Source organism: Clupea harengus, chromosome 25 (genome assembly GCF_900700415.2).
Source record: "Clupea harengus chromosome 25, Ch_v2.0.2, whole genome shotgun sequence".
Classification (NCBI taxonomy): domain Eukaryota; kingdom Metazoa; phylum Chordata; class Actinopteri; order Clupeiformes; family Clupeidae; genus Clupea; species Clupea harengus.
Window position 1 is genome coordinate 8,728,949 of NC_045176.1, and position 72,089 is coordinate 8,801,037.

The window sequence follows — 72,089 nt, forward strand, 5'->3', positions numbered from 1 at the left end:
TCGTGTTAGCAGTGTCCATGATGAGAGGGGATACACCCACCATGTTAAATATTGTGTTGTCTGAGAATGTCAAGGTCAAGCACGTGTAAATCAAGAAATCTACAAGGATCTGAAGGTCTGCGTACAGTGTTTTGCAAAATAAGTAAAAAGTGTAGCCAAAAGCATCTCAGCTCTTTGTTCTTGCATTCGCCATACTATAGTCAGCATACAAGACAATCAAATTATTAATGTATGCCCATTATGTACTCACTAGAATACAACTGCCATGTCATACATGCTAAGTTCTCGATAGACTACATGAGCTCCATGGGACAAAAGCTTACATTAGAAATTGGAAATACACAGAGGAAAGAAAGAGAGTGAACTCATTAGTTGGAATGAGGTAAAAATGCTGGGAATACAGGAAAATCAAAACAAATCAGGCAGGGAACAGCTGTTAGTCAGTACCTGTGGCCTGTCACATTTAAATTGGCTTTTCATGCAGCAGAGGCGAGAAGACTTCAGGCAAAGAGCTTGAGGTGCATGGTGGGCTGTATACTGACAACCAAGACGCGTAAGAGTTGACTATACTCATTTTTTACTCAAACAGGACGGGTGTGTATAATGTGTCGCCTCACAGCCTCAAAACAAAAACGTCAATCTGTTATAATGACATGTAAATGTCATCCACATTCAGGTAAATGTTATCTAAGTTTGGGTAGATATTTTGCCAGAGCAATACACTGTAGCAATGTAACTGTTTAGTACCCATCCTAAAAAAGATGTATTGTACTTTTCTGTTACTCTGGGCTCAGATGTGCTGCAATTATTGTTTTTGTTCTCTGGAAACTTTTCTGTGGGAGTTTGACCAATTAGTTCATGTAGATATAATATGATATGTAATGACAGAATCTCAACGATGAGTCAAATTTCATGGCTTGCTAGTTGAGTATATTCAGAGACTGTGTGATGTGTTTTTTGATTGTACCATCTCTTAATTCCAGTAATTGTTGATTCTATCCACCCATCAGTTAACAGTTTGTTATTGTCTGTTGTCACTGTCAGTAAAAAGTTTTATTCATTTTATAGTATTTGTCAGATCCTCATATCTGCAGGTCTAGTGATATCATGTGATCTGCACTTCTAGTAGTTGTCTCTTGTTGTTAGACACAACAACAATTATTTCCACAGAAAACTCCTCAAGGTTGTATTTTAATTGACAGTCATTACCTGGATGCATAGTTTTTGTACAAACCCCTATGAGAGGGAAGGAAAAACCTAATCTGACTAGTTCGTTTGTCATCTAAAAATAAATTAGAAGTGCAATAATGACACCAATGCAGAGTGCAGTCATTTTTTCTCATATTTGTTCCCTCTAATGGTGAAGTCTGCAACTGCATGGTTTACTAGTCAAGGAAGTCTGATGTGTAGGCTAGGCTACATGATTTGTAAATGTATTCCCTAAGGCATGGCTGAATGTCAAGTTAGGCCCTCTAGTCAAAATGCTGACTAAAATGCTGATTTACACGTGCAACAATGTATAATTGTTTAAATGAGGTAATAGCCCATGTGATTTTACTGTCTATGGATGTTTTCTTCCGGGGGGTTCGGCGCAATTCGTTTAACGACTTCATTGGACGCGTGTGTTTCTGCCCATATCCCATTGGCGTATACAGTTGTCACTCACATTCATTTTTGTCAGTCGTGGCAGCCCTTCAGCCCTGCACGTATGTGGAATGGACCGCTCTGTGTGTGTTAATTTACATCACTCGGGTCGATAACGATCCTTTGGCTTTGGCTACAACTTATAAAGGAAGCAGATCACATCCGTTTGTACATATTTCATCCACAAGACACAATTCTTGCTGACGCATAAGGCAACGCCAAAAGTTTACCCTGCCGTTGTTTGTGTGTTCTATAGACTACTCGTACAGGTAAGACAACTACCTTAGCTACCTCTCTGGCGTGCTGACATACAAAAGTCAGGCCTTTATGGCTTTGGAAATTAAAATGTGTCCGAAAACGTTTCCAATATTTTCGAACAGCTTTTCTCTAATTTCAGTTGGTAGCCTATTGCTGTATTAATACACAAAAGCCGAGCCGTTTCGGAGCAGAGCACCTGTTCATACCTGTGGGCATTTAGCAGGTGCACAAAGTTGTTCTGTTGAGCACGCAGCACAATTGTTTCCCATTGAATCGAGCTTACACGGAGAAGTTTACACGTTTAAAACAATCCTGTTAAAGTCATTAACTCCATAAAGTCATACAGATGTGCATAATGTAATATGTGTCCTGCCACTAACTTCAATATACCAGCATGTAATAAGGGAGAGTTGTTCTATTGGTATTCAGATCATTCATTCTCATGACGTTTGTGGGCATGTTTAAACCTTGTTACAAAAAAAAAGTTCTAGTTTAAAAAATCATAACCTTGAGCCTGTCTGCATGATCAGTAGGCCTACGTTATAATAAATAGGCTACATTATACAATAGGCTGCTGTATGTTTTACAAAAATATTACATCTGCCTAGGCACAGTAGCCTGTGCTTGTTTGAATAGGCCTAGCTTTTTGTTGTATGCCTGTACAGAAAACTTTTTAACATTTTGTTGAGAAATTCCCATAGCCCCATTCCCACTGACGAGTTTTTCTACTTAAAAACCATTTCGGCCTATTCTTAGCCATTCTGAACTTTTGTTACAGTTTATGTAGACTTCTTGTTTTAATAAACTGTGAACTTGAGCCTTCTGTCGTCTTTGTTTGCAGTTTTTCTAGGTCGAGTTTCCTGGAAATTCAAGCCAACTGTCAAGATATCTCCTACCTAGATCACACACAAAGAGGGTGTCTTAGCATCACTGACGCTAAGACATCCTCTTTGTGTGTGATCTAGGAGATATCTTGATAGGACTTCACTGTTTGATGTTGGTGTAAACTGCCATCATGGCCATTCTAGAGTTATACTTTTTTTGGGGGGGGGGTTTAAACCAGTTTACTCCAAATGTTAATACATTTACTGATCCAAAATTAAAATCATTATTAGAAACTTACTGGTTCAATGAACCTTGTCTGGCTGTGAAGCTAAAGCCAGACATAAGCATTCCTGACTTACAAAAGTTTTACTTGGGACAAATCAATAGAAATCGGTCCAGTATTGAGTTGGTGTGCTATAACCATCAACCACAAATGCGGCTATACAGTACAATCCTATGGGGTAAGCATCCGCATCAAAGTAAACGGCTTTTTCCCGCCACTGACAGGCTCATAATGTTATTAAAAAGTGTCTGACAACATGGAAATGATCCCTCCAGAGATAGACCTATGTCTGTTTACCTCAATAACTGTGAAGAAACTGTAGGAAAGTACTGTTTCTACTAACGTCTGGGTTGTTAATAAATTCGATTTGTTATCGTGTACAATTTACAGGCAGTACTGATTGCTTGGCCATCCTGTGGTAGCAATGTGTTACAGTGTGAATACTTGCCAGCCATCCTACATTGTACAGGACTGAGACTACTTCTCTGTTTTATATGGAGGCTGACTTAATGACACAAGCGGGTCAGTTAGGCTTAGGCTAGTTTGTGTCTGTTCATTAATTTTCTGGATTCAGTTGAGGCATTGATTTCTCCTCTTTATTCGCAGTGGTGTTAAGGAGATTAGTCACATGATTGCAGGTTTACTTGCTCAGACTTGCTCGGTAAAATGAAAGCTATTTTGAGCTTACAATACGGATTTGGATAGATAAATTGGGTGAAGGCCCCTATTTTCTCAGACTTGTGTCAAAGAAACGCTACTCAGAAAACACAGTCATGTTATGTTGCTTTTGTTATATATAATTTGCTGGCAAATATATTTGTTATATATATAATAATAAAAAACCCTGTTCTTTTTTTAATTGTTTTAGTCTTGAGATGCACACAAAGTCCTTTACTGTGGTGAATTGCCTTTTGGTCTGTTGTGAAAGACAGGGTTTCAGTGTATAAGCACCATGATTATTATATGAAGTTACAGTATGTACAGTACGTTGCCGGAGCGGTTACCACATTTTCCATATATTTCCATGCTCTTTACAGAGTACTACAGCTGCTGGCTTATTCATTCCATACATTAGAATATGTTTGAAATAGCAAGCAACAGACAATTACTTTATCTAATCACATTTAGTTGACCCTGTAGTAGCTCTTGGTGTAAAATCCTGAGCTGTGTGTTGTGGACATACATTATTTTATTTTTTTTAACAAATATTCAAATTCATAAATAACTAAGTAAGTAACTTCTAGATAAGAGAGTTATTTACTAGTGTTTAACAATGTAACCTTATTGTGAGATGACATTTGATTGCCATTGTAAATCTAGTCAACCAATGTCTCAATTCGTAAAAACAAAACAAAACATTGGTACTTAATATTGTTATTTTAAAAATATTTTTCAAGGTATTGAAGATACATTTGAATTCTGATGTGTCAGCACTGGTGCATACCATATCCTGTTTCCCCACAGAAAGCCAATATGACCCCATGGATAATTCAGAGTGGCCTTGCTCTGATGGTGATGTCTGGGTTGTTAAAGACGTCAGAAGGGAAGAAGGACGAGGTGCTCTATTGTTCAGGTAAGACACTGTGTTTGCTGGCAAATCACATTCAGACTCAAAAGGAAGTGTTCAAGAAGGCCAGAATGAGAGTGGGAATGGCTGACGAGGAGACTGAAAACTGAAATAAGGCACTCAGTGAATAAAGCACTTCAGTCTCTATTGTGCAGACTTAGTCTCCAGATCTCTGGTTTTGATCTATGAAGATTTTATTTATTTTTGCATGCTTCAAAGTTTGTGTCTGTGTATGGTGAACAAAAGCATGCATACCATAGTCTAAATATACCTTGCTGCATACCTGTTTGTCTGTTTTCTTGTTTTTATGCCTCACACACACAATAGTGGTACACGAGTGCCCCGTGAGCATTCTGAGGATCACTACTGGAAGAACAATGGACCTCATTCTTGAACAGTCTAGTACACCTGAATTTGCATACATAAATGCCCCGGCAGTTCCTTATAAGGGCATGCAACTACAGAGCCGCGTGCAAAACAGAACACACAAACAACGCAAAAGCAACTTGAGACTGAACAAAATCATGCCAAAACGGAAAGCAAACACAGGTGGTGCACTGGCCAGTAAACGCAGACGTTACTTCACTGGTGCAGAGGTGGAGGTACTGATGCAGAATGTAGATGTGTCCATTCTATTCCACTAAGGCTACGTATATCCATGCGATTGAGTTTAGTACTTATTTATTTATTCACTGACATTTGCGGTGTTCGTGAACTGCTTTTATTTATTTTAGGACATCCCGATGCCTCGTAGAATCATGACTATAAATGTGAAACGTAATTGTTAATGATACAAATATTCTCGTATTTATTATTAGGATTCCTCCGTCAGGAGGAACCCTATTGTTATTGTAGGTATTATTATTATTATTCTCCTGCAATGGGAAGTCAATGGCAGCCCCTAGAACCGTATGGTAACTTTTTCTGAAATTTGGCACACTCATTAAGGACAGTCCCTTCTTCACTCACACCAAGTTTCATGTCTCCCACTAGACCACACTAGCGCCACCAACGGGTCAAATTTGGACTTTTGTTAACACTGTAACTTTTGAACCGTTTGACCGATTTTCAAAAATGAGGTACCATTGGATTCCTTGGATCAAGACGAATTCAACGTTCAATGGCGCCAATTTTCGGTTATGTAGATTTTCTGTTATTCCCTGTTTTATCAAAAAACCTTTGAAAGCTTACTCCTCCTACAATTTTGGTCAAATCTTCTTCAAAATCACCAGAGATGATCTTCAGACCAAGCCTCACAAAACTTAATCAACAACATTTTGATCCTCACAACCGTTTGTCCGGTACAGCCACTCAAATTCAGCAGAAAAGCAGCTAAACAGAAAGTGAAGTCATATCTAAGCAAATCTTTGAGATATTAACCTGGTTGTCAGTGGTACAGGGGTAAAGAAATGGTCTAGTAATCAGAAGGTTGTAAGTTCAATTCCCTGTCAAAGCGTCCTTTAGCAAGACACTTCTTTCTTTTCTTCTTTTCCTTCTTCACTCTTCTTTCCTTCTTTTACTCTTCTTTCCAAAATTGTGAAGAATATACATTTTCCCCTGGTTTTGCAATCTTTGGAGGAATCCTTATCACTGCTTGCAACTATATTTATTATTATTATTATTATTATTATTATTTAAATCTGAGGATGTCTGTAGAATTGATGTGAACGAAATCACCAATGATTTCTCACAAATACAGCCCTTAAGAATCATCTGGCCGATTTACGACCGCTATTTAGCGTTCTTAAATTCTGTTCTAAGTTAAGAACGAATCACAGATGAGAACTTTCATGAATGCCAGAATTGTCCCGGGAACTTCGTAAGTGGAGTTAAGAAGACATTTCTTCTTAACCTTTTCTTAACTGCGTTCGAGAATGAGGTCCAATGTCTGCAAGACTCATGTTTAGGGGAGAGATGCATATCATGCAGCCTGATTGCATTTTTGCAAACCGCCAATGTTTCCCACAGGATTCTGTGAGACTATTGTCTTGCAAATATATATATTTACCTCGTTTGCTCCCCCATAAGAACATTTTGTATATTTTTAAGTTAAATGCATCAATCTTCAGGGGTGCAAACTCGTCACCTTTCGGCGAAATTCGCCGTTTTTGATCCAAAATAGGTCATTTGTGTGATTTGTGTAGATCTGCAATAAAACTATTTGTAGAGGGGGGTGGGGTCCTCCAAGTAATCTGCGAACGCAAGCTGTCATGAATATTTGTTTTCACCATGACAGGCACGCTTTTTATTCCGGGTCTGTTCGAAATGGAAGGTAGCTGCCTCGATGCCGTACTAGACAGGTGTATTACAAGACATGTCTTTCGGGTGAAAGAGTTGGTTTCGAGCTGCCTTTTTAAGATGGCATTTACGGTAACGTGTGACGTTGGTACGCTGCAAGAACGTTATACTATCTAATGTAGGCTAACGTGCTAATATCAGACAGTTGGCTGACAGGCGCCTCGCAAATCACATCAGCCATTTTTGTTGGTTACAATAACAGTGTTATCGGATAGTACAGTGTCTCTTTTTCTCTGTAACTTTTGACAAATCTAAGGGTGAAGCTGCTAAAGTTATCTTCTGTCCTGTCGTTTGAAGCAAACCTTTTAGCTCTGGCATTGGTCTCCCATTATGTGTTTATTTATCACTTCACTGGATTGGAAGTCCATTTTCCAGGCTATCGCACGCCCCCTTCATTGAGGCAGAGGTTAGGTTTGCCTCCCCTATGTGCTTTTTCACTGTGGTTTTATGACAGATCAGCAAGACTAAATAGCTTCTTCACATACGTGAAATACATTACATTACCTATTATATGGATACAAACGACATATAATAAAAGTGTCTACAAATATTTCAGTGATGACAAACAATGAGAAAGCAAAAGTCATGCGCTCAACCCAGTGTGTGAGGGATTGCACTATCTGAGATAAGGCGCAGCTCGTCGCTGCCTCACCTCGCGAGTCGCCTCTCTGTTTGAACAGGACATGGTCAAATTCAGCGATTTTGATTATAAAAATGATCGGAATCATACAAAAATTTAATTTAAAGCAAAGATCAGTAGATACATATTAATATTTATTTCATCATTATTTGTTTTTTTTTTACTTTTCATGATGACTTTTCATGAGGCTCTGCCTCCCCTGACCGCACGTTCCTATGTGTATCTAATCTGAAGCACTGACCCGTTTTCTACTGCCGTGCGCTTCACTGCAACTGAACAAACTTACCACTCTCCTACTTCAGTTTGGTTTCAGAATGAGAGAATTTTAGGAGGAGGATGCCATTACTGTGGCTCAACTAGGAGTCAGGTGCAAATGGGCCTTGTCCTGACAAGCTAGACTCAAAGAGTAATGTAAAGGGAAAAGAATATGTGTTCCCACTGTCACAGTTTTTCAAGAACACGGAGAAGCTAGGCCATGCCTGATGCAGCCTCTATTGATTTTCTGTTCCTATAGTTGGCCCTTTTATTTGCTTAATACCTGATGGAGATCTGTGACGTAATGTGCTTTGGTGAAGTGGACTGGAGTGGGTGGTCCGGAGGGTATTGGGGTGGGTGCTTGGGTTGGCCTGTGCCCTTGCAACATTCAACACAGGAATGTTTATGATGAAACTGTTACCAGAGTACAAAATTGTTTACAACAGCACAAAGTTTTTCATAGATCTAGCCTCATCATTTTGTTGTCAAAGTGCCAGATTGATGCATTGAACTTTAAAATGTGCAAAATGTTCTTATATATAAAATACAGTATATTCCCCGGGGAGCATGCCCGGACCCTCCTAGGGGGTTCGCATCGTTGTCACCTTTTTCATCCCTGATGAGTTTGCACCCCTGAATCTTGGTAACTCAAATGATGTAGAATGAGACACTAACAGCCTAGATATCTTTCAATCATATAAATGTTTTCATGCTAACTACATGTAGCCTTTAGCCCCCACCACCTTGGCCAAAACAGATCATTTTAAAATAAACTCTCTGACCAAGCTTTCTGTACTACCGCCAAGGGAGAGCAAAAATCATTACACTGCCCCCAATTTTGCTTGGGGTGGGGATCATGACATAAGTTAGCTTGCTAGTCGACAGCTAGTCAATCTTACACATGGCCCGTTTTAATACAGATTGATAATATAGAATATTAATAGGTAGAGGACATGGTATGTATCAACTCTCCCTACATATCTATTGGCAAACTTTGCTTCTGAATTTGGGCATTATTTTCCCTGGGCTTTGAGGAAAAACTCAGGAAGGCAGGTGCTCCATTTGGAGCGTGTTATAAAGGTCCGATTTGACCTGAAAATAAAGGTAACTACAATTAGCCAAATGAATGAAAATAAAAACTGCACTAGACACTTGACACAAATTACTTGACAGAATCTTAGATGTTTGCAAAGACCCCAACAAAGAATCACATCTCCGAACTCACTGGAATAGCACAATAGCTCTGGTTAGAGCATGCAGTTGTGTTTTGAAGGATTAAAATACGCTACTGTTAGCAGCATTGATGTCAACTTTTCAGACTCCGAAACAAACGAGCACAAATTCAACCGTGCACTGTTTGAAAGCAATTTTAAATTTTCCCTAACTAAGATAAAGGTTAGATTAACGTTAATTATCAATGATAACTTCTTAGACGTTATCTCTTTGCTTTCTTACATTGATAACGATAACATTGTTTGATTTGAGGCAAGTAACGTATCCACTGCAGTTATCCACTAGTCAAAACAAAGTGTCCTCCAAATTCCTTGTGTCTCGAATGCAGCCAGGTGATGAGACCAGTCCAGTGTGAGTGTGTGTGTGTGTGTGTGTGTGTGTGTGTGTGTGTGTGTGTGTGTGTGTGTGTGTGTGTGTGCGCGCGGACAGCAGGGGAGGGGAGAGGAAGTGAGAAATGATTTACTGAAGCAACGAGGCAAAACAATGTTGTTTAGGTGATTATGAGAAGTGGAAAAGATATTTTTGGTTCATTATGAAACTGTGGCGGGACAAATTAGTCTGTCAGACCTCCACAGTCAGGGTAATTAATGGGAAACATTGCCTCTCTTCTGACGTTCACCATTAAATCTGACAAAACTATCTGACAACGACTATCATCATGATTTTTGATGATCTTCTATTTGAAGAGTAAATGTTTGCTCCACATCTACTGTGCAGATATGATTAAAGTGTCCCCGAATTTCCCAATTTTGACCTTTCAGCTTTCAAAAACAAGAAAAAGAAGTAATAAAAGGGGTGATGTATTACTTAAAATAAGCAAAATCATCTTCCAACAGAACAGGAAAAGTAAAAATATCTAGTCTCAAAGAACCCAAATATATCTTAAAACTGGTGTGGTCAGACTAAAAACAGCTAAATTTGTCTTGATTCTGACTTTGACAAAGCAGTTGTGTACTTGTCAGGGGTGATCAAACAGCCTTATAATTATGGCGATTCTAGTTTCAAGCAATCACTTGCTCAGAACCAGTAATAAAATATCAGTAACAAGTTATAATACCTCATTAAGATAATTAAGGACTTTAACACTTGAAGCACGTGAAATGCTCTAACATAAAAAAATCCTGGTAAGAAGAAATATCTTGTCAGACAAAAAGCAAGCATATATTGCCTTGATTTTAAGATATTTCATCTCACTAAGATTTCATTTTTTGCAGTGTGCCCAGTGGAAGTGAAAGGTGATGGCCAATAATTTGTACAGACATTGATTTAAACAAGTTCCCAGTACTGACACATGCTATCAACAAAGTGATCAGCTTCTTTCTAACCTACCTCCCATAGTGCCTGCCTCTTATTCCTGTTCTGTTGTGCAATGAAGGGCATTGCAACACAATAAACGTTATATTGGTGCTCTGGCAGATTGGCAGCATAGGCTTGAGGGGGATGAGGTCCGGAGAGCTCTGCGGGATAGAGAGCTAACAAGAACCACACAGGGCTGCTTCATGGGTTCTGTACCTCACCCATACAGAATAACCCCAAGTGGTTCTAATGGGAACCATCTGTTTGGTCATCAGCTTTATTACAAATTAAAAATGTATAAGTGTAAATGTATTAAGCAAACTAAGAACAGGTAAGTACTGATCAAGACAGACTTGTTTTACAAATAGGATCATGCAGATTTGATGTCAGTGCCGTCCTACTTAGGGCAAATGTTTTGTATCAGGAGAGGTTAGACATTGTGGAAAATCACTAAAGCCAGAAGCTGTTGAAAGCCTCATACAACCGGGATTGTGCAGACATGGCTTATTGTGCATTCTGGAGTCAGTGACATTCATAGAGGAGCTGGCAGTCAGCCAAGCCATCTATGCACGCCGACTCTCCTCCTGATGAGTGTAATTGCACTGTTCAGCACCCAGCTGCACCCCGTGGTGGAGATGGGGGCCTTAACGAAAGGCCATCACGCTAATGCCTTCCATTTTGGTTCAGTCTTGAGCTACTTGTATTTGAGTGATATTTGAGTGTGTAAAGCGACCAAGCAGGCATTTCTTGTCTGAACTAAAAACCTCTTAAAATAGTCAAGTTTGCCTGATTCCTTCTTGGATAAGAACATGTTCCACATATTCTCTGGTGTGATAAAGAACCTCATCCATAACTTATGCACATGTAAATGTACACAGATTTCATACTGCCTGTTGCTCACTGATGCAACTAGTCTTCTGTTTCAGTCATGCATATAGCTAGTATTCAAACAGTATCCCATTGGGTGACCCTGTTGTCAGTTAGTCATGTTTTATGCGGTAGTAATGCTGAGACCTTGTCCCCAAATGTTGCTGGATGTAGACAGTGAGAGAATGGTGTGGTGAAACTTGATGATTTGCTGTTGCAGGCCACTGTTATATTGCCTGTGTGATTGCGGTAGTTCAATTGGCTCTATGTTGTTATTGCTTCTGTTGATTCATTTTACTGTACAAAAAGGTGTCTTCAGTGTGTAGGCATTTAAAAGCCTATGCATTTGAACTGTAGTTATGTTTACAAATGGAAATTGTCCCAGTGAAATATTGGTCTCTGAATATTTGGAGAAAAAAAATCTGATATGCAGATGTGTGTTGTTTATACAATGGAATATAATAACCATTTCTCCCTACAGCCTGCATGGCAATTGCTGATGAGCTGAACTATTCAATTAGTCAGACTGATCCCAAGAAAACCATCGATGTTGGCGGATTTAGAATGCAACCTGATGGAAGCCTCACTGATAAGAAGGTATGTCAAAGTCAAACTGACTAATTCTCTTTATGCCTGCTAATGTTGTGACCGTGTTGGCAAACAACACATGTCCCTTAAGGCACCATGAAATGTTTGTCCCTTTTTCTTCTGTTTGTTACAAATACTGCACAACGGTATAATGAGGAGAATTTCCAGCTTTTGATGTAATATTAGTGTTGGCAGGTAGAGCCAGGTTCAAAATGCTGCAATTCCACAGTGATCTGTCTCTCAAAGGGTGTTTTTGTTTAGCTGTATGTGAACATCTTAATTTCAACACCCTCATCTTTCTTTGAGCTTTTGCACACATTGGACTGCCAGTTTCACGGAATGTGCAAAGAAAACATACACAGTACACAAGTTTGCACCAGTTCATTCAGTTTTGTGTCATTAAATATGACATTTTAATCGAGATTTTTCCACTATGCACAAAAGACTTAATCATGTGCAGTGATCATTCATGTGCAATGCATAGTTTTGTAGAGAGAAGACAATTTGAATTCTCTTGAATTGATTATTACTGCCATGATGGGTAAAATAAATTAGTGTCAAATGATTTACAGCACGTCTGCATATGTGTCTGTATTGTTGCCCTTTGCACATGAATATGTGTTAGAGATGCTTGCAGAAATACACATTACACACATACAATATAAATACACATTACACACATACAATATAAATATACTTTATAAATGACATCCACTTTCATCCCATAGTAAGACTGCATGCATACTTGCTAACAGACAAGACTGGAAATACTTCAAGATGGATTATGTAGTTGGTGTTTTGTGACCTTTGTGACTTTCGTATACTTTGATGTGTGATTCTTCTTAAAAATCAGTAAATTTACATTAACATAATTGCTGGACCTTTAAATGATCTATAATCAAATCAAGCAATGCCTATTGAGTGGAAATGGCTCATTAATTTACCAGAATATGAATAAGAATATGTTTTGTTTTGTTTTTTTCTTCACGTAGCCTTCTGGTAACTCTGTACCCCTGTGTACCAGTGATATTGTGCTGTCGTGAAGAAGCCTAATTAGGCACGGAAGCATTCACAGTTCAAAAAGATGTCTAGCTTCCCCTTTCAATTGTGACCATATCCATGATGCATCATGGTCTCTTGTGCCATATTGGTAAATTGATCAACCATCATACCATCACCCTATATATCTTCATATAGACATATCAGTGTCAATGACCTTGTAAATGATCACAGGTTCCCTACAAATCTCCCAGCAAATTGTAACTCAGAGAAAACTGGCAAAGTACTGTCTCTCCAAGCTATCAATGTACTGACGGGGAAAGGTCAGGTCCCTGTGAAAGCCAGGCTCTGACCCCTGGTATCCTGGGAGTGCCGTGAGTCCTCCATTGATCACAGGGGTTAATCCTATTTGGATTGTTATAGATATCTAATGAAAAGGCATTTACGCAGTGCTTTCCACATTTTCCATGGCCCTTGAGACGTGATGTCTAGCTTTTTTACCGATTAACATTTTATATGAAGAGGACCGTGAACATTTGTACTGAAGGTGGGATATCTCTCAAATTTTATGGGCAAAGATCTTGATATTCTTAAAGCTTCTGAACTACTCTTTTCTATTTGTGAACATGGCATGTAATGATCCTCATGAAACATCTTTTGAATTGCACCTTCTCAGATATTTCTCAAAACTATCATGAAGAGTTACTTTAAACTTTAACTTTACTTTAAACAATATTTCCCCACTATTATTGACTCTTTGGCAAGAATAGCAGAACATAACATAACTTAAAATAGTAAACAACCAGATGCATTTATCAAGAAAATGCAAATGTGATTGTGCTGCTTCAGCAGTCTGCTGTGGATGCTAACAGCTTCGAAAAGAAGGGTTGAGACTCCTACCACCTGCAGGACAAACTCGGTGACCGTAATATGAGAGCAGTTAGAATGTCGTTACAGTTGATTTCACTACAAATGATGATGAACACAGTTTTCAAAAGCTGGTTTTCAGTGGTGCTGAAATGTAAAAAATAAAAACCACACACATAAGGGTGAGCTACATAGAGGTAATGTGAGCATTCATCAGTTTCGTGTAGTTCTGTTACTAAACCTCTATACATTTGGAGTAATCTTTTGAAAGTCATTGGCCTATATCATGCATATGGTGTCACAGGTAAATCCCCACTCCCGACTGTCAAAGGTAATGGCCCATCAGTCTCGAATGTCATTTTGGCACTCTCTTCTCCCGTACACACAAGTTTGTAAGAAAAGAAGAGGGATGAAAGGCGTTTTTACAGTTTATTGAAAATACTATAGTCCAAATCCAACCCTGCAATGGATCAAATTATAAGATATAAGAATACATTATGCATTCCTGGAATAATGCAATATGGAACGAATATGCCAACGAAGCAGAGCTAAAAGCAGAGTACTCTGATTATGCAGGCTGTGCATCACTTCAGAGTGAAAAAAACCAACCATTTGTCTAACTCTATTTTAGGTAGGCTATTGTTGCAGAGCTGCATCATAGTACATCATACACATTGTTTACTATAAGTGCTAGGCACCTGATGATTTGTTTGAAACATTAATTGCAAAACTCATCCCTCAATCGTGTGTATGAAACTGAGGTTGCTTTGACCCAATAAAGCTGACTGCTAAATACAGCTAACGTCAATGATGCAGTTTTTGCTATATCATACTGATAGCCTACTGGTATTTACTGCCCTGACAGAAATGTTGATGAAGCCTAAAATAATTCTAGAGTTTAATCTGAATGTCTGTACGGAGAAGATAGCTACCATAGTTGTCAGAAGCTAAAACTATTCGGTAGCCTTTAGCCTATGAAGTTGACCTTAATCAAATAAACCAGTCTACTCTAAACATGTGTGCACTGTAACTGTGCACTTTGGAAAGAATAACAAACTTTTGTCTAACTTTAGCCTGTGTGTATTAATCACATGAGTTGCAGAGCTGAGATGAGTTATCTACCAAGCCTAACTATATCACCACTAGCTGACACCACTAGGAAATATGTTACACTAAGGACATTAGCCTATACAACACACAAATCTCTTGTGGGATGGTCAGAAATATTTAAACGTACTCATCAGGTTCCTCCTCAGATTGTAGTTGTTCATCAAGTTGTAGCTCCATATATTGCATTACGTTTAATTGTCCTTGGACGTTAAAAGCTTGGTAAGAAAAAATGCTCCTGTGTTTACCTTGAGGACATGTCCCATTTCATTCGGTGGAATTCCATATTTTCTACCATCTACTTCCAAATAGCAGGGCTTGCCACAACTAATGAAGGGGCGGGTGTTTACACCATCCTACTAGTGCTGTGAGATGTGTATACCTGACCATTTCACATGTTAGGTACTTTTCAAACAGTAATTATTTTAGTCAGTGTATTACTCTGAAGGAAAAGCCTTTGAGGTGTATAGCAATGTGTTATCGTATTGGTGTGATGATGTGGTGCCAAGATTGGTCTAATTTTTTTCTCTGTGTCGCCACCACCAACCTCAGTGCGTTAACATTACTAGTTGTGCAAAATCAGCTGCCACTGGATGATACTGGATGACACTGGATGATACTAAAATTATACTTAAATGTGCCAGTAGGAACATATACCCCCCCCCCCCCCCCCCCATATTTTTGTAGTATTTACCAATAATTGAGCTGGGCTCCCATTAGCTGCCTATTACATCTCCTTTTGATTCTCCTTCTTATTTGGTTTATGAAATCCTCTGTAAGGCTGCAGTGCAGTGCAGCCATGTTGTGTGAATGCCAGAGCACCAGTGTGCACAGGAGTGTGCACATGCAGACACTGCTTCACCAGGTGTTATGTCAGTTCTTGTTGGTTTCACACATTGATTGGAGTCCTGCTTAAAAGTCCTGCTTCTCTCTCTCTCTCTCTCTCTCTCTGAGTCCATAGGGACTATAGAGTCGTTCTCCATGGTAAAGGAAGCAAAGAATAGAATTGATCTACGTGATTTGAGCTCTTCTTTCTAAATAAAAATGCCAGCCACTGCTTCACAAACTCCGTATGAAGTATGCCGTATAAAAACGCCACAAAGACCACAGAGGCTGTGGAATAGCACACCTGTAAAGCCACCGGGGTTGCCTACAACCTATGTGTCCTAAATATAATATGTACTGTGTAATATATGTAGTAAGCAGCAGGAGTAAGTATGCATACAGACTAAGTTATGCAGACAGACTGTTGGTAACCCTGTGGAAATATTTTTGTGAACAGGGACAATAGGATCCATTGTTGAATTATTAGAAAGATGTGATTGGTCCAAAGTGGTAGATTTAAAGAAAAAAAAAAGATAACGCTGTATGTGTCCGGCTGCATTTGTTATGTTTTTGGACCATGATGGATGAATGTATGTAATGCCTTTTTTGGTTTTGGGTTAGACTTCATCATTTTTGTTGTCTTGATTTGTCTTTTTTTAATGTGTGTGGCTTTTTAAATGATTGTCACAATAAGCTGAAAGGCCTTTCTGCCAGTGCTACAATGATGGCTGGCTTTCCACTGTGATTCAGTGGAGGATGGCATCCCTGAGAAGCCCATTCTCTCCCCGGACTGCCCCCCCCCCCCCCCCCCCCCCCCCTTTATTCCTGTGGAAATTCTTTATTGATGGGTTCTATTCAAAACCCTCAGACTGTTGCGGCAAGGAATTACATTCCCCAGAATTTTCTGGATTGTGTGATAAGGATGCACCAGTGAAGATCCAGTTGGGAAGATTTGATTTTTATTACTGATTCTTTTTCTTTCATTTCTCTGAACAATTTAACTGGGTTCTCTATTTCCTGCCCCTGGATCAAAACACCACAGAGGGTTATGAATATGCATTTAGTGAATGGTTGATCAGAAATCTGATAAAGAATGTGCCAGGGTTTTTACATTAAATGAACTCAATGAATGTGCTATTTTCATGCATCTGCATTTTTTCCCAATGGGGGGTATATTCTAAGCATGTTTAATTTTTCACTAATATTACGCTTGCGTTGGGTGAGGTTGATTCCTTTTATTTAGTGCACCAGCTGTGATTGTCCACCGTCTTATCTTGCTGGCTATCCAACAGTTTTTCGACCCTTTAATTAAAAAGGGTGCGTGTGTGTGTGTGTGTGTGTGTGTGTGTGTGTGTGTGTGTGTGTGTGTGTGTGTGTGTGTGTGTGTGTGTGTGTGTGTGTGTGTGTGTGTGTGTGTGTGTGTGTGTGTGTGTGTGCGCACGCGCTTGCTCTTCCTTGGGACCTTTTATCTTACTTGTGACCAGATGGGAGAGCGCCATGGAAACCTCTTTGTGTCCGAGAGACTCACAAGAGAAAGAAGGGAGAGTGAGAGAGAGAGCGGGGAGGAGGCAAAAAAAAAAACCAACAACGTGGACCATAATGTAATCAGTGGGACCGGAAGGTCCCATAGTGAGTCTGAAAAGGGACAATGGGGTCGGGGATATACATCTACATTGCAAGAAATCCAGCTCATCTGCAATCTGGCCCTCTCTCTCTCTCTCTCTCTGTCTCTCTTTATCTCTCTCTCCCCCTCCCTCTTCCCAATACCCCACAACCCTCCCCACTCCTTTCCCTCCTGGCGCCCTTTGACCGGGCTTGACAAGGAAAAACTTCCTGCTTTGATCAGCGAAGGGTGGAGGTGATGGGCTGCCAAAAGGAGCACCAAAGGATGGGACTTAAGTGTTTACCCTGCACTTGGCTGCTGGTGACACCGCTCCCCCTCCCAGCTCCTTACCCCCCGCTCGCCTCTCAATTCACTCTCTCCGCCCTCCCGTCACCCTTTCTCCTTCCGGGGGAGGCCAAAGGGTGGGAGCAGGTTGCACCTTGACCTGTCTAGACGCCACAGTGTGTTTTTGTCCCGTTTCCAAGGCACAGGGCTACACTTTGCCTAACTTTAGTGGGACAGGTTAAATGTCATAGCTGTGGCAGAGAGGATGTTTTTGAGATGGGAAACGGAAGGAAGGGGTCACTTGTATGACCTAGATGCTTGTCCATATAGAATAATTTGATGGGGGTGACAGAAGAGGCAGGGAGAAGGAAGATTGGATTGTCAAACTACTTTTTTTTTTTTGCAACTGCAGATGATCTGAAGTGAAATATTACTTAATCTTATTTTCATTATTTAATAGGTGGCTTTTGCTAGGTCAGAAACTCACTTAACGGAACTGCTGGAAGGAGTATGCAACAGCATGAGTGATTATGCTCTCCATGAAGATCCACACACCAAAGAAAAGAGCTATAAAAGGTTTGCCCCAAGGAGCAACAGCGGTGGGGATTTCCCTGATTTTAACAATTTTAAGTTTGATGGCCCAGAGGGTTCCAATTCTCTCAAATTTGCTGTAAGTATTTTTATTTAAAAAAAATTTCACAAGTTCAGTGCATCATGTTTAACCTACATCCTCAATAGTTTTTCCATGTGTCATCTACAACAGGGTGTTTGTTGTATAATATTAAATCACATTAATATTGCACTTTATTGGAAAAGGAAATAGTTTGCATTGCATTTGTTTTCTTTTCCTGTTTAATGGTGCAGTAAATGTGAAATATAAAAAAAAAAAACACACAAAAATTGGTCATGTAGAATGCCATGAAATTCAATATTGAATATTTTATTATTTAGTATATTACAATGCATATTGCTATGGTTACTTTTATAGTCAATATTTGGCACTTATGAATGAGTTGCATTGAAATAGCAGCAAGGGTCTTTTTACTGATTTATATTGAAGTTCATGGAATTCAATATTTGCACAAACCCATTTTGGGCCAATTTACACGAAGAACTGTGTCAGCGTATTTGCCACCGTTTCAAACTCTGCTTATTTAGAATGAAATGCTGCTCATAACATTATGAAAAATATTACATTGTAACATGTCAGAAACATTATGCAGTTTGGATTGAAATTGGTATGGCTGTTTATTTCGATTGATGGGGTTATGTGACTCCACGAGGGAGAATTCTCTCCAATGCTGTTGCTGTGTCAGTCTTTCAAGATGGCAGCTCTGTGCGAGTGGAGGGAAAAATGGCCGCCTTACAGTATGGAGCTGAGCCCATTGCTTCATGAGATGTTAACCTTGCATCTAACGCCTGTAAATGTTACCTGTTCTGCTGTACTCTCTTAAAGTTTGTAACTGGCCTGTTGTTGTGTTGCTCTCACAGTGTGAGACCATTGTGGAGGAGCTTGAAGATGAGATAATCTCTCTTTTTGCCCGTGAATCAGTCCATGTAGCCGACAAGTTGTGTGGCGAATTATCAGGTACTGGTTTATGGTGTGGCTTGTTCCCTCTCTCCCTCACTCTCACACACACACTCACCCTTGATCTTTCTCTTGTACTGCTCCCTGTGCATTCACCATATTGGTGTCGTTTTCATAACCTGCCCAAGTTATTGTCAGGAGTATAGTTGTTCATTTCTCAGGGACACCGGTCTGTTAACTAATTTTATCCACATTTTTGCTAATCAGTAGGCATGTGTATTCACACGCACTTATTCAAATCAAAAACCAAGTACAGCACTTTGCACACCTGAAGTGACCTCAGTGTGTATGTATTTAAAGGATTAGCAAAGAAAATATATTTATCATGTTATGATTTCTGTTCAGTATGTCTCACTACATGGGTGTCACACATAGATATGTTAGTTGTCATGTAGTTGTTTGGAATAAATTGTCATAGCAGTTTATTAGACATGTGTGGGGTGGTTGGTTAGTCTTTCGCAATGAAATGAGGCAAAACATGGCACAATATGAAGGTTGATAACATTTTAAACATGTATCGTGGGGTGGATAATGTATTCGGGGTTCACACCTCGTGCTTCCCTTTGCTTAACCACCATTTTGCTTAAACCCTGCAATGGCCACCACCTTTTGTGGGCCGTCATTTGCAGACTTTGAGATGGTAGAGCAGGTAATGGTGTAGCAGAATTATGATATTTGTACTCAGTTTCACAATTGGAATCAAAGAGAAACTGAACAGTATACCTGATAAAACCCATCGTTTACACCATTTTGTCCATCCAAAAATGTGTTTTAGTAGATACGTGGTCTTCCACCATTACATGGCAGATTCAAGACAACCTTGTTTTGGTTATGATTTAAAATGTGTTGTTTTATATCACCCTGTTAATACACAGCCTCGTGTTTTCATGTTTAGGCCATTGTAAAGGCGACCAAGCCCAACGTACTGAGCTTTGACATTACCCTTGGCTGGAGAACAATGCATAAGCTGGGGTTATGCTGACATAAGATGTGACCTGGAGTACAATATTGCAGACATACTGTTGAGTGGGACACTGTGCACAGTGACTTAGTGGAAAACATTATACGAAGATGTTTTGTAATTTTATTAATAAAAGTGGTTTTGGAGTCATTTTATATGATTTTTTGTTCAGTAACGTGAATGTCTGTGGAAAATGGAAATGACTACTATGCCTTAAAATAGGTCGCTGTTAGTAATACTCACGTGTATACTGTTCATTGGCTCCTAATTGGCTCTGTTTGGTATGGTTTACAGTGGCCTGCCCTAAGCCGTCAAAAACAAGTTAAAATCACCACAAATTTGCTCTCTCATTAGTGAACTAGATATTGTTGGACCATGATTAAATATTATACTATTAGCCTTTTCATTGACTAATGTTGCCTGAAATGGCCTTTATTTTTTGTTAGGTAATGCTTGTCATATTCTCTTTGCTTAATTCCTCTTTTACTCGATACACACGATAATAACATATGGAGAATTTTGAGAAAAATGTAGCACTCATCAAGCTGCCCACACCCAAAGCAGCATTAATTAGTTTATTTTTTTTGTACTGTTTTTGAATCCGTGTTTGTAATAATATGGATGTTTCATGAAATCAAAAATACCAAAAGAGGAATTTTTGAAAAGATGGTATTTTAAATATATTCTTTCAAACTTAAATATCACAAAGAATTGTGCTGAATTGACAGAGAGGCAGTACGTTTTTTTACCTGAACTCTTGATTCTGAACTTAAATTATGTTAACCTAGGCCATCTTGAATGTGGTTTGTGATCTTGCCTTATATTGCACTTATTTTAAATGGTGTGTCCACTGTTTAAAGCCTACAAAGACAGGAATCCCTCATTTTTATGATTCTGAATTATAATTTGTTTACATCAAACCTTCAAACCAACATTGATGCTACATTAAGCATTCATGTATACACATTCACTCATTTTTTCCCCACAATAGCATCTGTTGCGAGCCCCTAGAACGAAAAGTTTTGTACCATTTCATTTTGAACAAGTATCTAACCCGAGCATTGAGTAGCTTAGTGAGCTGTCCCATGGCTGTCCTTGTTCGTCTTTGAACATGGCTGCCAGTTATGCGGAGGCTTGACATCGTAGCCTTCTCTCATGGCTCCTACGATGCAGAAGTGCGCGTGCGCTGAGCTGAGACAACATCCTGTTTCTGCAGGGCTAAGGAGTTTACTGGGGACGCCATGATGCTTCTGCATCAGGCGTTCTCCACGATACTCGATGAGGGGTGTCAGACAAATCGCTGAAGGGGAACAGACCTCCCTCTCCCTTCTCCAAACTTTTGTCAAATGCTGATCTGCTTGTTGGGTTCTGTACGACATATACAGTTCATGTTAAGAATTACTGAAGATCTTTTAAAATGACAAGGTTGTTTCAAAGGACATTGTACCACCAGGGGACAATGCACCATAGAGACCATTACACTGAAAAGTGATTTATGCATTTGCCAGTGGCTCCTAAAGTGTACATTTTGATAATATCTATTAAATACAGGAAGATTTCTACATTGTGCCATCATATTCATCATAATGTTTCTGTATAAGTAGGGTTGAATGGCTGCTCAAGAGGCTGTGTGTTACCTGTAGATACGCAGAGAGTTATTTCATATTTTTCGTTCTCAAATGAATGTTCCAGTTAACTCTGCTATTGTGATCTAAAGGCAAGTGATTGCTGTTTTAAATCAGATTTGCATTGTACAGTTTTTAATTGAACTTGTATGATGCAAGTTTCCAAAAGGATAATGAATGTAGTGTAGTAAATATGCCCGAGCAGTATTTATTTGTACACTTTACCATCTGGGGGGGGGGGGGCTTGTCTGAAGGAATGAGAATTCAATGTAGTCCTGTTGTATTAACCAATCAGGACCTTCCAAAGAGACAGGCATCCAGGGGGGAGGGGAGGGGAAGGGGGTGGGGTTATTGTGGTTAAGTCTACAAGTCTAGCCGAAACAAGCAGAGCTAATATTGCTAACAGCTCCTTAAAAAGCATTTGGATTTGATGGAGATGAATTTCATATATAAAAATATATATACAGTATATATTCTCATATATATTAATACAAATTAACAACCGTTCGCCTGCAACTGATATTGCCACATCAGCAACTGAAGTGTGATTCTTCTCTCGCAAACTCTGAGCTACCCTGAAGAATGTCCTCAGTAAACCGGGCTACCCCTGTCTATCCAAATGTTTGGAGTTTGAGCTGCTACACTTGACAGATCAAGGGTTGCCAAGGTGCCATTGGCAAGACCTCAAAGTGATGAGGACAGACTGGACCCCCGACTGCTCATTTCCTATGCATTCTAGGTGCATTGGCTGTAGGTTTCTGGATCGGCTGGCCAGGCTCTGCTTACTCAGCAAAAATGAGCCTTCAGGCACAGTATGTGAACTGGATGACAAACCATTTTTCTTTTAAAGAAAACTTAACTTGATCTCAATGAACAAGGAGGTCTTCTCTCATTGAAAAATGTGAGGGAAAAGTGGATCCTTGTCCCTTTACTCTGCAAAGTTCAGCCACTGAGCTGTAGCATTAACTTGTATTTTAACAAGATTAAAATATATTTGTCCTGCAGATTAGCATACTTAAGTCCCCCTTTGCCTTTTCGGCAGTGGCAGTGTGCTTTGATCTGTGTTGCGTGGCAAGGGCCTGGCTTTTGCTTGGCCATCCGAGTGCCAAGTGTGAAATTGGCCTGATGTCATCTCCATTCTTCACCTTCTACATCTTTCACTGGCTTAATTATATTTCCGCCACAAAGCCCCAGCACTTAATTGCATATTCAAGTTTGATAGGAAGCATTTAGAAACTATGGATAAATAACTCAGTGGGAGAGGGGACAGGAGGAGTCTTCTGTATGACAAGCATACAAGGAGCATCAGGACTTGATATTTTTTTCCATGTGACTGGCCTTTGGCCCTATTTTTGTTAAAGTGAAATTGGGGGGTTGGTCTTGTGAATCTCCAACAGGTGTTGTATCCTCCGGTATCAATACATTTTAACACATTTTGACAATGTACTCAAGTTCAATACGTTTTAACAAATCTTACTCACTGCTAAAATTATTAACATGTACTCAAGTTGTCCATGTGAAAATATGTCAATTACAATTATGCTACTTGGCTGGCATTTGCTGTGTAACTTTATCCTTGCATTGTATACAATTATTAGAACTTCTGTCACTTCTACAACCACTTTCCAACAATCCAACTTTTATTTGACTCAAAATTGACAGTAACGTCTCCTGCGTAGTCTTAATTCATCTGTTTGTCCATGTTTTAGAAATCTGCCTCATGCCATTTTTGCCATGGAGTAAAAAGGGGGGCTAAAATTGGTCGCCAAAGCAATGTCATGCTTCAGACCCAGACTGAATTCGGAGGTGTGCAAATAGTGGACTGAAGGAAGCGAACCACCTGCAGCTGTCACAGAAGGGCTTTGACCTTCAACGGGGTCTCCCGGCCACAGACTCCATTCAGGAGCCACGCTGCGCGTCTGAGCGGCACCGGCCTTTCTCTTCCCCGTGAGGCTCATCAAGTCAGTGACCGTTGGGCGTTACTTCCACATACAAGCTGAGCCAGAATAGAAATGCAGATGAGCCTCTCTGGCATTGAAGAGCAGGTCAATGCTGGGGATGGTCTTTAGATAGCGTGGCTTTGTGTGGTGGGATCTTTTCATTTGCTGCTTCTCAAAAAAAATAAAAAAAATATGTGCAAGCCTTCAGGTAACTTCGTTTGACTGGAAGATTTTCTCCTTTAGCGGTGTGAGACAGCAAGATTCTTGATCACTGTATGATTCCTCATTGTACTTACGTCACGTTTTGAGACCAGATAGGCCTGGTTGATAAACTTCATTATGCGTTATGCAGTAGGACGTGAGAAATATCAGTGATATGAGAAATATGTTAACCAAGTCGTACTTTCTTTTTCACATCAGCTCGGCGCAAGGAAATACATTTTGTTAGCATGATTGTAGCAAGTTCTTTAAGAGCTCCGAGGCTATTCTGCTGTTTCACGTGAGTAACTTAAAGGTCTGTGTTTAGGCCTTGGTGCGTTTGCAATTCGACTGGTCTTTTTTGTGTGTGTCAGATAGTCAGCAGGAACACAAATAGTCTATGTAAGAGTGTAGTTAAGAGTCAGTAACAAGTTATATTAGGGTGCAGAAAAACTTGGTGCCGCATGATGCAGAATAATTTAACTGAAGAATGCAGTAGTGTGTCGTTTTTCAACGTTTACACAGTATGCCAAGTCTCGAGCTGAATAGACTACATTTGTCACATATTGTGTAAACTTGGAGGCCTACAACTTTCAGGTTTTGACTGGGGTCATGTTAAGATTGTAGCCAGTGCATTTTGTTGTGGAATCTCAGTGCACACATTGGCCTTCTTTAACGTCACATAAGCCGCATGTTTCCAGAATATGCCAAACTTGCACTAAAGCTACAAAAGTTGAAGCTACAGTTTGCAGTAGCCCATGATTCGTTCTTAGAGGCAGTATCAATACTGGGGTGAGGGTACCATCAAGTATACGAGCACCTTTAAGTAGCCCTATTCTAGGACTGTAGATACAACCACTTTTCCTGTAATTACGTTTCGAAGTTGATCAGTTAACCCAAGCTCCCGCCCGACTGACTCGGCAAGGTTTTGTAGGACAATAACTCCACTTTGGCTACAGAGTTAATGGAGAATGGGTAGTCTATGCCCTTTCCCACCGCCTGCAGATTTTCTGTTTATGTATGCAAAACCAACATATCATTTCTGTAAGGTAATAGTGTTATCATTCCGTTGGGTCACACTTTGTCTCATGCTATCACTTGGGTAAAAAAAGAACAAATAAATCATCGTTTTGAATAAAGTTTTATTTCTTTACTCGTTTTTTTTCAGTTCTCAGGCTGCAATTATACACAAATAATCACGATATAAAATTATGTACAGTTGCTTTCCTCAAAGAGAACCACTTGAAATAAAAAACATTACACATCAAATGGTTTGTTTCTCTCTTATGTACGTATAGCCTATTCTGCTGTATGAACTGAAGGCAATTGCCTATTCTTGATACAAACAGTGTGAATTAGGCTAATATTTTTTTAATTTTATATACCACATTTCTCACAGGAAAGTTCATTTGTAGAACTTATAAGGCAAAGTGTGTTCGTTTGGTGAGTCTCAATTCATACACACTTTAAAAATGTTCAATTAACACACTGCACACCAAGAGCATCGCATGGCACTGATTCTATCTGCAACTCCAATACCATACTCATTACTTCCTTGTTTTGTGAATTATGACGAATTGCCGCTTTCATGCAAAGGCCTCAAAATTTTCATCAATAAAAAGAAGTTATTGCAAGATAAATAAGCAATGTAAACACATCCGCTTCTTCTCTGAAAAAGCAACATCTGAGCGTCAGTATATTTTCAATATTTTCTCATGACGGCGTTTCAAACAACAATAAACAGCACTGTGAACTACCGGCACTAAGTTGAAGCAATAGTTTAGATGATGTAGGCTAATTTATCGGTATAAAAAATTGCAATATGTGTGATGTGTCCTTATTTTTGTTTCTGATGCGTTCAGGTCACTATAGTCAAAAAGCTTAGATAGAATTGACTCATTGTCTGTCCGGTGGGCTACAAAGTCATTACATTTCGGCACAATATGAATTAAAACCTGTTTTTTAAAAGAGAGGTTAAAATATTGCTTTTCTCATAAAACTATATTATATATCGTAAAAGTCTCCACTGGCTGCATCACTTTAAAATGATTTCTACATTCCTACTACTGATAGAACTCTACTCCAGATGTGAGTCAAGTTTACAACAGTTCATAAATATGTTTTTACCAGAATTTTATTTCCTCAATTTATGCATTCGGATGCCTTAGGAGTTGTGTCCGTTTTCCATCTAACCTAAACTAGACTACTGCATGAGAACTTCCTCAACCCTGGCCCATAAATAGCCTACTGTAGTCTATACAATGCATTGTTGTCAGGCTTGCGGGAAAATAAACGTCAATGCCACATGGTCAAATACCAGCTCTTGATAAAAATGACATTCAACCATAATAATAAAAAAGAAACAGGAAACAAACATTGAAATAAAATAACATTAACATAACCGTCTGCCATTTAGTTAAATCACAGTTGCCTGAATGCAGCAGAAAAAATCTTTGGACTTCAGCATGAATTTCATGGTTACTGTAATGTGTCTCAACGTCAAGTGCCAATCAAAAGCGCTTGTTTCAAAAGTTTCAGAAAATTATACAGCAATATTAATACTTGCAAAAGTTGTTTTGTTTTACAACAGCATACTTGTAAATTATAAACTATATACACATAATATTGCAGAATGATATAGGCTACTTCATACATATTTCAAACTCATAAACGCTGGTATTTTTGTACACTGGCCCTTTAAATTATTGCATTGGATATTTTTTCTGGCATTAATCGCTGTCTGATTTGTCATCTTTTACGTTTGAGGCGTGATTGTAGAGTCCCTGTGCCATCAGTTGGACGGCTAGTGAATTCTTGCCCACGCTGGCTTTCTTGATCTTGGCCCTCTTGTTTTGAAACCATATTTTGATCTGAGACTCGTTAAGACCGAGTTCTTGCGCAAGACTCTGCCGTCGCTGCTCTGTAAGATACCGGTTATTCTGAAACTCTGTCTTCAGTCTCTGAAGTTGCTCGGCTGTAAAGGCAGTTCTAGGGCGCTTGTCTTCTTTGCTTGGAGTTGCTTTTTTCTTTGGTTTGCGAGATCTTGGTCCTGTAGTTTCGAAAGATAGAACAAAATGGATTAGTGACTGAACGTGACATTTCAGAGTGATCTTTATATAGCCCTATGCAACTTAGAGGCGGTATGGGCCTACTACCCAATGACAAATCTATGGGCTACACAGCCGCCAACAACAACAACAACAAAATCACAATCAATATCATCATGACAAGGCCAAAGTAGACTATTCAGAATGCCACTACTTGCTTAAATGCAAGCTTACTTTGGGGCACGTCTGCATGATATACACACACACACACATAGCCGTTATAGAGGTTCACTGATGTGCATCGAATGAATAAGTAGCCTATATCTCATAGTTGCTGGAGTTCTGGACTATAGACGGGCTGTGGATGGGTGCTTGGGGGTGGGGTGATGACTGGAGGAAAAGGGGGGGGGGGGCGCTCTCCTTTCACTTACTGTTTCCATAGGAACCAATTTTGTAAGCTGAAGTTGTTCATAAACTTGTTATAGATATCTTGAGCCTGCACATTTTTGCCTAACCATACTGCATTCTTTTAAGTCGGATCGGAGTTAATGATCGATTCTCTGTAGCACATGGGCCTGTTTTATAGGGGAGGCTTTTAGGAGCCTATGCTACCAATTTGTCTTTTAAAAAATAGACTAGTTTTCGTTTTATGTTGAGAATCTGCCCTATTCAATGGGTTTGCCTTTTTTTGAGGAAAAGCCTTGTTCCATAAAGTAGTCCAATTATTTTAAAAGGCAATCGATGTGCAAAATTAACTAAACCTATAGCCAGAACTTTTTAAAACATGGTTATATAGCCTAGCCTATTTGCAAAACAGACAAGGGCTTATATAGCTCAACTGCTAGGCTAAACCATGAGGGCTTAAGTTGAGTCAATACACACCTGGCAGGAAGCTAATACTGTATTTTGCATCTCTACAAATATCGTACATCTAGCCCTTTCCGAGCTTTTTTCTTGGTGTCTTAGAACTGTTGTTCATTTAAATGTGGGCCTATGAATATATGACTGACTTCTTAATCTACAAGACTAGGCCTACTCTTTTTCGTACCGCGATAAAATATGATAACATTTTGATGGTTTCAGTTTGTTGAAAATGTTGATTACGCCTATATAGCCTATAGTTTTAATTTCAGTTTTACTTGCAAGCTAATGCTTTCAAACCCACACAACATTGTATTACTAGGCCTTCCGATCAAAACTCTTACGTCATTAGAAGTAATAATTTAATTATTTGTTTTTACATATCAGCTTTGGAGAAGGTTGTGAAACCAAAATATCTTTTTCCCAGGAATGCTTGCATTTCATTATGGATCTGTCCGAAACAGTCCTCACTCATGGATTCAAATCCATTGTCAAAAATATGCTAATCAAATATTAACAAAGACAAGGACGGAACAATGGCGTAAATCGAAGTTTTAAACGCGATACGAAATTATTAAAAGCAATTTTTGTAGCTAATGTTAGTTAACCCTCTATAACGCCTGAATTAGACCAATCAAATTAATAATATATATTTTTTTAATCCAGTAAGCTATACATCTAGACTACTCTGGATGCCTTGTACTCTTTAAAGGACGAGTGGGAAAGGATTTTTTAAAATAATGCAAAAACTTTCAAAGAAGGCATGTTTTCCGCAAAGATAAAGCTTTTTTCCACCCAATATTGCCTCTGTTTTCAATTGTGGGCATATCAGAAGCCTTATTAAATATTAGCCAAATAAACTAGCTTTAATATAACTGAAAAAGCAAGGAATACTAACCCGTATTTCTGTAATAATCTCTAATGTCGTAACGTAGGCCTATTTGTGTTGTATTTGGTGTTTGGATTTTCTTTTTTTATGACAAAACTCCATGAAGTTATGTAGCCTATAACAACAAACAATCAGAAATATATATAAAAAAGTCAATCGCCATCATGTAGGCTAATGCCATCATTCCCAAGGTAAATAGATAGAAACAATAAAATAAACAAAATAAAAACACAAATAGACAAATAGTTAGCGGGCGTAGTCATGGTCAAAGTGAGCTAATTATTATTCCATGCAATGGGGTTTCCGGAGATCCCTGCATCCATTCAAGGATCATTTCTATTTACCCGATATATAAATCCATTTAGTTTAAACGGCAAAAAAGTGTTCCATCGAACCGACACGTTTATGTCATATCCAGACGAAATTAAAATACAAGATATTAAAGTGGATTTTTCGATGAAAAAAATTGAAAAGTTGGCGCTCACCTGATGATGGCCGATCCGAATATCTGGTACAATACACCCAGGCTGGCCAGAGCAAAGGCTGTGACGAGGGGGAACTGTTGGTTTGCGAACTATCCGAATCCGAGCTTAGGCACTGATCCCCACTTTCTTCTCGGGGTTTCAGAGGCGCTTCCTCAGGAATGTTTGCTTTCTTTGCTCCATTAATGGAACCAGGGTTCGAAGTTCCTTCTTCTGCTAGAGTCCCCTCCACCTGACCCAATCTGAAACCCGAAGAGTGATTCTCCCGTCCTCTGCGAATGCCCGATTCGCGGTTCAAGGTCCCCTCTTTCCTTCGTCCAAAGTCCGGCCGTAGAATATTGTCGATGAAAAAGTTTGTAATTCTGTGAGGGAGAAGGTTAGCCGGTGCTTGTAATAGTGGAAGAATGGCTCTGTTGGATTCATCGCCGGAATCCTGTCGCTCTGCATCTCTGTTGCTATGATCATTTTCTTCCATTCTGAAATACTCTCCCAGCACTCGAGCTTTAACCCCTTTCTCGCTCTCCCGCACACAAATCTACAAATTCCAGTTTTTAAATATCTTCAATTTTCTTTATTGTAATTTATAATAAATAAAAAAAGAAACACGCGAAAAAAAAAAAAAAACCCTCACCGAAGACGATTTTCTTTAAATACCACAAAGCCGACTTTGGTCGAGATCACAAAGAAAAAACATAATTTTACTATTTAAATCCAGAGCAGGCTTTTCTTTTCATCTCGTGTTTGGATTTCCCCGTAAAAGGCTGGGTTTTCTGTCAGATCTGAACGAAAAACGATGTTTCGTACGCTGCCTAAACTACGCGTAAATAAAGAGGCGCTACTGGTTCTGAAATACTTTCACTATGGATTTTTGTTCTTATTTTTAATACGAGTCCCCCCACAGTGACGTTGCAGTCCGGTATCCAAGACACGTGCCTTTAACCAATAGAGAAACAAGAATTGAACCACATGATCTAGTGACTCCAGGATAAATGACAGCACCCAACCTCGCCTTAATTTCCCTTTTTAAAGCTATAGTGCAACATATAGACATAGTATTTCCACATGGTGCAGCTTGGTGTATTCTTATTTACTGGTAACGTATTGCGTGCAAATTCAAACATTGGGCGCCAAAATTAGTGATTACTTCAATTCTTAATATTTCTTTCAAATAACAGTTGTGGTGAAGATGTCCAATCACAATGAGGGGGAGGGGTGCGTAATGAGAACAGGCTCACGATGTTTGGGCTACTTGGTATTTGGGGATATTTAAATGGTCCGAAAGTTTAGCTAGCTTGCCTACTTGCATATTTCCAATCTGAATTAAAATAATGCAGGCCTTTGGGCTAGCAGTCGGACAACTGTAGCTAATATGCATCCATAATTGTGTGTACACCAATCATTGTCAGGCTCAAAGTATCGATTGTATTTCTCACTGGGGTTGAAAATACCCTGCGTTTGATACGAGGACATCGACGCTTTGACGCAACTTGTGAAATCTTAACTGGCAGCTCCTCGCTCGAGCGAAAGCTTGTGCTGTGTCAGCAAACCTTTGCTTCGTACAGTGACTCTTGGCAAGCCTGGCTTTTAACCAGACTTTTCGCGGGAGAAAACTCACATGGGCTCTCCTGCATAATGTTGAACCAGGGAGCGCATGCAGGAGAGGAACTAATGCCCCATTTGAAGAAATCAGTGCTGCAAACAAACAGCCGGTTAAAGAACAGAATAGCGCGAAAGAGGAAAAAGAGTTCCTGAACGACACCCGGAGTGGTGTGACAGATTTACCATCGAGATGTATATCAAATGAGGGTCTTAAAGATGCATTTGAACTCAGATTAGCAGCGGAACAAAACCAAAAGGCAACAACATTTATAGCCTATAGGAAGTAGGCTAGCCTTGCGCGTATGGCTGCGCTGGGTGCTGCTGGATAGATGCACCTGCAAGAACCGGTAGCTGAAAGTATTACGCTTCGAGTGCTCTTTGTAGCGATTGCAATCATCCTAATTGGCCTTCAAATTGTAAGTTATAGCCTACTAACAGTGGTGTTTTACCAGAAATACAACACAAATCAGAGCTGAATTGCCTGCTTTCGTCGTGCAAGGTTGGTTTGTACCCTGTTTGTTAGTTCAACAGTGATAGTGGCAGATGGACTGGGTCAGCTCAGTATTTTAACGTTGGGTGAACCGTTATACCTCGCTATACCTCATCATCTCCAATACGCCTAAAATAACTTGCTCATAAGCTTCCACCCTTAAATTGCTGTCACTGTTCAAATAACTTTTAAACCTTTTTAGATTGTTTACGCACAGCTGGCTGCTCTGTTACTCCCGAATAAATAAGCAAGTGCTAGCCTATTCAATCTGCTGAAGAGTATCATGAGGCGCAAGGTGTTTCCCCTTTCAGGTGTTCATCCACGTCGATAAAGCATGTTCAAATACAACAGTGATATTGTATTGATTCACCTCATTCCGTCAGATTAGTCATTTGCTATATATCCCTTCAAAGCTAAAATACATGTCTATAAGGTAGGCTATACCACTTTGAAAGGTTTATTCCAGTTTAGCTCGGTTATAATCAGTCGGGATCACTTAATTAATTATCATAAACTGAATGAGCTGCAGGTGGGTGAAATCTGGTAAAATTGTTGTTTTTTACTAGTGGGCCTTTTTTAATTGTGTCTGCGATGTGTACGTTGTATGGTGTTCAAAAGCAAAAATTATTCATCAGGACCAGCATCAACTTCATAATTTCCTATTTGAACTCAAATAAGGTAGCCTACATTGGTGACGTCGTCTACAGAAAACTAACAAAGATCCATGGATGTCCTTCAGAAGGAACTTACAAGAGGCCAACTTTTGGGGAACTACCACCAGTGGCCTATTTTACCTGTGTAGCCTGCCCTTAGATATTTTCGATCTATCACATAACAATGCCCTAAACACGCGGATTTTTATCATTAAGTAATCGTTTATTCCATTTACAGAAACGTTTGCGTTCGTGATCGACTCTGCGTCAGCAAAGCACAATCCCGTCACTGACATGGCGTGACATGTGAATGTTTGATGTTGGATCTCCGTTTAAAATGGCAGAGGGGCCACCGTCGGGCATAATGACCCGCGGCTTCAGGCTGACTTCAAATGATGTGCAGTGGAATTCAGAAGATGACCGTTCCGATCTTCACAGCGTCTCCACCAAGAGGCGACGACCTGTTTGAATCTGACGTGTGATCTGAAGTGATTTTCAGTAAATGAGTTCTACGCAAACACATGAATGACAGTCGGAAGTAACAAACGTAAAGAATAGAAATATCCTATACACACTTAATCTGTTAGTGGGTTTCATATGTATCCAAGTCCACTTTACGCAACATGAAGTACGCTCTTTACCAGTATAAAATAATGTTCAGAGTCAATAATACACATGAATACATTATGAAATGTTGTTAGCTAGGCAAGATATTTTCAGTGTTGCTTTTCGCTTCTTATTCCTTCTTAAACAAGATGTAGAAATTCCAGTGCAAGGTTTCTAGGACTAGCCTTATTATGTGTGCAATGTGTGGAAATTCGTTTTTATCAATCAGTCCAAAACTTATTTAAATAGCCTCCCAGTAAGAATTGACGCATAAATGTTGTGCTGTTTGGACAGGATTGCTATACTCATAGCTATTTATAGGAACATTTATATTTTGTGTGTGACGTATTGCTATTATGATTTACATTTGTCATATATTAAATAGTCCTTTTCTCTCAGACAGGCATAATTGTTATTCAATTGTGTATTGTTTGCAGCGTATAGGCTATTTCAAGTAAATTCGAAACCTCAGGCCCTGGAAGTCAAAACACTGTTAATTGACAGAAATTCTAGACATCTCACGACCAAGCAAAAAGCAGGGCAAAGGAAATGGATACTTTCACAAAATATCTTTAAGTTGGACAGATTCCTGAGGATTAACACCTCTAAAACACTTCACACCTTAAATGGCCTCCATCATGAACTGTGCCCTGTTGCTTCAATAGCTACACGTTTGGATCAAATTTAATGACATATTTTAAACTTCTCTAAAACATTCTAAAATGTCTCCTCCCTCGCTGTGGTTTAAACTGGATATCAAGCTACACTGCTCCTGCCACGGACACCTGGCGGATAAATAAGCTACTGCGGTGACACCCTCCTTTTTGACCATAATCAAAAGAAACAGAATTTCACACCTCTCAATAAGTTCATATAAAATTATCTTCAATGTTCTAACCCTTCCTCCGAATACATAACCTACCAAAGCGGAGAAGGGTGGACGTGTTTGTCTGTTTACAAATTGAAAGATGAATGTCGGGTCACACTCCACTAAATTCTCGGTTGTCTACATAAAATATGCCAGTGTGTTTGGTTGCCTATGGTCTTATGGACCGTTACCAGCCCAGTCCTGTGCAGTTCCTTCGAATGGCAGAATGACATGAACCGCAGGCTTTTGCTCCTATTTTTTTGCTAGGTTTAGCCACAGTGTTAGTGTTATATTGCATTTAGTAGTCATACAACTTTGCGTTGGTTTAGTGTTCCTAAAATCTCATGGGCGCTTTCATTTTCACACAGGTTTTGTTTTTGTTTTGCCTCCACCCGCTGAAAGCCTCTCGAGCTGTAGCAAAGGGGGATTTTGTGAATGAGCGCCAGGGCTTTTGCCAGCTCACAGATCATAGAGCGCAGATCAGCACACAGATGCTCCCCTTTCAATGGCTATGATATCGAGGCTAGAACAATGCCGGGGTCATGCGGGATCTCCCAGCTTCCTGTCGGCCTTTGAAAAAACAAACCGAGGGAATAAAAAAAACCGTAAGGGGGACCCTAAGGATCACCAGAAAGGTTACCGGCCACTTCCTATTTCGGTCAGGGGAGCTTAAACTGTGACACTGGCCATGATATTATGCACCGTTTTCTCTAATAACTACATAGCCCTATTTCACTTGGTAATGAGAATCACTACTTGTTAGGCTACTTGTGTTCTTCTCAGAGTAGCCAAACTTGTCAGCATTGTGGGTAGCGGTGATGGGAGAAGGCCCAAGTGTCATGCAACATTAATATATTGGGACTGAAATTATTTAGTAAGGAGTAGCCAATGTATTTTACATTGATATGCTATACTTCATATAAAGATTTGGCACTGCAAATGCGATTTCAAATAGACTTCTGTTATAGCCTTTAGGCCTATGGGCCAAGAGGTAATTATATCTATTTCATGGATTATAGTCTACACATCTATTTATCTATAGGTTCTCTGAAGACTTCTGAAGAACTAGCTAAAAAGTCAAATTGTTTTGACTTTGTAAGCTAAAGCAGGCTATTATTAGTGGGTGTCTACCAGAAGACTAAACGGACTGTTGTTTCTAGGTTTTAATTACGTGTTAATCCGTCTGATCTGTCTGGCGTGTCCTGATAAATCCAACGAGAATGGCCTGGGTCGGAAATGCGCTTTGCTTGTTTCGCTTTAGTTCCCTTTGAGTAGGCTCCTGTTATTGTGATTCCCAGCTGCGAAGTCAACATTCTTATTAGGCTAAATGAGTGCCGTTCCCTTTGTTGTATATTGGCTACCTTGCACAACATAGTTTTATTCTCATAAGTATTTTGGGCAACTGTTCGTCCACACAGTTAGACACTGTGTGTATAGTTTAAAATGAAATCAACATTCTCCCAAGAAATCTCTTTAGGCCTCACTGAGAAAGCTCAGCTCAGGTTTGAAAGTGACGCCAACATAAAATGTACAATGTGTCTTCTCTGCCGTAATAGGTACACAAAAAGCACAAGGTCTTTGTCTTCAAATCGATCATTTCTGCACTTCCAATTTCCCAAATGTGAGTACTCTTTAAACACTGGATTCACACGCAAGCAAAATGTTGCTTGCGTGACAAAGTGGTTTGTCTTGGTGCTTAGTGCTTCATGCATACACACGTTAAGTGCTCATGCAGTATGCGTTTATAGGCTAACAAACGAAATCAGTCGTGCTTAACAACAACTATATGAAATATTAGCATTATTCTCTCGATTTGACACAGTCTGTGATATCAGTATTTTTGCATTGAATACTTCAGTCCTTACTGCCCTAATACTATTTTATATGGGGTTTTATTAACAAGCCATCCATTTCGCCACATCTGCTGGGACTCAAAATCACATGAAATCTTTAGAAGACTTTAAATAAATGTGTTTCCTTCTGGTCAGCCGTTACAGCATGTTGCTCAGTTAAGTATGAAAACTTTACTGCCAAGCTTGACTGATACTGGTAAAGGTAGTAGGTATATTCTCTAACATCATAAACCCTGAATTAGAAGCGAAACATCGAGTCAGTAGGTATTGACACTCACAAAGTTCATGGATCATCAGATCATCAAGAGAATTCATTTTGCCACTTGCCATGGATTGTGCAGACTTTAAGGGTTAAACATTTTTTCGTGATTGTGTGTTTAGACGTAGGCTAGTTGGAGAGCCCACTGGATATTAGAGACGCAGGTAGCTAATGCAAAGTCGCATTCGCAAAATGGCAATTCACACCGCCAAATATTTTACAGCTGAATAAGCAGTTGCCTATGCATTGATGTTGTTTATGGAAATGTGATGCGGATTAACATTTCGTTTCATTTCCGGAACGATTTCTCTAATTATTTTTCATGGGCGACTCCCATCAAATGCGTAATTTTATACAGGATGTGCAAGTGTCAACCTGTCAATCAAATGAAAGACAACTGCTGGTCTTGCTAATTGTCCAATGAGCGTAGATGAAGAGGTTATAGCTTTATACATGGTAAGATCTAGCATGGTGCCCTGCTTAATTTTTTTGTGGAGTTATTGTGATGCATTGGCCATGTGGCGCAAAAACAAACAAACAAACAATGAGTTTTTTATGTTGAGATTTGATTATCTAAGGCGAAGGTATGCCTGATCTTATCTATGGGTAAAGTGGGCATGAATGACAACAACCCCCATATTGTATAGGCTTGGTAAACCTGAATTATTATTATTGAATATATGAACACTCATTTACAGTACTTCTGTAATGATGTAGCCTGGATTGGGTTAACGAATAACTTGAGACATTTTGAAAGACCCAAGAGTTGTCATGTAAATCATGGATTGTTTTTAAGATTAGTATAATCTAGCATAGTTCATGTTTAACCCTTCAAAATAAATCATGAGGAAACTTTCAAGAGCTGCTACATCCAATTTCTTACGAATTCAAGTTGGGCACCCCACCACTACGCTACAGCTAATTTGGATTTGTCCCAGAAAACTTATTTTCTGACCTGTGAAAGTTATGCGTTGCCTGTGTGAGAAAGCGGCTTGAATAAAATCGATCCTTTCCGTTTGTGTTTTTTAATAGGCCTAGTCGAGCTTCCCTATTGTGATTCTGAGGTCAGGCATAACCGGTAGCCACACAATAGTTGTAACGCTTGGTGACCACCAAAAATAGCTGAGCCATCAGTCTGTCAAACGTGCCCCATTCATGTATATTTCCATTCTTCACCGTTCAAGTTTAAAGTCATCAAAATGTGTGACATGACTCGTATCAGGGTCCAAGCCAGGTTAAACGTCGAGTTTTGCAAATGCAACACACACATTCATCAATCATTTCGAATAATTTTGGACAATACTGTACCAGTCATATCCGTTCGTTATTGTTACCAACTTCGAATATGCATTTTTAGCTAGGTCTGAAAAGTTCTTAGGAGAACTTTATCAGTTATTATATGCTTAATACTCAGCGCATAGAAGGTTGTTGATGTGGGTTGCAGTGGACCGAAACGCCCCCTCCCTCTCAGAAAAAAGTTACCCCCCTGCAATCGCATTTTAGCCGGTTTAAACAACTATAATGACGGGCCGGGATCAGAATGCTGATAATATTGATGGAAAGACTCAAGCAAAGAGAAGAAGAGAGGCAGTCAGTGTGGCCACATCATGGGTAAGGGCTGCGACACGCTAATCAGAAGAATTAACAATGGTTACCTGCGCACACAGCTGGCAAGGTAAGACACCACGCACACCTCTGTTTTGTTAAATTATACTTCTTATATACACTTTTGACTTCGCTTGCAGCTTCAGACACGAACTTCAACTGTTGTGACAGCGACATGTAGCAGGTTGTCCTTATAAGCGCATGAAAGATTAGACTGTAAACAGAAGGGTGGGTCGTGTTAAACTGATAGAGTGGTTGTGTATGAAAATGTCTCCCTTTGCAACAATTATTTAATGTTATAGATAGGCCTAGTCAGGAACATTTTGCACGCAAATTGATGAGATCCATTGCTTAAGGTAATGTGGCGATTCACATCAGTTTGTATTATTACTATTTTTTATTGCTGATAGGATATAACATTATAATTTCCCCTGCCATTTTGACATGTGCGTTGGCTACTGTTTTCAGGTGACCTAGATCTATACGCCTTTGTCACTTTAAACAATGTGACACTTTGGGAGTCAGAAGTAGAACGGCACGGGCCCACAGTGCACTTAGTCAACTGTATACTTTAAAACAGTCGAAAATCACAAATTCCTTAGGATAAACGGAACGTGACTAAGTTGTTAGTTTCATCAAGAGAGAACGGGTATCACAATCTGTCTGTGTCTTGAGAAGGTAGCATGGTAAGCTACTATTCTTGTAGGCAATATGATCTAGCTTCTAGGGAAAGCCTAGATGTATACTTAATAATGCAGGTGTATGCCGTTTCTACAAAATCTGTGAATGTACAAGGGCGTTGACGATATACGACATATTTAATTTACGCAAACGGGGACGAATGAATCTTTTATCTTTTTTAATTAAGATTAAAGAAGCAATGGAAGTGTATGCTTGCTTTTAGCATGACACAGTTTTAGGTAGTCTAACTGATGACTCCACATTAATTGAATTATTGCCTCTGCGTAAAAGTCTTGGAGCCACTTGAGCCCGGGTTTCATAAGGTGTCAGAGGTCCAACCCCCTAACTGGGCATAGGTCTGGGAAATCACCAACAGCTAATCCCATCGCTCTGTCCCAGGTCTTTGTAGAAAGCCCAGCTGCTCAAATGGAAGGACTGCTTTCAGCTGAGAGTCAACCTTTTGGTCTGATGTTTTTTCTTCAACCTTGAAGGATAAATCCTGTCTGCTGACACACAGAAAAAAGCGAAAGGGTCTGAAAAAGCCACTTGAGCCGTGTCTGAAATGGCTCACGAATACAGAAGTGTTTGTAAAGTCAGACAATGGACAAAGAAAAAACGCCAACCAGTTCAGTTATATTATTCAAAGTTTAAAATATGATGCATTGCGGTGACAGGCAATAGCACAAACAAGTTAAAACACCTGTGAAAATCACTTGGCCGGTTCTATACTCCAAGGGTAGTCTGTAAACACATATTGAATATCTGTGGACACATAGGGCCTACTGATTATTCCAGCTCTCTTTTGTAGTACTTCACTACAATTTTTTCAGTTTTTGTCCAAATTGTAAAGTTACATCTTATCTCAAAATACACATTTAATTAAAAGTCAATCACTTTAAAATATTCTAGCGGTTTGTTACGTTAAGGCCTATGTCGGTTATATCGATATGTCACGTTCTGTATGCATTGAAATGGGGCATTATGCATACATTTTAAATTAAATGTATCACTGAGGTGCAAAATATGGGCGGAACTGAAGCGACGCCGACTGGTAACCTATCACGAGAGTTCCACATCACTGATCTACTCATAAGAAATTAGACAGCGCTATAGAGATCTTAAGGTTTCTGCTCTGTATAAGTAGCTACATGCGTGAGTTGAAGTGTAATTAGGAAATTATTTCCCCCCTCTGTTAGTCCAAAAGATTATATTTTTCAACGAATAGTAAGTTATTCCAAAAGTGGTTAAAGATGATTGAATTATTATTTGCATGCAGAGAATGTATTAAGAGTCCTTGACCAATTAGGCACTGCAAAATCCTCTTTTAAGGTGCAATAAAACATGTTTTGAGCGCAAAATCGACTTGAAAGTTTTTGTCCTCTGCTGTGTAATTATCCAGATTAAGCACCATGACTTTTACAACAATACCATGTTGGTTGCCAGTTGCACATAGAGCAGCAACTACGAATCGACCTTGTGTTTTGTTTAACAATGGCATACTCTGTATTTAGGGGAGACAACCTATTGCTGACTCGGATATCCTGACGTGTTCAACATCATGACACCAAATTGTGATTATCAATCACATAATGGTATAGTAGGCTAGATGAAGACATTTTACTTGTAAATAATCCGTAATAGAATAGCTCCTCTTAAAAACTGCTGTGCAATTCAGGAAAATAAAGACCCAAACCCAAGGTCCATGCTTTGCGTCTATGAACTGCACCTCACAAAAAACAAAGAAGAAACAAAACAAAAGAAAAATAAATGTAGTGTAATAAAATAGGCGATGACACCAACAGAATATGTTTTATTTTTATGGCTTGATATGCCAATTTAGTGTCATGGGAGACCAGGTACAGTTGTAACACATTTTTTTTTTTTTTTTTACATTTTGTGAAAAATCGGCATAAGTGACAGCTTTCATTTTAACATATAGGGGCCTATGCAACATATAACTTTCATCTCTATATTTACTTCACTAATTCAAGCACATGTGCCTTGCTCTGTCTTTAAATGTCATCTAAATGCAGTGAGTAGGCCTATCTTGAGAACTGTTGTAACGTGTCGGGGACAGTGGCCGAGGACAATTGAAACATGCCAGTTTAAGAGGTAAAGTGAAAATGTATGGCAACAACCATGCATTATTCAAACAAAAATAGTGGTGGATAAGGTTTTTTTCTGTAAGATGTAATCTTTATAGTGTTGGTTTTCAAAATGCCAATGAGAGAGTCGCTTACAAACCAAGGGTGTCACCTTTTCGCAAAAGTGCTAGCTACGCTTGCTCCGATTGTGCGTAATTGTCCCCAGCCGACCTCTCCTAATATTTTATAAGATAATTGGAATATAACACACTGTATGCAGTTAATAATTATACTACCATCTACCTCGGAAATCATTTATCACAACCACCTGTTGCTGTGTTCCTGTCAAAACGTATTACTAGTGCAACTTAACTTAAAAGTGACAAATTTGCTTCACAAAACGACGTCTGTTTATACCTTTTGACAGAGACTGAGACACGAGCAGAAATTGTGAACGTAGCATGCTGATGCCATCACGCATTAGGTTTGACACGAGCTGAAAAATTAAGCAACTTTCAACGTACAACTGTACCTGGTCTCCCCAACTCATGTTAGTCGGCTATATTCAGGGTAGAATGCATGAAAGAAAATGAACAAAATATGTAATTTATGATGTAATCAATTACTTCTGAAATCCACAACGAGCAAACGTTCACAAACGAGCAAAATGTCTGCCTCAATCGACAAATGCCTCCATCGCAACTCCTACTCATTGCTTTCATCTGCACAAACAGATCGTTCTCGCCAGTAGTGTAGGCTACAGTAAAGTAGGCCTTCCCCATGGCTGATTCCATGCAAAACGAAGAGGTGCAGAGAGACAAGAGTGTCTCCAACTTAATAAAGACTCAGCGGACCTGAACGCGGTCTTTACACCGCGCTCCTTGTGAGGGAAAAGCGCATAAGCTCCTTAAGATCTCATAAAAAGGGGGATTTAGCCAGTGGTCCACTGCAAATAAAAATGAATCTTTTTACAGATAACGTACTGCTGAGTTACAGTTGTAATAAATACTTCAGTTTGGTCAGAAGGACACCTTCATTTCCAGAAATTACCCTGTTGGAAACTGTAAGTTTAAGCAAAACCATGTGTTAAAAGTGCTAAAAATTTAAGGCCAACGTCACTGACTTTGTTTCACGTCAACCAACGATAGGCATGTCATATTAAGATAAAATAATAATTGAAAAAACTGCTCTTCGTTGGCCTTATTATATCACCACTGGATCTGGTTTTTTTTTTGTGTGTTCTGATCTGGAAATGAATGAATTTAACTAAAGTGAATCAAGAAGTTATTCGAAATGGCGATACATTTGAGTTCTCTAAATTCATAGATCATGCTGAAGAAATGTGCTTAAAACCCTGTGTCAGCACCTGTATTTTAACCTTGACCTATTGTGAAGGATATTTTTAAGATCATTCCTCCACATCACTCCTCGGGTTATTCATCAACCAAGAATATTGTGCTCAATGCATATCAGGGCTGATTGCCCTAATTAAAAGAGTTGCCCCCCTTTTTAATATGGATTCACTGATGAAATCTCTTTGTAAGTATACTGTATGTCATCCCAGAGGGCAATTTTAACAGACATATTGTTCAAGTAAATGTGCAGTAGCAGGTCACTCTTTGGTTTTCAATTAACATGGTGTTATTAAAATGTAATGGCCCCGGTGATTCGCTCAGTATATCTTTAGAGACTACCCTTAATTTAATTTTCAGATAGCTGTAGAACCTTAGGTGCTTTTCAACGTGCTTTTTGGGGGTAGGCTACTGACTATACTTCAGAAGGGCCTATGGCCAAGCAGGGGTCATCATTGTCAGTTTACCTCATTGACCCATTTATGGCAGTGTTCCTTCTGGACAATAACTCTTTCATAAAGAAGGCAGGTGTCTTCCCGAAGAGATAAACTTGCAGAAACAAACATTTTAAATTAGGTTGCGGCCCGACCAATCACGTATAGGCTATTACCATCTGAAGTGTATGGAACATTAGGCTACACAGCGACATCTAACGGTAGTCTCAAGAGTTAAGTCATCTCCATTTATTTAGAGCAGGGGTTCTCAAACTTTTGCAAGCTGGGCCCCCCCAAAGCTGGTTAGGGGTAGTTGGGGCCCCCCCAGCGCGCGGCCCGCCGCCACCACCCTCAACTACACCACCATATATAGATAGATAGATAGATAGATAGCATATTGTTATTGATAGGCCTGACATGTCAAGGTTAGGCTATTGTTAGGCCCATACAGACAATTATTATAACTATTTATTATTATTATTATTATTATTGTTATTATTATTATCAGTAATAGTAGGCCTATTAGTAGGCTATTCATTATTATCACCATCATTATGTTATTATTATTATAATGAATGACTATCGACCAATTATTATTATTGTATTATTATCATAATAATAATTAGTGTTATTATTGCTATAATTTGGATACTGTTATTATTATGGGCCTCTTGTGATCTTTACAAAAAAAATCCTACAGGTCTGTCAATGTGAGACATGAGCCTGCTTTGCACTGCAAAGGTTCTCAAATCTTGGGGCAATGTTTGAAAACATATCCTCAGGTCATCCTCGATCTGTGCGCGGTTGCGGTATTTAGTTTTGAGCGCAGTCAGTCTTGAAAAGCCTGCCTGGCACAAATATGTCGACGCGAAAAGGATGAGCATTTTTAAGGCTATGTCGCAAAGGTGATCATTGCTATCCAGAATGACGAAATAGGGGAGATGCTTAAGTCTACTGTCACTCTTCAATTGCTCTTTCATGTCTATTGACAGCTCGTCTGCTGAGCAGAGAAATGGATCCCGAACTTAGGCGAATGAACGGTAGTCCTCTTTGAAATAGGACCCAAACTGATTTCTGATATTCGGCGTGATACAATGTCATTTGACATAAGTATTGCGATGAGTTTAGCTTCTATTCTACACGTCTTGCGCGGCCGGCAAAATCAGTGTTTCGGCAATTGTATGGAGTTGGCCAAGCTTAGCAATTCTATGAGCAACTACATAAGATGCCTCCAGACACTGCTTGGAGATGGTGGTTCGTTGTTGCTGGAGGCCATCACATTCATGTTTAAAGAAGTCCACAGGCTTCTCTTTCTGACTTTTACGAATCAGAAACGTGTCCATAGTTGTGTTTGTTTGCTGATACAGTGTGTGTGAAGTTAATAAGGTTCTAATTTCAACGTCGTGTTCTTGTATGTGTGGTTGTGAACGACATGGATAAGGATAAGGCTGTGCTAGGCAATGATTCCTAACAAAACTAACTGTACACAATGTAGACGGGGACAGCACAAAATAGTATTCAAGTGCTGGTGTTTTATTTGTTGCAACACGGTGGATGATACAAAAATATAAAGGTAGGTGTTAAGGAGAAAAGGGCTAGCTGCAGTTGGAAAAAGGTAGCTAGCTAGGCTAGCCCTCGGGGCTACGAGCTTTTTCAAAAGACTGGGGCAAATTACTCCTCTGAATAGGCTACGAATAGACCTACTGCAAGCGCAGTAAGGTATTACTAAGGAAGGAGTGAGTCTTTAAAAAGACTGTTTATAAAGCAATGAATATCTGAATGATACAGGAAACAAGAGAAATTGAACAAACTCTGCAGAGTCATCTCAGGGTGAGAGCTTACCAATGCCTGCGGTTTTTTTTTTATACTCGGAAACTTAGGTGCAACTCGCGTTCAAATGAAAAAACTCTGTTTTGATTGGTGGATCAGGAGCAAAACCGTATTTGATTTGTTTGGGTCAGTCCAGCCCCTTGCATTTCGCCACTGAGGGAGCTTTCACTAACCAGTGACAGGTCGGCGGTAGTTTTTTTTTTTCTCCGTCTGTGACATCGCGCCCCCCCTGGAGAGTGTTCGCGCCCCCCCAGGGGGGCGCGCCCCCCACTTTGAGAACCACTGATTTAGAGCATTGATCTGATTGGCAAGACAAATAGCCTACCTGTAGCTATGATATAATGGATATTAGCTAAAACCAGGAATGGTTACTCGTATAGCCTACTACGCTTACGGTAGCCTACCACTTAAAACTTCAGTTTAGGTTTCTGAGGTGTTGTCGTTGGCCTAGAGTAACTTCAGATATTGTGTATTTCATGATTTATGGCCTGTGACACTTTGAAAAGGTAGCTCGTGCATGTAGTCACCTTTCTGCTGCGCTGGCATGACTAGACTTCCATGTGCGACAGCTGTCTGTAATCTACAGCGCACCATGCAGTGAGCACGGCTCCTTATTCAAATACGTGTCGGGTCTTCTCTCCCGCTGAGCTTTGGCTGTCTTCGCCCCACTTAAATTTCTGTATGTAACCTACACCGACAGTTTCCCTTGACGCACGCATGCAGTGGCGGCTCAAGCTTGTATGCCCCCCTTCTAGTATTATGAATGAATTGTGATTTATTTGGTAGCATTTCGTAGTATGACTGATATTACGAATTGCTTTACATGTACAGAGTTAGAGGTGAGCTATTTGATAGGTTCCCCCTTTACATCGAGCTTCCAGAGGTTAACCTAATCCTGCCCCCCTCCCCATCTCGGACTTTTGAGTGGGATACCTTCCTAGGCAGCAGCCTTCCTAGTTCACAATCTAGAATCAGGGCGCCCACTCCGACAAAGTTAATTGACCTACACGGCGACGTGGTAACATGAAGTGCAAATGAGCGATAGAAAACCGATCGCACAAATGTCACCATTCCAATTTTTTTTGTGGGCGCCCCATTCCGCCCCCTGCAAGATGTCGCCCATACCTAGATCCGCCACTCCTCTTATGGTAGGTAACAACCACAGACTTATAAATACGACCTCTCAAATTTGCAAAGGGTTTGACAGAGGATTGACAGTAGGAGTCCGTGATTTTGGAAGGAGCCATGACGGGGATTTATGGTCTATTGACATAGTAGCCTATAGCGCTAAAGCTGCCAACTAAAAATATGTGTGGATTTCTTGTTCTCAACTGTTGTTGAGAAAACACTGGATTTTCAGGATAAAGTGTGACAGTTCAGTAAGGCTTTGACAACGAAGGCTAGGCCTACTCTATCTTACACCAAGTTTCTATTATTCAGGCCCCCTAGCCAAAATGTGACACGTAACGCCTATTTGAAATACTAAAAGGGGCCCTAATGGTAAAAAGTAGCCAGAACAAAATTATTTTGAAGATGCGTCATATTGTCTCACCAACCACGACTCTGATATCATAACAGTCCACGAAGTAAAACGTGTTACAGTCCTTCCCGAAGGCAGCAGAATCTGAGCGGGAAATTTGGCCCACATCCCAGAAATCTCTGAGCGAAAGGTTAACTGTCAGCCCCCTGGCGGGAGGAAATGGGAAGCGAGCTCTCCGGAGGGGGCCAGGTTGCCAGATCAGCACGCCACCTCCAGACAGGCACAGACAGACAAGCAGACGGGCCGTCACTGTCTCAGTTTGGGGCCTGCCTGCGTGGAGCGAGGGAGAGCTGGCTGATGGGACGAGACTGAAATTACAGGCATTATCTCTCCAAAAGGTACCCATGTAATTTGAAGGAAGTCATAAAAAAAAAGCTGTTTTATTCCAAATGAGAAAGCGTGCTTCTCTTTATTTACGAACAATTATTAGGATGGACCATCTTAGATGATGATTCTAGCGATGTTTCTCCTTTGCCATCCATGAAAAAAGATAGGTACGGCCTATGCCATTCTCTGTCATAATGGAAGCTTTTGTATTGCCTGAAACACTTGTGACAAAAGAAACAAGTCCTTTTCGATTGCCATCCTGACAGTTAGCAGTCTACTCAATAATGTTTTATACCAGATTGCCTAAGGGTTAACCGCACAATTACTTTCGTTTTTAATTAAAAGTGAAGTTATTGTGAAATGCAATAATGGGGACCCCTTATGAACAAACAAGATTTATTGCTTTGTGTCAGATTTTCCATGCTAATTTTGAGAAAATGCCAACAACATTATCTGTTGCAGCAATTTATCTGACACCTAATTATAATTCACACAGAATGAAGAGAGCAGTCAATTCCGTTTAACTCTGATTTCAGTTTTGTGGTTGTATAAACATGTCAGCCAGAGGAACATCCCAGATTGTGTATAGTAAGACAGGAGCCTTTAAGTATCATCATAAACCTCTTTCAGCCAAGGGAAATGGACAAGCCATATTGTCCACGGATTTGTCAGAACAACATTATGAGCTTTTTGCATAATGGTTGTTCGGAAATTTGAAGGTGCACAAATTACTTTACCTTGTAGGTTAGGCAAAGATAATTCTCATGTTCTATTAATTAACCCATTTATTATATCGCATAGCTATTTAGGAGGGTAGAAGTGCCTTAGATTGTCCACTACCTTATTTTATTTAATCAAGAAATATATAGTCTGTGTTTCACTGTACACTACATGCATCTCTCCTGCAAATCTACTGCAGTTACCGGGCAGGTGTCTCACACATTGCAACCTGTGTTTTGCACAGCTTTGGTTGCAAAGTGTTTTAAACAAACTCATGGTTTAATCCTGAAAATGGTTTATTTACATTTCACCCACTCACACACTGACGAAGACAGGTAGGTAGGCAAACATTCAGACATTCTTGTAAAAAAAACTGATGCTATATCTTGGTTTCTTGGTATCTTGATTATCTTCGTGTGATAATCCACACAACCAACATTTAGTGATCTGGTTGACTGAGATTCAAAATACATGATGAATGTCATTTGTATTTATTTGCCAAATCGCGTGCTGGGCCAGTGAAATTTACATGGGAAAATACGGTCCACTGAGTGCACAGATCCTCTGTTTTCTTCCTCATCATTAGGTGTTGGCCATCACTGAGGGAGATGCGAGAGGAGGGGTGGTGGCCCAGGCACTCAAGGATAAACTGCACATGGAGTCGGGAAAAGCTGGGCAATAACGTGCTTCTCACACGTTTCCTGAAGGATACCAATGTCATGATGGAATGCTGTGTGTGTGTGGATAAGGAGAGTGCTGGACCTTTCGGTGTGTCTCTGGGTTACCAGACAGACATGCAGAGGCTACCACAACCAAATTAACGTATAGCCATGTTACATAATGAGATGAGTCATGCACTTATGGATCTATTGATCCAGTGGATACTGTGGTCTGGAGACTTAAAGATGCTGACATAAACCCTCATCACCCTCGAGTTAAAGCGGCAATATGGAGTTCTGTTCCAAAACTAGCACGCTCACTACCTTAAAGGCATGCAAAACCCTTGCAAACACCATCAACAGCCTAGTTGACACTGATAGAAGCTTGCACAATAACTGGTGTCTTTGGGCAGTATAGCTGGCATTGTCATGCTGTGCAAGCTTTTCTTCCATTTTTGAAAGGTGTTCCAGTCAGGAAACAAAGAACTACATAGTGCATATCCTGGATGGCTAGTGGGAAAGACACAGGTGTTTATCTGTCCTTCGCATGACCATATGCTATCAAGGATTTTGAGGATGGTACCAAAACTAGTTGCCTATACAACCATCCCTCGAAAAGTGTCTAATTGTTGCATAGTGTTACTTTAAATCGCTTTAGGTCATTGATGTTTGTATTCCCTTTCCCTTTATGCAAAAGCGAAACAACATGCTATGGAAAACATATGAGGTGGTCATTTGGTGTTAGGGATCCATACTGATTACTCTGCTTTCACAGCAAAGCAAAGGAGATGCATTGGGAATCTTATCACCATACCAACTATATCAAATAATGACAGCTCGTCTCTCAATTTACTTCCAGGTGTGAAAGAGTCATTTCACAAGTAATGAAATTAGCATCAGCATGTCACCCTGCCAGAACCAGTCTGAGGTGAGAAATTGGCATGGCAATTGGCATTGGCAAATCAGGGCGGGTTCATGCAAATGGCTCCTAGCAACCACAGACAGCACATACGTACTTTGCCACTGAGCACTACACGGTACAGTATTCCAAGATGACCTCTCAGAACAGTTTAAAGAAATGAAGCTATCATATCATACTGACCCTTCATCTGGATCTTTGAGGATTGTAGTGGGCCAGCTGACCTTTTCTTAACCTTTTATGACGGAAAATGTATGACGATCTGATGATCTTAGTGAGCTTCTATTTAGCCAACACAGTACATGAGGGATGCAAGGAGAACTTGAGGTACACATTTGGAGGACACATCACTCTGGTCTTGAATGGTGCTCTTTCTAACCTTGTGGTTTGAAACCTGAAATATAATGTATGGTGACTTATTTTGCAGAATATCTTTCTCTTGGCAGCAAAACTAACAATTTATGGTATGAATTGGGGTCCAAAAAAAAGTCTATTTTGTTTTGTAGCTGAATTAACCTTATCTGCTATATATTATCCTGTTATATGACTTTTCCAAGCAGAAGGAGCTATACCAGGGGATCACAAGAGAAAGACATTTTTGTTTCTAAAAATCGTTTCAGCCTCATAAAATGGTTAATATTTCATAAGCTGAGCAAACCGATATGACAGATATTCCTAAGGAGCATCAGCCAAATGAGTCTGGGCAAATTGCTTTTAATTAGATGGCCACACTTTGTCATACAGTCCAGGAAAAGGTTGTCAAAGCTTAATTCTGTCAGGTCACCAGGTCTCGTTCTCATACTGAATCCTGCTGTCAATTAAATGATCCAATTATGCCTGCGATTGGATGCATTTCAGAGTTTGTCAAGGTCTTTTAGCATTGATGCTTATGTCAGTGCGGCGTTGTATGGTCGGAATTTATCTCAGCAGTTTTGACACCTCTTAATTATGAAATCAGCACGCACATTACAGATCATCTGTTGAGAGTAAGCTCAGGTAAAGGACCCTAGAAAACATCAACCAGTCTTTCATCCTTGTTGGACACATGCAGTGCTTTTGGAATCACACACACCCAAAAACTCAGTCTTTTGCTCCCCTGTATTGTGATGACATTTGATATACCTTTTATCAATGCACATAACATAATGTACTTGATAACAGAGGGCCACACTCTCTCTACCTCATCACACTCACACACACACACACACACACACACACAAACAGTTGCTCTTCTCTGAAGGTCCATAACTATCAAGGTAGAGGGTTAGGGTCCAAACCTCTGAGATATTCCCTGGCCTCAGAGTGTAGGAGTAAGGAGTAATTACACATCTGTACATTTACAAAAACACCCTTGTTTCTATTCATGTGCCTCTTACTGTATTAATAAGCTGTAGATATAACAAAGGTCCTTCTTCATGACAGTTTTTACCTATTATTCGCTGGGAATAACAGTAATACCAGTGAACTGTGATGTGTTATTTGTTTAATCATTGCCATCTTTAGTCACCAGAAATCTTGAAGCGAAGCAAAATGGCTAGTTTACTTGCATGAATATTCACTAAATGAGATAGTGCCATGCTTAAGCTGCGAAATTATATTCCCTTAAAACAACTTTTAAGACATCACTGCATCCGGGAAAAGGAGATAACAAACAGAATAGAAAATGGCATGGTATCCCCTGTCCAGGATAGTCCACCAGGGGGCAGGCCTGCTCAACATCAACTTTATCTTTGTTGTCCCATCAAATACAGAACACAATGCATATCAGAGAAATGTCATTAAGATTTACAAGGAGTGCACGTTATAGTTTTTTTTTTTTTTTTTACAAGGAATGCAAGTAAAAACCTATTCTAAAACCACTAACAATGACTAGGACACTATCAAATCGAATGTTATGAATTGATCAAGCAATTCTCTCTAATTAGATAGAAAAAAAACATTAAATATACAGTATAATGTCACTTTAATTGTTCTTATTAATCACGTAATGTGTTAATGATAGGTCTGATTACCAACTGAATGTTTAAAAAGTAATTGGAAAATTAATAGCCTATGATCTGTAGGGAAATACTACAGGCTGATTTAATGACCAGCCATTAAAGCTATAGTGTCCACAATATCCATGATATTCTCTCTCCATTAATGACAAGAAATGCTCTAAATTAGCACTGACTAATTGTTTCTGAGTGCCCATGGAAAGGATGTTACCCTTGCACAGCCACTGGAATTCCACCTGATGGAAGTGAATGGGGACATGTGCCTCTCTCTTCACATGCATGTATCTATAGGTCTATATGTGCACAAGCAGAGGATTTGGCAGACATTGCCATTTCTATTGTAAAAGCTGATCACAGTTGATTTTCAAACACTTTCACATTGTAGGCATAATACAAATCTAAACTAACAAGGTGGGTGATGGGTTTTCTTTCCTACGGTAAAATATATACTAAATGTTACACATGTTTATAAGACTTCCAATTACCAGGTATTGACAAGATCTTACATCAATGTAGGGCATACACCTGTCTAGCGCTAAGAAGCAGTGGAGCTGATGTGGTATTGCAGCAAGTATGTTAAAGCTTTTACAGGTTGCCACCTGCTACAAATACATTTTTCTCATTCATTCGTCCACATTCAACTTGATTATATTCAACAAACATTCCCAATTTCTGTTTTGTGATCTTACTTAAGTATAAAGTCAAAGATGCTGTGTATATCTAGTAATGTTAGAGTAATCATACATTTTTAACTCTATCACATTGAGCAGGCTCCAACCTATATTGAGCAGGACACTGCACTGGGTAACGTCAAAGGATTAATGGATTCAAGTAACACGGAGGAGAAGGAGACAGATGACTAGAGCTCACAGCCAAGCTTCTCAGGAAGTCTGACAAGGCCACTACTCCCAGAGCCTTTGTGACTTTAAAGCTAGATCATGACATGACAAAAACATTACTCTTAATCATCGCAAGTACTCCCACAATAACACAGGCTACAGGATCAGTCTCATGATAGTTCATCGTTGGGGCTTCTTTGACTCAAATCACTAAGAAATAACCATAATCAGGATTTGAGTTGTGAGTTGAGTTAAGTTGTGGGTTAGAGTAAAGTAAATGCTGACAGCTTGTGACATAACATACAAATACAAATGTTTTCGTTATTATTTCAGTTATTAAGTTATATAACAAATGAATGTATAGTTACTTCTCTATGGTGTAAGAGAGAGCAAGTTTGTAACAAGTCTTTCCTGATCGCATTGAGAACAGACAATACGCCGTAAACGTGTTCGTTCAACCATTTTTAGATATTTATCCCTCTTGTATAAGAGACGTCTCAGAGCAGTCGGTAACCATAGACACGCGTTATTGGAAGATTTTTTCCAAAAGCTTTGTTCTGGGGAGAGTGCAGTTTAAGCACATGTCACATTCATAATTCATGTCCGCAGCACAAAGGCAATTCCTAACCTGACAGTTCATGATCCAATTAGCCCCAAATGTGACTCTTGGCTGCCATGAAGCCAGAATGATCAAAAATAACACTTTCAGTGAAACCCCAATCTGGTCTGTCAGTATCTCTGTGTTGCAAACTGAGGAAAGATGTCTAGTTCAAACCCAGTGTGTACTCACTCCCACAGGGTAAATTCCTAGATATAACGTAGTCAGTTGATACTATACTAAACAACTTAATCATCATTGTGCTTCTCACACAGTTTCCATCACAGCTCCTTTAAACAGTGAGCAGTACGCTTCCTAGGTGAGTATGCATAAGACCACACCATGAGCTTCCTAGGTGAGTATGCATAAGACCACACTATGAGCTTATTCTGAATGAGACTACACACCACACTGCTTAGGTGAGTATGTATAAGACCACACTATGCATTTTTGCTTCATAAATGGAAAAGTTATTTTGGAAAATTGAACACAATATTGAATACTTTAATAACTGTAGCTCATAATATAAAATCTGTAAAAAGGGCGGACATGTTTGTAAACTATGTTTGTGCACAGTCCTATGTATCTGATTGGCTATTGAGTTCAAATATCAACAATCTTTTGCCAGAATTAAGGACTACTCCTTTAAGGCATTGAGAGTTAACAGTCTTTGTGTTATATCAGCATCAGCTACTGACCCTGTGTAAATTCTTCAATGCTGTTAAAGTTTTGCCACTCATAAGTGATCATGACCTAAGGCCACATCAATTAAGTGACTGATATTTCAGATTTTGAAGAATTCCTCATTTGAAATGGTTTTCAGCTTGTCTGTATTTGAACAAGCAACTCAATTTCAAACATTCATCTTGCAATTTAATATGTACGATGCACATAGCAGTGTAAAGAGATCTAAATTAATTTTAGCGAGCACAGATGTCACTAAAAGGTTAAAGCCATTCAATTGCAAATGTAGTAGAAATAATCCCAAGGATATCTGGTGATGGATAAAACTCTACACTAACCGGAAAAGTCTGACAGAAGATTACTGAAGTGCTTTTGAAAACATCAATCACACTAGTATTTTTATTAAGAATCAAGGTATTAGACATTTATCCTGCCAATGTCAGTTATCATGTCAGCATTGATAATGTGTCTATGTGCAATTCATGCTTAAGATTTCTTATTTTTGTATGAACTTCAATAAATACGTCATGATGACTGATGTACTTGTTGTATGAGTGTTTTTAATATGTCACTTACTGTCCATAATACTGTTTCCATTACTGATCTCATTATTTACGGTAATTTCCCGACTATTAACCGCGGTTTATACGTTGATTTTGTAAAATTTCTTCAGCCCTGCAGTTCATATAAACTTTTGTTATAAGCTGCACAGGCACCCTGAGGGTTTTCTACCTTTTTCTATTAGAATTTTGAGGAGACTATAATAACTAGATAATCCATCATTATCTATCATGTCAATCAAGTGGAACTCTGCCAGATTATTTAGCTAGTTAGCTAGCATAGCAACCAGGCGTGATGGGATGATGTAACATTGAATGAACTGCGGATAATACACGGGTGCGGTCAATACACATGTTCGTTTTTTTAAATTACATAAAGTACTGCAATGCGGTTTACATATACAGTTCGGTTTATAGTCGGGAAAATACAGTAGCTCCCCTTTGAAGCCCAAGCCTCATCACATAGGAGAAACAGCTAGAGCAGAGCTTTGCTGAAATACACATTTATTTTCATGTTTAGATGTCAGTAGTCAAGCCATCTGTTATGCCTACGGCATTCCCTGAAATGGCTCAAAAAGTACTGATGGAGTAATGACAAGGTTGTGTTACCTGTCCCTGACATTAGTCAGATTAGTTGCCTCAAAGTCATAGAACAGTATTTGGATCAAAAAGAACAATGACATACAAAATGATACAGTGCCCTTTCCTCTGTTTCTACACAGGGAAATGTTGAAGCAAAATGAGGCCATATTATTTGTAAATCATTTCTAAAAAATATTTTGCAGAGCTTTGCAGAGCTTCATAATAACTGAAGGTTAGCATATAAATGTCATTTAAATAAATGTAGCAAGAATAAACTGCACAAAACATGTCAAATGTGTTCCCTGGAAAGGCCAACAGCCATCAATCAGCCATCAATCCGCATCATGGTCCACTGGCTTCGTCATCCGGGATTTCAAGTAGAACAATGAGATGAGCAATGGGCCTGGTGTACACTCTGTCCTTGATCTGTACTTCCGATGTTCTAACATGGCTGTCAGGGCCTGGAAACACTTTCCCCACCTTTCCAATCTGCCAGCGAGACCGGGGTAACTGAGGAACCCCATCTTCACTACTGATCCAACTGTGATGACAGGAGCAGGAGTCCATTTCCATTTGCTTCTCATCTGCAGGCTAGATAAGTAATTCTTTACAAAAGCTGTCCAAACCTATCTACAAGCACCTCCAAGGAGCTCTGATTGTGGATAAACCACCCAAAATAATGAGTTGTCAGGCCGCCCCATTAGCAGGTAATCACTCACTGTCTGGGAGCCGATGGTAGTGTACAGGTCAGCTTTTACTGAGCAGATTTTTCATTCCCATGCTCCACCAAAGTGGGGTGCAGCAGGTGGATTAAAGTGGAATGAAATCTGCTGAGTAGCTAGTTGCTGCTGGAAGATAGGACTTAAGTTGGAGAAGCTTTCCTTCAATTCTTCTTCTCCTCAGAAGTTGGTTTGTTGATCTGAATATAACTCTGCTGGTTTGCTGCACCGAGCTATAAACCTCCGAAGGGCCTCTCACAATTGAGGATAACACATCTAAGTGTGTGGCTCTTGTGGTGAGACACTTAAAGAGAACACCCCACCTCTTCTCCGTCTTTTGGCTCACCTTCACCAGTAGGGGGCCAAAGCAGTTGACACCACAGGAGAGGAAGCCAGTTTAAAAAACCTGAGCTGGGTTGGTGGCAGGTCAGCCATCTTTTGGACAGCTGGTTTGAATCTCCATCTGCAACACTCAATACATCTGTCCTGGTGACGTGGCTTCACTGCCTCACAACTTCTTAGAATCCACACTGTGTGCCTCCGTTCAGCGAATACTCGCTCAGGTCCAGGGTGTCACAGTTTGGCGTCATACTCCTGGATAAGCAACTTTGTAGAGGGGTGACTTGGATCGAGCACGATGGGATGGCGACCAGATGGGGTCTCTTGCACAGGTAACCTTGCCACAGTCTCCGTTCCAGCTTCTTTATTTCCGCTTAATAGGCGGCTAAACTCTCTGGATCTTTCAGTAGACATTTCTCCAGGCCTCTAAGCCTTGGCACTATAGCATCCATGGGAGCATATCTGATAGTGCCATTAACCTCAACTCTGGTGGTCTTGGATTCAAGTACATCAAAGGCTTGCTGATCTTCTCTTGAGCGTGTCACCTCTTGAGCGTGTCACCTGAGTGTGTCACCTGAGCGTGTCACCTACTTCTCACCTCTAGGAGGCAAAGCTCCTTCACCTTCCTCCATATTTCCACCTCCAGAGGACTGAGTGAAGTGAACAAGCACAGCTTAGGCAGTAACTGTATCCCTGTAAGCCTTGCTGGACCCTGGAGTGTTTACCTTGGTAAATAGATTGTTTTAAATGCTTAGGGGTTGGATAGAGTTTGTTGGATTACAGGCCTCAAGTTGGAGATCCTTTGTCTCTCTCACCCAGACATGCGCTTCCTGTTGCCCACCTCCACTGTCGTTGGCGCCTGGCACAGATGCTTGCGCACTGCACTCTCACACATACACGCACCTTTCACCTGTGCACCTGCACACGGCTTCTCTCTCGCGCGCCTCCTTCTCCCTTTAGTGCGCAGCTCCGCGCGCACACACACACACACACACACACACACACACACACACACACACACACACACACACACACACACACACACACACACACACACACACACACACACACACACACACACATGTATGCGCACACCCACACGGCCCCACAAGCCCCCGAGCATATACTCCTCTCTTACACTCATTCAATCCCACACTGAAATACTTGCATATAGCCTCATTACCTCATATCCTTCAGGCCTTGATTATTATATTTCTGCTCATTATTAATTATACCTGATCAGTAGTAGTTTTATAATTAGTGTTGATTATTTTTAATAAATTGTTTGGGATAAACTGTTGTCCTGTCTATTTTTGCTTCAAAGCAAAGGACTCCCATTGCCTTCATCAATCTGGTTGTTTCATGAGTGTCATAGACTTAGTTGTGTTCTTGTCATACATTAGCAATGCTATACCAGCTACGGCTACAGCACAGTGTTACAACTAGATTATATTGATTTTGATTATGTACATAGGCCTACAGCTCGAGCGGAGAGGCATTGGTCATGATGGTTCTGCTAGATCATGAACGCCTCATAAAAATACAGCAATTTGATTGGCTGATCATACTGATGTGTCGGTTAAAACACACTAACACTACTGTGGACCTGCTGAGGATGCAGTGGAGTTCAGAGCTTAGACTCACACTTCATAGAGAAAGAGACATGATTGGTTAAAATCTGTTCTCTCACCTTGCTGTCTGTTCCCACGCTCTTGAATCTTGAATGTACTGAGAGAAGGAAGCGACCAAGAAAACGGGCAGATGCAGACAGATTATTAAAAATAAACTAAAATATTATTTATGAATACATTATTATTTCTTCATTTTGAAAATGGTTAGGCCTTCAGAGAAGGCTTAACAGGCCCTGACAGACCGCCACAGGTCTACAATAATGATTCTGTGCACCACCAATTTAAAAAGAAATTGTAAAGGTACAATGCTATGGGGAAACAGTAATGTTACCTAGCAATAGCAGCTAGGTATCAATTTAGCCACATATCAGTGGATCACCAGTAATGGTAATAGTGAATAGTTGTGCTGTCAGGTGTACTGCTAAAGAGAAACAAAATCTGAATGTGAAGTTTTTGGTTTTTATTAAGGCTTGAGACTGTCAATAAGTTAATTTGTCTCACTAGGAATTTCAGCTGGCTGATATGCATTCTGTCCGCTGTCTTTTTTGGGGAAAACCTGTGTTGAAATAAATCCTTAAATTCACTCATGTGATCATGTTGATGGAAACCTATTTTGTAGTATGTGACTGCTATAGTGTAAACAATTACATTATAGAAACAAGTTATGTAATAACATTGAAAAAGTGGTGAATTAGCTGCTAGGACTACTACATAAGTAAACTTTGAACTATCTGCACTACGAAATGTTCTAAGCGCATGTGCACAAGGCAATCTGCTACAGTCAGCCAGCTATTGTTAGGCCTACATATACATTTGACATTCTGCTCAAAACAACCACAAATATCCACAGATTGGTAAGATGTAGAGGGTCGTCAACTGTGGTAGTCTGACGCATCTTCAACTTTGCAACAAAATCGTCCTGTGCAGAAACATTTCATATTAATAAAATGAACAAACATGTAATTTATTTACAAATCATTTATTTGCTGTGTCAGCCACTGGGATAGTGGGTGTGGTGGAGCAGGCCTTTGGCCCAGGTGCAACACCATATAGTTCTGGTCTTTCTGTGCTCTTTCAGATCACCTAGTCGCTAGTGCCCAGTGGTACTGTCCCACTGCTGTGCATGCTTTTCCAGCATTTATTGCCCTCATTAATAATACTATACTGTAGCTGTTTGGCTGCACTAGAAGATTTGGCAAATTTGGCCACTGCTGAAATCAACGACTGTCGGTTGTTATTGTTTTTTTTTTATGCTAAAGAGGAATATTTCATCTGTCCTTAGCTTTCCAAGCAGTCACTCAAACATGTTCATGAAGTGAACCTCACGATGCATCATCTCAACTCGAACGTCTTGGATAAGCCTGTTCGTCACTTTGTAAGCTTGGCCACTCTGTCAGAGAATTTGCAACTGACAGAGCCCGTCTGATATTTAGAATATCTCTGCTTCTGTCTATGGTCTATGGTCGGCTATCCGAACCGGAAGAAACCTATTACGCTCCGCCTATAAACAGAATATGTGACTTTTCTTTTGGGGGGAGTTAGTTTAACTTTGTGTGGATTTCTGCAACGAATAATGAATCAAATGTGTTAAATAAAACATTGGATGATGTTTAATATATAAACGATGATTATAGCCATTATAAAACACCACCTCAATTTTTTAATTGTCAATACAGAAAAACACATCTACTTGTATTCCCCACCCTTGGTCAAAATGTAGGCTTCCAAAGCCCGCGTAGTATTTGGCGCTTAGGAGACTGCACTTTGAGGACTGTAAATGGATAGAAGTTCATTGAAGATGTGCAATACCTAATATATTAAATTAATCACACCCTCTTTTAATACAGTACAATGCCTGAGGAGGAATTGACAGTGCCTGAAGAACTTTTTAAAGATGTTAAATTCTACGTGGTTGGTGATATTGACCAAAAGGTAAACTGTATTCCGTTTTCTTGCTAGCCAGTTGCTGCTACCTAGCTGGCAAACAATTCTAGCTAGCTTGCTAGCATCTTCATTGTGTACTCACATTTGGTCAGTGGGTATTAGCCAGTTACAGTTGGGACTGCACATACTGACACCTAAGGCAGCTCAAACTACGTGCTGTGGTGTGTGTAAGCCAGTTTAGTTCTTTTAAATAACCTTTGTGCCTTATAGTATTTTGAAGTAAGCTTGTCAACTTGTCTTGCTAATGAGCTAACGTTAGCTATCATAGCTAATTGATTGATGCCATGGGCTACCGATGTATCCTTTTTTAATTCCCCATTTAGCTGACGTCAGTTGTTAGACAGTGGCCTGTTAAGTCAAGTCTTGTGACATTTCTCTTTACAGTAGAGTTGTTTGTTATTGGTATAAGATGTAAGTTAATGCTTTGAGATCTTACAGAGTTGGCTACCTATGTTAATGTTCATGTTCCCTCGCAATAGTCCTCAAGGATAAGAACTCCGCTAGCCAAGTTAGCTCAGAGTTCACGTCAATGTTTGGAATATTTTGGACGTGACCCAGACACGTATTGATACCTTGTTACTGTGTTATTGAGACTGAGTTTACACTGTTACACGTGTTTGTCTGTATAGCATATAACGCGCGGTTGATACAGTCACAATAACATCTATTTAATGTTTGTGTTATAGCTAGCTGTAAGCAGGGTAACCTTAGCTGGTTTGCTAACTAGGCTTAGATAGATAAGATAACGGCATGTTGATGGTCAGCTATACTGACAGACTTCCGTTACATATTTATAACCACTGAGGGTCATTCTTGATCGGATCTGTCAAAAGTGACATTAACAAAACTCTCTGTACTGTGCGGCTAAATGCAGAGCACATAGCTGTGAGCACAGAGCATAAATGTCATAAAACGTGACAGGAGCGTCATATTGTAGACGGCTAAGAATTCATTCATTGAGAAATCTTTCGAACAGAGTTCATGTTTACCCACACCCATGAGTAGAGGTAACGACTCCACATTCATTTTAGCAATTTATTTAAACACAGTGATTCTGGATACATAGCCCATTCACAGCATAGTTGAAAAGCAACAGTTTTCTTGACAAGAATATGAATGTTTACACTCCATTTGTTCATGTACTTAAATCTAAAGACTGACAGTATACCTTATATTTGTTAAACTCGTATTTGTTTTGGGCAGTGCAATACTTTTACGTGGTATTTTATATCATCACATTTTCCTGTGTTGTTCCATGTATGTATGCATCTCTGCAAGCTTCACTGCGTGTTTGAATGTATGTATGTTCTTATATCTTATATTAGATATTATGTTTATTTAGTAAAATATAGTCTACACTGTACAATGGTAGACAACCTTTTGGCGTTGTTTTGAGATGTATTATGCATGAATGTGGTTTACTTACCTGTTGATTGTTGTTAAAAAACTCTGACTGTCTCAACACTTTGTAGGTTGTTGAACTTTTGAAAGCGGGGAAAGGAAAAGAAGTTTCCTACAATGCTTTGGCAACGCACATCATCGCAGTAGATGGTGATAATCCTGAAGTTAGTGAATCACGAGAAGTTTTCGATTTGCCAGTTGTGAAGGTAACTCAAACGAACCCTGTTTACAGTATCGTAGATAGTGTATGATGTTTTGTTTCAGAAGGCAGTTTCAACACGTTTCTTTTTCCTCCTCAGCCATCTTGGGTGATTCTTTCTGTACGATGTGGAGACTTGCTACCGTATCCTTTTGGAAGTACATTGGTGTTAAGTAGATCAGCTTATCATTGTAACTTTTTGTTTAGCTTAACATGAGACTGTCACAGTTGATCTGGCCCTGCCCAGATGTGCTGCTCATCCAGCTGTTCTTTTGAACGCATTATAACCACAAGTTTGACATATTTACTTATATCGCCGACATTAATAAGTTGTTTTCATTTAACACAAATCATAAAGAGTCACAGGCTTCTCTCCAGAGTCAGGCCAGCTGTTCTTTGGAGTTACAGCATGTCTTCCATGGGTGAGTAGTAAACATTACAACCCTGACACCTAATTTTAAGAGACAAGATGGTTAGTAGATGATATTTCTTAGCTCTTTTGTTCCTTGTCTTGAACTCCCCACTATGTCTGTAATTTGAGCTCAAGGAAATGTATCTGTCAATCCTCTCAAAAGTGAATGTGTCTTTTTTAGCTTCCCGAAGATCTCAACACTCTTTGGGCTTTGATCACGTACCATGGTGGAGATTGTCAGCTCTCACTCAACAAGAAGTGCACTCACTTGATTGTGCCACAGCCAAAAGGGGTAATCATCTTTAGCTGTCTGTCCTATTGAAATGTTGATTTTAAACACCGCTTTTATGACATGTCTTGGCTCTCTCCGACAAGTACCCAACTGGCCATTTGTCTCATATCTTCATTTCATTAATTGCTAGAAGAAACTGAACATAATGGTAAAAATAATGTCTTGTTGTGTTTAGTATGAATTCACTGACTGTTGGCCTTGGCCTGTGTTAAAGCCTTTTTTTGAAAGGCAAGAGTACCTTATGGCGACATCAGAGTGTTTGCCTGGCTCTCTGCATTTCAGCCTCTTCTGAGTTTATTGGCAATGGTTTAGTCTTATAGCTCTTAGAAGAGTCCCTTTATGGGGCCCTTTACTAGCATTCACTGTTGTTGGCTGGACAATAAAATGAGCCTGTTCTGTCTGCTCCCTTGTTAGTCTTATGTTAATCAGCCACACAGTCATAATCTCTTGTCAGTTATATGTCCATGTGTCTCAATAGCAAGGACGTTTATTCTTGTATGCAAAGTGTTTAACAACTATTACATAAAAGGTGTGTTACTTTTTGTAACATGAAAGTATACATGCAGCTTCTAGCATTTTACATAGCTTTTGCAATATTCTTATTTTAAACAGAGGTTTGCATCACCTTTATTTATTTAGCTGAAGCTACTGAAATATGTATAAATTACTTTGGTTCCAATGGAATGCAAAGTGTATAAATGTATTTCTGCTGCAGCTTGCTGGCTAGTTGGTTAGCTGTCTTAGGAACAGTCATAAGTGAAGCTGGTATCCCTGTAACCCAGCTAACTAGCTATTGGCCTTCTGTGAAATTATGGTTCAATTCTTTTTTTCTTGTGTCCTTAAAAAAAGGCCGGTAGCTGACGCATGGGAAGTAAAACATATTCATAGTGCAAATGTAATTTATTTCAGTTCACCTTTCTAGCCTTAGTAAGTCAGTGGAGAAAGTTGTGGAAAAACAAAGTCCAATGTGAAATAATATCTGTGTCACTTGAAGGAACGTATAAGATAACACACAATGTGTAACATGTTTCTTTTGTTCAGGTCAGACCTGTGCTGTTGTTGACATTCGTTGTTTTCTTCATTGTTCTCAGGAGAAGTATGAGCGTGCCCTAAAGGAGAGTGGCATGCTCATAGTCACACCGGAGTGGGTGGCGGACTCTGTGAAGGACAAGACCCGGAAGGACGAGCTGCTCTACCACCCCCGCCTGATCTGCCAGGAGAAGGACGAGGACGAAGGCAGCGACTATGATTCACGCTCAGATGGCAGTTATAGCCCCCGCCGCTCCCCACGCAGCCGCCGGTCCAGTGGCGCTTCTTCCGCTGACGGCTCCCCCGTGGGCAGACGTCGCCGACCTCGCCGCCGGCGCCGCTCCTCCTCACAGTCGCCCTCCCGCTCGCGTTCCCATTCCCGCTCCAGGTCGCGCTCCCCCAGCCCGTCGTCCCACAAGCCCGAGCGGCGGAGCGAGCTCATGTTCGACGACTCGGACGACTCCTCTCCCGAGAAGGAGGAGCGGAACCTGAACTGGACGCCCGCTGAGGTGCCAAACCCCCCCGCCGCAGCCACTGCCAAGCGCCGCCTGCAGCCCGGCAAGGACTCGGGGCTCATCAACCTGTGTGCCAGCGTACCCATGATTCCTGGAGCTGCAGCGGTCGGAGGACCAGCGCTACCATCAGAAGTGGCTGGAGGTGGAGGTGGAGGTGGAGGGGCAGTGGCCGGGGCAGGGGCAGGGGCAGCGGCAGCAGTAGCGGTAGCGGACAGGCCTGAGGCCCTGCCTGGGTGGAGTCCTGCAGCTAGAACGCTGAGGAACATCACCAACAGTGCTGACGTACAGCAGCCCAACAGACCCTCCAGTGTCGCACATGTAAGCACAGTCCGATGCTCCATCACTGAGCTCTTGTTGTAGAATATAACCCTTGTTGTCAAAGTGTTTGGTAGAGTGAGCCAATTCCAAAGGTGTTTATTCAGGTCAGTTCACACACTACAAGGCAGGATAGACGATCGCACAACTACTACAGTTAGGATAGAAATGTTCTAGCGGAACTCTTGCTTAATGCTGTCTACCTTTCTGATGTGAATTTTCCCTCATTGTCCCCACAGATTCTCCAGAGTCTCACTGGCCCCGCGAAGCCCCTGGAGCCACAGGCTCACGCGGGCCAGCCTGGCGTGCCAACCCAGCTGCTTTTCAATCAGGCCAAGTCACAGGGGACACAGCAGCAGCTTACAGAAGCACAACAGCATCTCCTGCAACAACAACAACAACAGCAGCAGCAGCAGCAACAACAACAACAACAACAACAAGGCCATCAGCTGCAACAACAGCAGCAGCCCCAGCAGCAGCAGCCACAGCAGCAGCAGCAGCAGCAGCCGCAGCATCACCCTCAGCAGATGCCACCTCAACACTCAATGATGCACCTCCCACCTCAAGCCATGCAGTTACACCATCAGCAGCAGCAGCAGCAGCAGCAACAGCAGCAGCAGCAGCAGCAGCAACAAGTTCCACCCCAAGGCTTTCCACAGATGCCCCAGCAGTCTCATCCCTTTATGCAGCAGCAGGCTCATCAGCAACAGATCCATCAGCAACAGTTCTTCAATCAGCAGCAGCAGCAACAGCAACAACAACAGCAGCAACAACAACAACAGCAGCAGCATCAGTTCTCTCAGCAGCAGCTGCGCCCCCAGCAGCTGCTCCGTCCACCCCTGCAGCAGCAGCAGCTGCAGCAACAGCAGCAGCATGCATTGCAACAGCAGCTGCAGCTGCAGCAGTTACAGCAGCAGAGATTCCAGTTGCAGCTGCAGCAACAACAGCAGCAGCAGCAGCAGCAGCAGCAACAACAACAACATCAGCAGCAGAATCAGCAACAGCAAATGCACCAGCAGCAGTTGCAGCAACAACAACAGCAACAACAACAACAACAACAGCAACAGCAGCAGCAGCAACATTTCCTGCAGCAGCAGTTACAACAGCAGCACATGCAGCAGTTGCAGCAGCGACAGCAGCAGCAGCAGCACCTCCAGAACCAAAACCAACAGGGCGTGCAGCATCAGACACAGCAGGGGCTCCCCCACCAGACACCGGCCTCCATGCAGCCCGCTCTCCATCCGCCACAGGCTCACCAGTTGTTTGGTCACGAGCCTGGCGCAGACAGTAAGAGCACACTTACTCCGTTATCTCATTTTGCTGCTAAACCACTATCGGTCATTTCAGTTTGCTACTAAGCCAGTTTGGTTGATGAGTTAGTGAAGGTTTGTGCACACCTAATAATCAATATTTTTGGCCCTCAGTTCCTGAAGATGGCTTCTTGATTGGATGTGTCTTTGCCATTGCTGACTATCCAGAACAAATGGTTGACAAACAGCTCTTGACAACTTGGAAAAGGGTAAGAGACATTTCCTAATTTACTAAAAATGCAGGGAGGACTGTGCTGTGTGTGAGTGTATTTGGAAGAGTTATATAGGGTATATATATCGGCAATTACTTTGAACATCCATCATACACTTAACATCACATGGACTAAAGCAGCTACATTGAAAAGGAAAATTGTAACGTTTTAACCCTGGATCTGTTGCCTTGCAGATCATTCAAAGTTATGGTGGTATTGTGGACTCATCCCTAAACAATCGTTGCACTCACCTGCTTTGTGAAAGCCAAGTCAGCAGCATGTATGTGCAGGTAAGCCATACGCAATAGGTCGTACCTCAGAAAGGCCTGTACCTGCAGGTGTGAACATGGCCGATGCTTTACTCTTCACACACACACACACACACCAAAGCAAACAAACGTCAGCATCAGCAACAGCTTTGCCTGTAACTTCAGAGAGATGCATGGAAGGGAGCACACACCCCTTTGAATGACTGGGATTATATATATATATATATATATATATATATGGCTAATTGTTCTGTGTCTGGGTTGGTGCTCTCAAGGCTTTAAGAGAGGGGAGGCGGTGTATCACCATCCACTGGCTCAACACCATTCTGAAGAAGAAGAGGATGGTCCCCCCACACAGGGCCCTTCACCTGCCCTTTGCCTTCCCGCCTGGGGCGAAGCCCGGCTCTCAGCACGTAAGGCCGACTGTCCCCGTGATCAGTCTGCTGATAAGGAGGAATATTGTTGATATGTCCTGGAGTGTTTTTTTTTTTCCCCTCCTGGTTCATCAGTTTCTGATTTAAAAAGTTAATTTGAGCATCCACTAATCATGTTTGCATCCTCTGTTCTCAGATCATCTCCGTGACGGGGTTTGTGGACACGGACCGGGATGATCTGAAGCTCATGGCCTACCTGGCGGGGGCCCGATACACGGGTTACCTGTGCCGTAGCAACACCGTGCTCATCTGCAAAGAGTGAGCTCCTCTCGTCAGCTTGTTCAATCACTCTTGTGAAAGTTGTACATATCTGTGTTTGGTACGGATGTGTAAGTGGGCTGTCCTCAGATGATCTAGTCTGCCATCTGACTCAAGTGACACAGACGTTAACAGAAATCACTGAAGTGTACGGCTCAATTGATTTGTTCAGAGAGTATACACCCTTACCGTAAGGAGAATTCTTCAGCATCCCTCTCCTGTTACAGTGTCTCCACTGGTTGAAAAGCCACTCTCAGCTATAATTATGATGCCTGTCACAATATCATATCTGTGCAAGTCTGTTATGTGTCTGCAGATATCTTTATGTCTGTGCCCTTTTGTTATGATTAATCTAGTTTCTGTGAGGCTTTGTTGTGGCTGGGCCTTAGTTGTGATGTCTGACTCTCTGATGTCTGTCTGGGTCACCTGCCCCTGCTGTTCTCAGGCCGAGTGGGCTGAAGTACGAGAAGGCCAAGGAGTGGCGGATCCCGTGTGTGAACGCCCAGTGGCTCTGCGACATCCTGATGGGGAACTTTGAGGCTCTGAGGCAGGTGCAGCACAGCAGGTACTCCCAGTTCAACCTGCAGGAGGCGCTCACGCCCAACCTGCACCTGGTCCACAACCTACTGGGTGAGCAGCAGATCAACTGTTCTTGGAGTGTTTTGAAAAACATATTTATTTTTTAATTGATCTCATGTTTTCCCATGTGAATTAGTGTTGATTTGTGTTTCCTGAATGTGCAAATGCACATAGTAATAGCACAAGTTGTCTCAGTGATGTATGATGTTCCAAATACCCTCATACAGTATATTCTCTAAAGATGAAATATTACTTGTCATGTGATTTTAGTCATTATTATTATTATTTTTATTAACAGTCAGTCATGTGATATCAGAGCGTGATTGTATAAGGAAAAATGAAAGAGATGTTTGTGTATGATTGGTAGGTGCGTGGCGGAATCCTGTGAAAGTATCGCCAGATGCTTTAGCGGTAAGTTCTGACTTGTTGCTGTTTTTATACACAATGTCTTTTAAGCGATGCATATACAGTGTCTTTAAGCAATAACCATCGTTCGGCATTGTTCACAGACACTACGACTTCAGCTGAAACAGAAACAGGCGGATGCTAGCCCTCAGCCGCCTTCTAAGAAACCCAAGTGAGTGTTTCCTTGGGAACTTCGAAATATGGAAAAAGTGTTGCATCTCAATCATCTTTAGAAATATATATATATATATATATATATATATATATTATATATATTTTTTTGATTGACAGCTTCTTTTTTTCCTGACTTCCTCATATGAATGAAAACAACTGTAGGCCATTTGAGTTGAGTCTGACGTGGTTTGTTGTTGTGCAAATTGTGCTTGTAGGCTTGAAGAGCTCCCAATACCAACCAAGAAGCTTCCGCCGGAGTCCACTCCGTGTGTGTATTTCACTGGCTTTGAGCCCCTCCAGGTGCAGCAGCACATCAAGGTAGGAGAACCGAAGAGAAGAGAGGAGAAGAGGGCACACAGGCCTTAATGTCAGGAGGGTTTAAGAAAGGGAGAATGCATAGGCTGCTGGTCATTCTTGAAAAATAGATCCCGACAGGATGAGCAGGACTCTGACGTGGAGGGAGGGAGGGGATTTATTTTTCAAGATCCACCGTCGGACTTTACATTATCCTGTTTGTGATTTGAACAGTAAAAGAAACTTGATTTTATTGCTGTTTCATGGGAAGTTTCACTGAGAAAAACAGAACTTTTAGGTGGCAACGTGTTACCTGCTGACTCCAAATGACAATGAATTTCTGTGAGGATAAGTGTATGGACGTCTCGCGGAATGATATGAAAGATGTGAATGGCCAACGGCCGCCTTTTGGACCCTCTGCATCTATACTGTCAGAAGTCTGATACTCCTTCTGTCCCACTCTGTAACCTGTATCTCCTTCTTTATTCCTCTGTCTGCAGAGGCTGTATGAACTCGGAGGAGAGGTGGCAGAAAATGTTCAGAAGTGCACTCATCTGGTGGCCAACAAGGTGTTGCGGACGGTAAAGTTCCTCACGGCCATCCCCGTGGTGAAGCACGTGGTGACCTCGGAGTGGCTGGAGGAGAGCTGGAAGAGCCAGAAGTTTATGGGTGAGTGGGGGACCTGGTGCAGCATGAAGAACCACGCCCACTGGCTTCATGGAATGCACCTAACGTTCTGAGATGTCCAATAACAGTGTTACCATCAAGGCGGTTGAAAATGAGACATTATGTCATGATAGTTTAAGGCCTAAGAATGACAGGAACACAGTGTTTTAGTGCAATTTTAATTGACACTAGGTAGCTAGATAGATAGATAGTACTGTGCCATTACTATTTATATAAGGGTGAATTCTGCAGAGAATATTTTTAGTTATATTACTTGTTATCTATCTATTTATCGATCTTTATTTATTTATTTATTTATGTATCTATTTATTTATCTGTCCATCTGTGGTGTGTTTGCCCACAGACGAGCAGAACTACATGCTGAGGGACGCTGAGGCGGAGGTGTTGTTCAGCTTCAGCCTGGAGGAGTCTCTGAAGAGGGCCCACACAGCCCCACTCTTCAAGGTCTGAGCACAGCCATTCATCCACACACCCTCATTCTGAGCACAGCCATTCATCCACACACCCTCATTCTGAGCACAGCCATTCATCCACACACCCTCATTCTGAGCTCAGCCATTCATCCACACCCTCATTCTTCTGCTCACTTTCTGCCAACTGTGCATTCCCTTCTCATGGCTCTCTCAGCCGCTGATGGCAAACAAGCGCGTGTTTTCCTAGATTAAAAGCACTCGACAGTTAATCATGCCGTAAGAATGGGTGAGATGTGAGATAGGTAAGCGCGCAACTGCCTGAAGTTGACGTCTGCTCTTCCCCGGTTTTGATGCTTCTTAATTGGATGTCACAGCCAGGCTTCCCAGAGAGATATGGAGTCAATTTTCACTCCTCTCTCTCTCTCTCTTTCTCTTTCTCTATCTCTCCATCTCCGTGTTCCTCCAGGGGAAGTATTTCTACATCACCCCTGGGATCTGTCCAGGCCTCAGCACCATGAAAGCCATTGTGGAGAGTGCCGGAGGGAAGGTGCTGTCAAAGCAGCCCCCTTTCCGTAAGATTATGGAGCACAAACAAAACAAAGTACGTCCGCACCTCTCCTCCTTGCTTTTCATGCAGACTACCAGAGCAGGCCATGATGCATGTCACGGGGTTTGATGGTTATATCACTGAAGTGCTTTGTCAGATGAAGACCTCTGAATCGCACCAGTGCTAATGCTATGTTTGTGTACAAATGATGCATGATGAAGGCTTTTTATGTGGTGGTTTTTTTTCTGTCAACAGCACATATTTTAAGCCCTGTTTTGTGGTATTGTTTGTTTTGCAAGCAGTCTCCTCTAGTTGTTGAGTGTTTTGTGCTTTTGTTGTTTTTAGAATCTACCAGAAATTATTCTCATATCCTGTGAGAATGATTTGCATCTATGCAGGGAGTACTTCCTCAAGAATATTGGTAAGAGAATGTCCTTTCTTCTTTGTGTGTCTACAAATGTAAACAGTGGATGTATATTGTGTATTTTCTTGCCTTGCTCTCTGCCCTCATGTCTTATGTCTCCCCCTCCTTTAGATGTACACAATGCTGAATTCATCTTGACAGGGGTGTTAACACAAGCCTTGGACTATGAATCATATCCTTTCGCATAAGATTCATCATTTGATAGCAATGCCAGTCATGAATTTTCATGCACTACAAAATCTTCCTTGGTGTGAGCAAAGAAGGCCCTTAACAATCTCACATATAAATTCACGTGATGGGGGGTCACTGTGGTTGGAAAAGAGACGCCGATGTCTGGATTTATCGACCTAGGTTCCTGCTAGGGCACATGAAGACACTGATGAATGGGTTATCCTCTAAAAACTTGCATTGTACCATAAAGTAATGTCCTTTTTGTAGTGTTTTGTATCCTGTACACAGACCAATTGTTACTGTGTTTTTCCAGGTTCTGCAGAATAGCTAACAAATAAATAGATATCTGTTATTTTTATGATGTGTAAATTATGGAATTGAGTGTATCATTGTGTGTGTTGTTTTTTTTTCTTTTTTACTGTTGAAATGTTCTGTTTTTTTTTTTTTTGGAATAAATCCCTACTCACATGTGTGGAGAGAGGCTACAGAATCTGTGCACTTGGAAGTGAATTAATGTTAGCAATACTTTGTTCTGTATGTGGGGAGAAATGAACCAAAACCCAGTATTGTTCAAACACCCACTCACATTCTCCTCAAGAACCTGAATTAGTAGGTGGATGTTCCGTCAGATGTTATGTGCAGAGACTATAGATCCAAGATCCTCTCCCTTCTCCGTATCTGACACTTATACTTATCTATGACATTGTTTTTAAAGTATGCCAATCCCACAAGGCTGCTGTTAATGAATTGTTAATGAAGAGCTGAGGTAGTTACCGATGGAGAGTAATTGTCTGCTGTCAGACAGATTGGCCTGCAGCCATCCCCAGGCTCCCAGTCTGAGTGTCACAGAAGCGCTGGAGGTGGTGCCCTTAAAAATACTATATACATATATAAACAGGCCTCTTACAACTCGCTCATCCAAGGTCATGTTCCATATATTTTTTGACAATTTTTGGTCGCTGTATGATCGCCATATGCTGTTTGTTTCCTAAACGTTATGTTCCATCATGCCCGGGTGTGCACATTAGGTCTAAGGTTTTGGTAGCTGTTGTCATTGATCATGTGGCGTTCGATACTCAGGCGATTGGCTCTTCATATTTGTGGTGCCAGATCAGGACACCATCAAATGTAATGCACGAATGCGTGAGCGCGCAATGTGTGTCCTTACAGTGCTGAATCTGCAAATATACCTCCGGCTGTTGAAATGAATGGCAATGGAAATCATCACTCTCCATGGGTTGTTCCCCTTATTCAGTCCAATGTCTACCCCAGAGAGAGCTTTCAGTTGCGTCCAGTTTTCATTGTCAGTGTATTGAGAATTTTGAATGAGTTTTGTTTCGAAATACAAAAATTCTGCCAAAATTAACAAAACGCCAAATATGCGTAGGCCTACTCTCTGCAGCACTAAATATTGTGCTCTGAAATGGTTATTAAAGTGGCAGGAATGACTCATGCCAGTGTGACAATGATAAGTGGAAAGATAATTGAGGATCACCGAAAGTGGCGCGAGCAATTTTCCCCCTTCACTGAGGCTAATTAACACCCTTGTTAATTCCAATTAAAAATGCAAATGAGGAGTAATCTTTGATTAACTTGCACAAAGTTCCTTGTTGGTTTGTGAATGTCCTTAAAGACACGCTGTTGACGCATCACTGAAATAAAAGGCTAGGGAAAATAATAATTACTCCTAAACGCTAAAAGGACTTACATTTTAATTACTGAATGTTCCTCCCTCTCAGACGCATTTCAACAAGCGGACTAACTTTTACCCCCATTATTAATACACAAATTACAGGCTAATTACAGTGGATGGGCCTTGGGATTCATTAAGAATGGAATTTCTAAAGGAGCTAATTAAACTGACAGTGCCATTTTTGAACTGAGAAGTAGGCATATCTATCGGTTCATTTTGATACTAAATTCGAAGCAATGGATAGGGTGTTTTTAGAATTTTGAAATGCTGCAATGAGTTGAAACCATTTCTACACCCCAGTTATGATGTAAGGAACATTTTGATCACAGGGTGACACCACAATGAATACCAAACCAAAGATGTGATCATGCTTTGTGATCATTTGACAGTTCATTAATATCTATAAATTAAGAGAATAATTTCTTCATGACACAGTCCAGATTAATAGGTATGCCAATCACTTTTACACAAGGGACGTTTGCAAGCCACAAATGGTGCTCGCTGGAAGTTTCTTTTATCAGGTATTAATTGCTTTTCACACAAGATGAAAATGTAACCAAAATGGTTGGCATGCTGGAAAGTCTCAAGACAGACAGAATTAGTCTTAGAATCATTCCCATCTCGACTGACACCACAGATACAATATGGATGCAATAGGTGCAACATCCCTATACAACTACTCTCCTGTGTGTCCTATTGTTAATACCTTATTTTTTGTCACAACAAAGAACACATTCGGAATGTACTTGTCCAGTGTAGAAACTGGTAAAGTAGTTATTCTATCTTTATAAATGAACAAAAATGATGATGTTAATAACTCACCTACTGTTTATCTAAACACAAAAATACACTGAAGCATAAACATCTTCACTGTACAACAATTAAAAAAAGCACTGATTGTTACTTATAAATATAGGATTCACTACATAGTATTAAATGGTATGCAAATGCTACTCTACTGATCATGGGACTGTAACAACAAAAGCCTGATTATCTAGTATAACTGATTTAATTGATTAAATGTGTGGCCAAAAGGACATTTTGAAGGATTTTCACAAGGACATAGCCAAGATTCTGATGTTGCTTAATGTCATATCGACACATATTACTGTTACTTTTTAAAAACACAAAAATATAGACATACCATCACCAGGGTTTGAGGTAAGTCATCAAATATCAGTTCTGTATTTTAAAATGTGGAGTACGAAAGGAACACGACTGAATTCAAACTCAAAAAAGTAGCAGGACAGAAAGTACTACAAGCAGGCAGCCCTTTATTAGGTTAGACACCTTCACACACATTTTCTTCCACAGAGCTTTTGTACATGTTATACAAGCTTATAAAATTAAAAGAGAAAGAAACCAACTATTTACAATGTTCTGTGCAAACACAAATGCAATCTCAAACATCTGAAAGGCATGCATCGAAGTAAACTTTGGCCAAATCAACCAAAAATAAATCAACCAAAATCTTTTTTTTTTTCTCTAAACATTTTGCATGTTGCTCATCACATTTTGTGGTATCAACACCAGTGAGTCTCTGCATGTCCGCAAAGAGAGAGAGGAGTGTGTGTGTGTGTGTGTGTGTGTGTGTGACAGTGCCCTGTGATGTTCTTTATTCACACAGTGGCCCTGACGCACAGCGCTGTCTGGCAATGTAAAACAAACACCCAATTGCTTTGGTATGTCGGCAGACACCTACTGAGGACAGGTTCCACACTGGTCTATACTGTTCAGAGCCATGTTTTGGCAGTGCATAGGAGCCTGTACGAGGCCTTCTACAAGCAAACGGTGCCACGGCGGCTCCCTTTCAAAATCAGTTCAAACCTTATATGTATGTCAAAGCAGTTCTATAAATATGTCTACGGCCACTTTTAAAACCAAAGTAGGTGAAAATATACTGCAGTATTGTTGTCTTTTTTTCAAATTTCAAAAATATTTTGTAAATTTTTTGTAGTAATTCTATTTCAACACAATCTATTAATTCCAACACATATTCATATAAAATATATTCTCAATACCATCCATTAAAACTGCTAACCTTTTACATAAATAAAAAATAAACATCTTTCAAAGCACCGACCGTCTAGCACTAAATCTAATGGTTTACATATTTTTTTTCACTCTTGCATGTATTGTAAGCCAAGAATTAAATAATCTTGTGAATACAGTGAATAAACTCAGCAATACTTGTGTAGACGCACAGGGCAAAAAAAACGGACTTTCCTCTTAAAGTTTACTTTCCACAAGTTACACTCTCATCTCACATCAAGCAGCCTTCCAGGCAGTTTACACACATGAGAGAGATTCAACTGACGATGAGAACGTGAACATACAGATGGCACTAGAAAACAACATATGATGAAGGAGAAGAAAAAACAGAAGATAAAAAAAAAATGACTACACAAAAAATATAAAATAAAGAAAATAACATGGAGGTCATGCCATGTCTCTGGTGGATGATGTTGGTGTGATGGCGGGCGGACCACTGCTGCCACCTTGTGGCCGACCGCTGCTGATGCTGTGGAGGTGGATTGCCCGGCCTCCCCTGCCGCCCTGACCCACGGCCGTAGGGGAGAGGAGGGAGGGGGAGGAGGGCGAGGAGGAGGAGGTGGAAGTCGGGGACACGGAGGAAGAGGAGGAGTAAGAGTAG

General features: G+C 40.5%; 4 protein-coding genes across 9 annotated transcripts in view; 2 read left to right on the top strand and 2 right to left on the bottom strand.

Moving 5' to 3' along the window:
• Positions 1 to 1,665: 1,665 nt before the first annotated feature.
• On the top strand, positions 1,666 to 20,139 carry cnpy1 (canopy FGF signaling regulator 1). The gene is made up of 6 exons (XM_012827857.3): positions 1,666 to 1,913; positions 4,475 to 4,583; positions 11,648 to 11,763; positions 17,901 to 18,110; positions 18,932 to 19,028; positions 19,924 to 20,139. Exons 2-6 carry the CDS (start codon positions 4,484 to 4,486, stop codon positions 19,962 to 19,964), a joined length of 564 nt encoding a protein of 187 aa, XP_012683311.2. The 5' UTR covers positions 1,666 to 1,913; positions 4,475 to 4,483; the 3' UTR covers positions 19,965 to 20,139.
• Positions 20,140 to 25,037: 4,898 nt separating this feature from the next.
• On the bottom strand, positions 25,038 to 29,963 carry en2b (engrailed homeobox 2b). The gene is made up of 2 exons (XM_012827887.3): positions 29,035 to 29,963; positions 25,038 to 26,801 (listed from the first exon to the last, which is right to left on the bottom strand). The coding sequence occupies exons 1-2, from the start codon at positions 29,504 to 29,506 to the stop codon at positions 26,482 to 26,484; spliced, it is 792 nt and encodes a 263-aa protein (XP_012683341.1). The 5' UTR covers positions 29,507 to 29,963; the 3' UTR covers positions 25,038 to 26,481.
• Positions 29,964 to 57,194: 27,231 nt separating this feature from the next.
• On the top strand, positions 57,195 to 68,233 carry paxip1 (PAX interacting (with transcription-activation domain) protein 1). The gene is made up of 21 exons (XM_042703798.1): positions 57,195 to 57,391; positions 58,876 to 59,010; positions 59,104 to 59,147; positions 59,362 to 59,425; positions 59,597 to 59,707; positions 60,799 to 61,569; positions 61,806 to 62,853; positions 62,991 to 63,085; positions 63,283 to 63,378; positions 63,633 to 63,770; positions 63,928 to 64,049; positions 64,495 to 64,679; positions 64,996 to 65,039; positions 65,138 to 65,205; positions 65,423 to 65,525; positions 66,002 to 66,170; positions 66,532 to 66,632; positions 67,068 to 67,202; positions 67,494 to 67,569; positions 67,684 to 67,744; positions 67,853 to 68,233. Exons 1-21 carry the CDS (start codon positions 57,311 to 57,313, stop codon positions 67,866 to 67,868), a joined length of 3,663 nt encoding a protein of 1,220 aa, XP_042559732.1. The 5' UTR covers positions 57,195 to 57,310; the 3' UTR covers positions 67,869 to 68,233.
• A 2,457-nt stretch (positions 68,234 to 70,690) lies between these two features.
• The window catches only part of si:ch211-207d6.2 (sickle tail protein), a 64,043-nt gene continuing 62,644 nt past the window's right edge, over positions 70,691 to 72,089 (bottom strand). For all 6 annotated transcript variants that reach the window (XM_031562856.2, XM_042703796.1, XM_031562857.2 and 3 more), the window contains one exon: positions 70,691 to 72,089. This exon is cut by the window's right edge and continues 440 nt beyond it. In XM_031562856.2, coding sequence (XP_031418716.1) covers positions 71,876 to 72,089 — 214 coding nt within the window. In that variant the 3' untranslated portion in view covers positions 70,691 to 71,875.

Excerpts from the sequence above, each read along its gene's own strand:
- cnpy1 (XM_012827857.3), top strand. The coding sequence starts at position 4,484 with ATGACCCCATGGATAATTCAGAGTGGCCTTGCTCTGATGGTGATGTCT. Across the intron at positions 11,764-17,900 it reads GAAGCCTCACTGATAAGAAG|GTGGCTTTTGCTAGGTCAGA; the intron begins GTATGTCAAAGT and ends ATTATTTAATAG. Across the intron at positions 19,029-19,923 it reads GTTGTGTGGCGAATTATCAG|GCCATTGTAAAGGCGACCAA; the intron begins GTACTGGTTTAT and ends TTTCATGTTTAG.
- paxip1 (XM_042703798.1), top strand. The coding sequence starts at position 57,311 with ATGCCTGAGGAGGAATTGACAGTGCCTGAAGAACTTTTTAAAGATGTT. Across the intron at positions 59,426-59,596 it reads TTACAGCATGTCTTCCATGG|CTTCCCGAAGATCTCAACAC; the intron begins GTGAGTAGTAAA and ends TGTCTTTTTTAG. Across the intron at positions 63,771-63,927 it reads CGAAGCCCGGCTCTCAGCAC|ATCATCTCCGTGACGGGGTT; the intron begins GTAAGGCCGACT and ends CTCTGTTCTCAG.
- en2b (XM_012827887.3), bottom strand. The coding sequence starts at position 29,506 with ATGGAAGAAAATGATCATAGCAACAGAGATGCAGAGCGACAGGATTCC. Across the intron at positions 26,802-29,034 it reads TTCGGATCGGCCATCATCAG|GACCAAGATCTCGCAAACCA; the intron begins GTGAGCGCCAAC and ends TCGAAACTACAG.